At 41.6% G+C, this 60,948-nt stretch overlaps 1 protein-coding gene across 1 annotated transcript; it reads left to right on the top strand.

Annotated features, from left to right (window-relative positions):
• Positions 1-726: 726 nt before the first annotated feature.
• Positions 727-35,558, top strand: LOC103189125 (secretory carrier-associated membrane protein 5). Its single transcript, XM_007909423.2, has 8 exons — positions 727-935; positions 3,757-3,808; positions 14,818-14,881; positions 15,985-16,104; positions 19,269-19,425; positions 23,710-23,811; positions 28,771-28,888; positions 30,345-35,558. Exons 3-8 carry the CDS (start codon positions 14,875-14,877, stop codon positions 30,531-30,533), a joined length of 693 nt encoding a protein of 230 aa, XP_007907614.1. The 5' UTR covers positions 727-935; positions 3,757-3,808; positions 14,818-14,874; the 3' UTR covers positions 30,534-35,558.
• Positions 35,559-60,948: the final 25,390 nt, after the last annotated feature.

Below are 60,948 nucleotides of genomic sequence, written 5' to 3'. Positions count from 1 at the left end.
ACGGGGGTGGGAGGAGGAGTGAGTGACGGTTGCCCTGGTGACAGGGGGGAGGAGTGAGTGACGGTTGCCCTGGTGACGGGGGGAGGAGGAGGAGGAGTGAGTGACGGTTGCCCTGGTGACGGGGGGAGGAGTGAGTGACGGTTGCCCTGGTGATGGGGGGAGGAGGAGGAGGAGTGAGTGACGGTTGCCCTGGTGACGGGGGGAGGAGTGAGTGACGGTTGCCCTGGTGACGGGGGGAGGAGGAGGAGGAGTGAGTGACGGTTGCCCTGGTGACGGGAGGGGAGGAGTGAGTGACGGTTGCCGTGGTGATGGGGGAGGAGGAGTGAGTGACTGTTGCCCTGGTGACAGGGGGGAGGAGTGAGTGACGGTTGCCCTGGTGACCGGGAGGGGAGGAGTGAGTGACGGTTGCCCTGGTGACGGGAGAGGAGGAGTGAGTGACTGTTGCCCTGGTGATGGGGGGAGGAGTGAGTGACGGTTGCCCTGGTGACGGGGGGAGGAGGAGGAGGAGTGAGTGACGGTTGCCGTGGTGACGGGGAGGAGGAGGAGTGAGTGGCGGTTGCCCTGGTGACGGGGGAGGAGGAGTGAGTGACGGTTGCCCTGGTGACGGGGGGGAGGAGTGAGTGACGGTTGCCCTGGTGACGGGGGGGAGGAGGCGGAGCAGTGAGTGACGGTTACCCTGGTGACGGAGGAGGAGGAGGAGCAGTGAGTGACGGTTGCCCTGGTGACGGGGGGAGGAGTGAGTGACGGTCGGCGCTGGGAGTCTCGCGGGTTGGCTGAGTTCTCGCGAGAGGTGAGGCGGTGGGTCGGGCGCTGCGGTAACTGTCAGCGGAGAGAGCGCGAGCGGCCGCGCGGCCCTGAGTGTGTGTGGGACAGGACAGGGAGACGATGAAATAGCCGCTCCCCTCACACCACAACAAAGCCACAGGCCACCGACGGTAAGGAGCGGCTCTGGGGGGAGGTGTGGTGTGGTGGGGGCGGGTGGTGTTGAGGCAGGGCGGGCTGGGTCGGGCCTGGCTCGGGTAGAGGAGCAGGCCTGAGCCGGGGTCATTGGCTCCCGGCGTCGCTCCTGCTGCTGCTGCTGCTGCAGGAGCTGAGCTGAGGTCAGGGCCTCAGACAGGGGCGGGCGGTGGTGGAGGTGACCCCAAAGGTTAGACTACTTGTAATCACGAAAATCTACATAACATCCAGGTTAGACTACATGTCATCCAGGTTAGACTACATGTCATCAGGTTAGACTACATGTCATCAGGTTAGACTACATGTCATCCAGGTTAGACTACATGCCATCAGGTTAGACTACATGTCATCAGGTTAGACTACATGTCATCCAGGTTAGACTACATGTCATCAGGTTAGACTACATGTCATCCAGGTTAGACTACATGCCATCCAGGTTAGACTACATGCCATCCAGGTTAGACTACATGCCATCCAGGTTAGACTACATGCCATCCAGGTTAGACTACATGTTATCCAGGTTAGACTACATGTTATCCAGGTTAGACTACATGCCATCCAGGTTAGACTACATGCCATCCAGGTTAGACTACATGTCATCCAGGTTAGACTACATGCCATCCAGGTTAGACTACATGTCATCCAGGTTAGACTACATGCCATCCAGGTTAGACATGTCATCCAGGTTAGACATGTTATCCAGGTTAGACTACATGTCATCAGGTTAGACTACATGTCATCCAGGTTAGACATGTCATCCAGGTTAGACATGTTATCCAGGTTAGACATGTTATCCAGGTTAGACATGTCATCCAGGTTAGACATGTTATCCAGGTTAGACATGTCATCCAGGTTAGACTACATGTCATCCAGGTTAGACATGTTATCCAGGTTAGACATGTTATCCAGGTTAGACATGTTATCCAGGTTAGACATGTTTTCCAGGTTAGACTACATGCCATCCATGTTAGACATGTTATCCAGGTTAGACTACATGCCATCCAGGTTAGACATGTTATCCAGGTTAGACTACATGTCATCCATGTGAGACTATGTGTCATCCAGGTTAAGCTACATGTCATCCAGGTTAGGCTCTTTATGTGAGTTAGGCTACATGTTATCTGGGTTAGATTATTTGTCATCTGGGTTAGACTACATGTTAGAATACCAATTTAACCAGAAATCACCTATAGTTTAACCTGGAAGCCACCCACCCCACCCATATAGGTAATGCAAGTTAAACAATTCAGGTAATCCATGTTACCCATTACAATACAATACAAAGTTACATTTATATAGAGCCTTTCACAATTTGGGAAGATGTCCCAAGGCACTGAATTTACAGGTAATTCAGGTTAAATGGTGCAGATGATCCCCGATAAACGGTACATGTAATCCTTAAACAAAAACAGAAGTCACTGGGATGTAATCCTTGCTTTACATCACGTAATTCTTGCCTTACAACAGGCAATTCATAATAAACACCACAAATAATTCATATTATAATCCTTGCATTTGATATAGCGCCTTATCATGTCTTTGAGATGTCTCAAAGCGCTTCAAAATACTATGCATATTAAACACTGTGCATCATTTATATTAAATCCGTCCTTCGGTTGAGACTTTAAACCAAGGTCCCATCTGCCTGTTCAGATGGACGTTGAAGATCCCATGGAGTTATTCGAAAAAAGAATGGATTTTCACCCAGCGTCCTGGCCAATAATCTCATAAATTAAAATAACTAGGTGTTTCTGGGACATTGCTGTGATCAATTGTACTACCATATATGCTTTCAAATTACAACGTCACTGCATTTCACAGTAAATCCTGTGAAGTGCTTTAAGGTGTCCTTCCGACATGATAAAGAGCTATATCAAATTCAAGGATTACTATATTATTATTATAAATGAGTCAGTCAATTCCTTTTAAACAATAATAGTTTTGAATTTTAGTGAATGTTCTGTGTTTCTTTGCCTACATTATACAGTACCGAATGTGAATGCATGTTAAAAGGTGCAGATAATTAATGTAAGCCTCCCTCCTTCCTGTACCTGTACCATTTAACATGAATTGCCTGCAGTGTAGGTTATTTTCTCATTCCAGGAGAAATGCATGATATCGTGATTGCATGTAAATGCCAATTCCCAGACCCAGAATATAATACTAATAATCCTTGCATCTGATATAGCGTCTTATCTCATCTTCGAGACGTCTTAAAGCGCTTCACAGAATATATTGTAAAGTGAATTGACTGTATTTTGGGGTGAAACACGGCAGCCAATTATGGACAGCAGTCCCCCCCCCCACAAACAGTCATGGGTTGAGTATTTTTGTATTGTTAAAGAAAATATTCTTGAAGGGATTATTATTACCCCTGGAAACGCGATCCGCCAATTGACTAACAACCGGGTTCCTGCTTACTGGTAGGTAAACAGAGGCGTGTGGAATAAGGAAACTTGCCTAACGTTTCGCCTTGCCTGGGAATCAAATGCAAATTCTCTTGCTTGCGAGACGAGTGCTCCATCCAATAGGCTACAGGATTAAACTAGATCAAATGCAAGAATGAAGAATAATATTCAATCTTACATTTGATTACATTGGCAACTATTAAAAGCGCTTAATGGGGTTTACCATAAAGTATGGTAAGTGTTTTAGTGACTGCATTTTGTAGGGGAACACGGCAGGCAAATTGTGTACAATGATGTCCCACAACCTGCCAGATTATTCACTAAATGTTTTCACATTGAATGGGATTCTGAATATGTTTAATATTTGTTTGTATCCTTTTTTAACAAAAAGATCTCCCAGAGGTTAAATCATAATTCAGGGGAAGGCACACCTCTTTGAAAAGGTTAGTAACACATCAGAGAATATGCAACCTTGACATGTACCTTAATTATTTCAAATATGAACCAATTGTCTGATTTGTAGCCTCGCTTTGTCAAAATACTAGTGGATTCATTAACTAAGAGATTTTTTTTCATTAATGCAGTGTAGATAAGATAGTTTTGAATTTTAGAATTTAATGAATGTTCTGTGTTTCTTTGCCTACATTATACAGAACCGAATGTTGAATCATTTTGAAACTTGACATGTGATGCTCTGATCATCTGCTCTGTGAAGTTCATGATCTCAGTCATGCTGGGTGAGAAGATGAGGCTGGGCTGCCATGCTGCCTCCTGTTCCCTCATTCAAATACTCTTTGCCAAGGCCAGGTCTCTCATACAGGAGTTGTGGTTAAGTTATCAACACAGCTAGAAGGTATCAGATGATTTGGTGACACTGGAATTATCTCCCAGTAGAAAAACAGAAATGTGGAATGCCTTTAGGAATAAAGTTGTCAAAAATATATATATTTAAAGTATTCTGTGACACAAATGTGTCATTTTTTTTAACTGAATAAATACAACGCAATGAACCATTTTCGCAAAATGGAGATAAATAATCATAAGCTAAAAATAACTTAATATGAAATAATATACTATTCTGAGAAACGTCAATGATGACGTGATCAAATGCAAGAATGAAGTATAAATATTATACATCGTAGAAACCCATTATAATTCACTTTGTTATAATTCTGAGCATCATTTGGTTGTAGGTTCTGACGCTTTCTTACCTAAATAAAAATCAAATCTGAATGTCACATCATCCAAATCAGTCGTAGCACTTCAAATTGTACTTGAAATCCCATCGTCATGCTTCAAAACGTATTAGCATGACAATGGGATATGAAGCAAATGATGCATTTTAAGCACAACAGATTGATGCAAGCAAGAGTTTTGGAGCTGACTGGCATTCTGCATCCATACACAGTGATATCACCGGTCATGAGATTGCAGATATCATGATACCGAAGTATTGACCTTTGACTGCTCTTGATCGTGCTCCATCATAATAATAAATAATAATAATCCTTACATTTTATATAGCACCTTATCAGGTCTTCGAGACATCTCAGAGCTTCACAGGATACACTGTAAAGTGTAGTGACTGTGTGTCTTGTGGGCGAAACATGGCAGTCAATTACACACACAGTGGTGGATTGAGTGATTATTATGATTATTATTGCTGTATTTTGGAGGGATAATTAAGCCGGGGAGCGAGTATGTGGCTGGTGAGGGTGAGGCCCTGGTGATAGGGCCCCGGAAGGAAGTAATGCACGGTGTCTGTGGTCAAATCTGTCGATCTTAACGGGCAAAACACATTTACATTCAGTCAGCACTATTATAATCCCACCCCATTATAAAAAGGGGTGGAATTTTATAAACCTTTTATACACCTTATAATCGTTTACCGTACTAAATATACTGTAAACAACCGGCCTAATACATGTCGGCTCGGTATTTGATTTCAGGAAACTCATCACCATGCTTAAGAATATCCAAAGGAAACTGCAGAATTCTACAAATACATGGAAATTTCCCTGTATCTGGATTGGAATATGCATTCTCTGCTTGTTGGGATGGACCCTGTTCACCTAACCCTGAAAAGTATTGGATTCAGGTTGGTGAGCCAGGCCTTGGCGACCTCTGTGAATTAGTTGGGCCTACTGCTGGAGATCAGTCAACTCAAATCGCGTAGCTTCCCATTGCCAACATGTCTGACAAGCTGCTTGTACTGCTAACCCCACCCTAGTTGTTAGAGCTTTGGCTTACAGAGGGATAACAGGAGCTCAGTAGGAATAACCCTCACACTTGTGTTCAAATCTCTTCACTCCCTGGCACTTCTCTACCTCTCCGATCTCCTCAATCCACCACCTGGCGCCTCTGCTCGACTGGCACCGGCCTCCTGCTCGTCCCTCGCACCCTCCACCCCACCATTGGAGGTCGCGCTTTCAGCCACCGCTCCCTGACACTCAGTAACACTCTCCTCTAATCCTTCCGCCTTGCCCACTCTCCCCTTTTCAAGTCCTGCCTGAAAACCTTCCTCTTCGACTGTGCTTACAGCTACCTCCCCGCACACCCCACAGTTCAGAATAAGGCTGCGCCATTGTTAAGCTCCCTGTGATATTACCCTCCGTGGAGGGCGCTATATAAGTGCAAGTTGTTGTTGAAAGTGTTTTGTCAATACTACCTGATCCCCAAAGATAATTAAGCAAAAATATTGATTCTTCCTACATCTGTGATTCCATCATGGCCTTGTTCCCTACTGGCAACGGTTTCCTTCCAGAAAATCAATGTGTCCTATGGAGTGTGTGTTCATTTCAATCTGCATTCATTCTTGTATCCAGTTTGTTTTGGGAGAAATGCAGCAACAAGGTATTGAATACTTTTGTTAAGAGTCTGTCTGTGTGTGTGTTAGTGCGCACACATTTGCATATACGTGGGTGCTTCCTCATCTAAGTCAAATAAATTTACATCTGTGTGTCTCAATAAAGACAATATCACAGTGCCCTCATTTTTTTCTGATGAAAACGAGTCCAGCTCTCCCCTCATACCTTTAAAACTTGGACTCTCAGGATCAACTAGCGCGCTTCGTTCAGACTCGCTCAAGTCCATTATGATTCATGTTGCCATTCACTGTATTAGGTAAGCATGATATCAGGTCAAGTGTTTTCTGAGATTTGGGTTTTCTGGATGAGAACGAAGATGACGGTGCCTTTGAGACAGTGGATAATATCCAGATTTGCTGGAATTGGTCATGAAAGCTACCAGAGCAATATGAGTCAGGGAGCCCACAACAGTAGATTTTTACACTGGCTCTGACCTTCAGTATGTATATCTGCCAATCTGAATAATGCTTACATTTGATATAGCGCCTTATCAGGTTGTTGAGACATCTCAAAGCGCTTCACAGAATATACTGTAAAGTGGATTCACTGAGTATTTTTGGGGCAAAATGCGGTAGCCAATTTGCACAGCAGTGTCCCACAAACAGTCGTGGATTGCACAACCAAATTTTTTTTTGAGGGATTATTACCCCTGGAAAGCAATCTACCAATCGACTAACAACCAGGTTCCTACTCACTGCTAGGTCAACAGTGTGTAGTACGGAAACTCGTCAACGTTTCGCCCTGCCAGGAATAGAACCCACAACATCCTCTCGCTTGCCAACTACTAAGTTACAGGGCTCTACATTAAAAGGTGGGGTGGATTTTATGAACCTTTTCAACACTTATAATGGTTTGCTGTACTAAATATATTGCAACCTCTCCTACTTGGAGGGTGGATAGTAATAATAATAATACTTGCATTTGTTATAGCGCTTATCACATCCGGAGGACGTCCCAAAGCGCTTCACAGAACACACTGTAAAGTGAATTGACTGTATATTTGTGGGCGAACACGGCAGCCAATAGCGCACAGCAATGTCCCACAAACAGTCGTAAATTGAAAATGACCAATTTATTATTGTTTTGTTTTGGAGGGATTATTATTAGGCTCTGTGTGGAGTAAGGAAACTTGCCCAAGGTTTCGCCCTCTGCCTGGAATTGGACTCAGGTCTCTCGCTTGCAAAGTGAGTGCTCTAAGCACTGAGCTACAGGACTCAGTTGAGCAGATTCCAAGGTGATGTATCTGACAATGGAATGTCAACCCTCTGTAGCTGTTTCAATAGTCCTGTTCCTGAATCAGGTACAGTATTCCAGGATAATATGAATGGCAGACCAGCTCAGGCTCATCGGCAGGACTTGGAGTGGCCAACCTATAGCTGAGGCAAGAGATTCCTCCCACTTGTCTCCTGTTAACCCTGTGAGCCAAAGCCCCAATGGGTCAGGTGGTACTAGCTAGACAAGCACGGGATGCTCCTCACGTCCTCCTGACATGAAATGAGCTATACAAATGTAATTGTTGTTGTTGCTTGCCAGACAGTGCTCTCAATGTTAACCTATACAGCTTTGGCTGGTTAAACTCCAGCAGTTACCCCACCACATACTTTGGGATTCTCAGGGTATGGCTCTCGCCAACCTGCACCTCATACTCTCTGGAATTGGCAAGAAAGGGGTGTCCCTCCAGGGAGAGAGTGCACATTCAATGCCAGATACAACAACAACTTCAACAACTTGCATTTCTATAGCGCCCTTCATGGTGGGGCAGCGTCCCAGAGCACATTATACAGATCAAGTATATTTAATATTGAATTAGGTATTTGCATTAATCAGATACTTGGCTGACAAAAAGAAATGTATCTGCACAAAATGCCTGATTGTCTCAAAAACATTCACCACACTTGACAAAATTACTGTAAAGTGCTGTTGCAATGTTTCAACTCAAATGCCTATTCTACAAAAAAAAGACTATTTTAGTTTTTAAGACTTGCTTGAAATTGTATGTTGAACTGTTTATTTTCCATGCTCTTTGCTTTGGTCAGCTGGATGTCCAACATTTACCAAAAAAATCACTAATTCGCAGAGGTGAATTCTTGTAAGCTTGGCTCACCAACCTGAGTCTAATATTTTCGGCTGGGTATTTGATTTCAGGAAACCCCCGTCACAATGCTTAAGAATATCCAAAGCAAATTGCAGAATTTCACAAATGCATGGAAATTTCGCTGTATCTGGAATGGAATATGCATTCTCTGCTTTTTGGGATGGACCCTGTTCACGTAATCCTGAAGAGTATTGGACTCAGGTTGGTGAGCCAGGTCTTGGCGACCTCTGTGAATTAGTTCAGCTAGCTCAAATTGCACAGCTTTCCATTGCCAACATGTCTCCTGCTGCTTGTATTGCTAAACCCACCCTATTTATTGGGGCTTTGGCTTGCAGAAGGATAGCAGAAGCTGAGTAGGAAGAATTCCTCCCCCACCCCCCGATTAAGAACGTTAGAAAGCATGTGATAAGAAGAGGCATTTAGCCCATCAATTCTGCTCCTTTCACTTAACCATGGGAGTTTATTCCTGGTGGAAAGTGTTTTCAATACTACCTGGTCTTCAAAGATAATTAAGCAAATATATCGATCCTTCCTACATCTGTGATTCCACCATGGCCTCCTTCCCTACTAGTAACGTTTTCTTTCCAGAAAATCAATATGTCCTATGGAGTGTGTTTTCACGTCAATCTGCATTTATTCTTGTATCCGGTTTGTTTTGGGCAGGCAATCGTGCACAGCAATGTCCCACAAACAGTTGTGGATTGAGTAACCAATTTGTTTTTAAGGGATTATTACCCCCAGAAAGGGATCCCCCCAATCGAATAGCAACTGGGTTCCTACTTGCTGCTGGGTAAACAGAAGCTTGTGGAGAAAATAAACTTACCTAAAGTTTTGCCCCCCCGGGAAGCGAACCCCAGTCCTCTGGCTAGCAAGGCGAGTGCTCTAACCAATACACTATGGGGACTCCACAATGAACACTTACTGCGACCACAGTATATGATTATTCGCCTACAAAAATGTGCAGTTACTGGACTTTTCTGTTTATCTTGTGAAGTGCTTTGAGATATCCTCCAGATGTGAAAGGTGTATATCATCATTATTATTATTAATAGCTGTTATGAAGCTTTTAAATCAATTCACTAGAAGCTCATTCACAAACATGACAGTTAACCTGAAATTATTTTGTAACCACTCAATATTGTTAAGTTATTTTCTATACAAGTATTAAACAATGTTGCAGTGTTTAGTCTATTGGTATTTCATGTTTTTCTAAACTGACAATATTATTTCCAATAAGTAGTTATGCGACCTCTTAACCCCTTACCAACCCGCCCTTCCCTTCCCTCCGCTCAGCCGGCTCCGGCCTGCTCCACCCCCCGACCCACCCGCCCCACCATTGGCGGGAGAGCCTTCAGCCACTCTGCCCCCAACCTCTGGAATTCCATCCCCCAATCACTCCGCCTCGACCCCTCCTTACCCTCCTTCAAGTCCTGCTTCAAAAACCTCCTCTCCGACCATGCCATCGGCCACCCCTCTTCCCCTCCCGTTCCCCCCCCCCTTCCCCTGACCCCAGCTCAGGTCTGAAAGCGCCTTGGGACGTCCTCCCGACGTGAAAGGCACTATACAAATGTAATCTTGTTGTTATTGTTGATTTATTTACTTTTCAGATAGCACCGTAAATATCAACATCATCAAATAAAGCAATTACCTTACTGTTTATATTTGTAATAAAACATCAAAGTAAATAGTCACCATTTTCAACAGTCGGCTTCTTTAATAATAATAATCCTTGAATTTGGTATAACGCCTTTCATATCAGGAATGAAAGCACTTCACAGGATTTACAGTACTGTAACATTTTGTGGGCCAATAGATAAGAAACCTCCCTGTTGCAGCCAATTTGAACCAATTTCTTGGGTGCCCACAGTGTGGGTGCTACTGTACTGAAAAGGAGGTGGGGAAAGGCTGTTTGGTGGGGGAAGTGGATTTCCCCCTCCCTCCACTTGTTCTGAAAAATTACAAATCTTTAAGAAAACAGTTTGGTTATATATCTATTTTGACTAATTTAAGCTCTTTTGTGAAGTCTGAGTTAAGTTTGTCATGGTCACCCCTTCGTTTTCTATGCCTGTCTGTCGTTTAAAATATGTTCTGTAAAGTTTATGTTTTCGCTTAGGGTACCCTAATCTGGGGAGGGGCTCAATCTTGGTTGCTTTTGGTTGCTTTTTCTATCTGATGACAACAAAAGGTACATTGACTATTGATGAGTCGGAGGTTGGTTCTTTGTGCACTTTACATTAACTTCATTACAAGTGGCTGCTAGCGTGTGTAGTTTAAGTGTGATTGATGCTTGTTATTTCATAGTTGTGTTTGTTGATATTTATCATGTCATTTAAGATTTAATGCCGAGGGTTGTGGATTTCATCGAAACTACAATAAAGTTGGTTGAGTTTACTTGACTATGCTTTCTTGAGCTTTCTGTATAAATCAAAGGAGGGAATACACAAACAGGTTCAGCCTAGGTCATAGAGATATTCGAAAATAAACCTCTGATTGAATAAAGTTTCCCAATTTACCTCAATTCAAATAGCAATTGGTAGCACCTGTTGTTGTGTAATAATAATAATCCTTGCATTTTATATAGTGCTTTTCACGTCGGGAGGAAGTCCCAAAGCGCTTCACAGAACACACTGTAAAGTGAATTGACTGTATATTTGTGGGCGAACATGGCAGCCAATTGCGCACAGCAATGTTCCACAAACAGTCATAGATTGAAAATGACCAATTTATTATTGTTTTGTTTAGGAGGGATTATTATTAGGCTCTGTGTGGAGTAAGGAAACTTGCCCAAGGTTTCGCCCTCTGCCTGGAATTGAACTCAGGTCTCTCACTTGCAAAGCGAGTGCTCTAACCACTGAGCTACAGGACTCCACAAAACAAAAAGTAAAAAAACAAGAAAAAAAAATGAGTGTAAGCACTCATTAGTCAAGTTACACTTATTTATAGGGACTTGCATTGATTAGTGATAATTGAACACAGAGGCCACCCAATACACTCTGAGGCAAAGTGAGCCATATCGTGGGTATACATGAAGAGGTGTAGAACTGTCTCAAGTCACAGCAATATGGATATGTAGATTATAGTTTTAGGCAATTGATGAATGCAGTGAAGACACAAAAGATTAAAATCATATTTCAGTGCTTCATTGCACTTGGTTTGCCTAATTGGATTCGACTAACTCACTTTAAAGCTGGCAATGAGCTAAGTTTGACATATCTGTCGGAAGTCAATCATGTTGTCTACTTTTGGAGACATTTTTTATCATAGTGATACAATGTCAGCATCCACATTTTATGCCAAATTGACTATACTAAAGTTCTTTACAAGAATTCTTAAAAAAATCACAGCTTGCAAATATTACAGCTGTCTTTAAAGGGTTATTTTTAAAAAATATATGATTCTACTCAGCATCTCTGTCAGCCTGGCACTCTTGTCTCTGGGTCAGAAGGTTAATAATAATTATTCTTGGATTTTGATATCGTGCCTATCATGTCATCCAGATGTCTCAAAGTTCTTCACAGAATATACTGTAAAGTTTAGTGACTATTTTGTGGGCGAAACGCGGCAGCTAATTGTCACAGCAGTATCCCCAAAACAGTTGTGGATTGAGTGACCAAATTATTTTTTAAAGGGTTTTATTTCACCCATGATGGGATTTGGAACGCATATAGTGTATGCTGACGCTCCAATGAAGTTATGGTCTGTGTTTCATTTTCGGAGGTTCCGTCCTTCAATTGAGACATTAAACCGAGGTCCCATCTGCCTGTCTAGCTTGATATTAATGGTATTATTTGAAAAAAGAATGGAGTTTATCTCAGTGTCTTGGCCAACAATTCAGCCAAAATAAAATCACTCCCTCTATGGCTGTTTTGGGACATTGCTTTGTGCAAATTGGCTGCCATGTTCACCTACAAAATAAACACAGGTCACATTACTTTACAGTATATCCGGTTATGCATTTTAGATGTCTTGACGATGTGATAAGGAGCTATAGAAAAAGTGAAAGTTTCCAAAGTTTGTTTTTTTGAATAAAAAGGTCAGTCTCTTGATTGAGATTTCCTGTTTTCAAGGCTGGAGTGTAGAAAGCATTTGCCTCACATTTTCAGTCATAGACATTCATTCTTAGCCATACACTTCAAGATACGACTGTCAGCTCGCTGACTCTGTAAAAGATGCAGTGGGTTCAAATCAATTTGAGTTCTGTGATGAGAAATGGTCGCTTTAAGGGTCTTGCACTAAGACCTATTTGTAAACTGTTAAGAACTTGGTCTGTGACTGAAATAAATAAGTTGTATTTTTTACAGGAGCTTATGTCTCTTCACAAGAAATTACTGGTAAATCTAATGACTGTGTCTGTAGGCTTTTTAACAATATAAAAATCTTAAGGTTCATAATTGTGTTTCTGTTGGAAACAATCTCTTCTCTTTTATAGCAGGATCAAACGGACATTAATGATCTCACCTTTTTGGTCAGCTGAGTGTCTTCCAAGTGTGGAAACCCAACACGATCATGAGTTTGGTTTGGATACTCTTTAAGCAGAGTGATGAGTTTCTGCATGTGTCACACTTGGCTGACCAAAAAATCTTGTTCTGAGTTACAGCAAATGTGATTAAGACTATGCAAAGTGTAAACCTGTTCCTAATTGTTTTACTGTTGGAAACAATATCTCTTCACTCACAGCAGGATCAACAGGGTGTTGATGATCTCATCAGCACATTATGATGTCTTTATATAAGCCATTATTATAGAAGGGAAGCAGCCCAACTTGTTTTTTTTCAACTGAGAAAACCATTAAGTCAGCGCCTTGGGACGTCCTCCTGACGTGAAAGGCGCTTTATAAATGGAATCTTGTTGTATTAAGTTGGATAATCATGACACAGCAAAAGCAGGTTAAGTAAACCAGATTGTTTGATGAGATAGTGTCCAAGATTTCAGTTAGAGGGGGGTGGGTGAGTAAATGTCAATTCGCTTGTTTCGAAACATTTGGTGTCTAAACCATGCGGTTGAGTTCTCCTTGGAATGGAATAGTATACTTTTGGGTCCTGAAAGAGTTGCCCGTTAATTGAGATTGCCTTCTGAAACTGTTTTCTCCTGTTCGGTTTTAGTTGGTAGCATTCCTCTTTCTGAGTGAGATGGTTGAGGTTCAAAACCGATGTTGGGGACTTTTAGATCACAGTCCAGGCTGACAGTCAAATGCAGTAATGGGGGTGCGTGACATTGTCAGAGGTACAGTCCTTCATTTTTGCCTACAGTCACTATATGTTAAAAGAATAACAAAAATATATCTTCAAGTCAAGACCATCAGGTTTTCTCTGCGGTAATGCATGCTGGGCATTGATTGTAAAGCAGTCATTGTTCAGTGTGTTTGACTGGAGAGACCGATAAAGGAAATAAATAACGACACATACAGCTTTAGACTGCAAAGTGTTATTTCCCTGACAGTTCACGCGTATTCCTTTTATTCATTTTATTATGGAATGTGTAATAAATTATGCAATGCTCAATGGCCTCATGCTATTCGCTGTCTAGGGTCGGGATTGAAAGATAGATATTTGGGGATGTAGCATAAAGCGACAACCATACCCAGAACAAGTCAGGATCTTCGGGAGATAAGAAAAAATTGATTTGATCGTTCTTTTTTAAGAAAAGCTGGACATTAGAATACAACATTTTAGGGCCCTACACTGGAGGTTTCATTTAAAGAATGCATATATAAACTAATTACTTAACAATTTTGAGATTGCTTGAGGTGTCGTTTTTCATCCTACCCACAAGCAACTAATTTCTGCAACAATTCCAGCAATTAGGACAGGTTAACTAAGGTTATTGAGAATTGAGGCATCAGTCTCGAGTTTGTATGCAAGGGGACAGCTCTATTGCGAGTCAATTAGAAGAAACAACCTTTCATAATCTTTCGTGAATCTGGTGCTTTTTAAAGTGTCTGCTGCAGTTAGGAGTCAGGACAGTGAGTATGATGTATTAGAGAGCATTTTGTATTAACTGGTGTAGAATACAAAGTACAATATATCAAGTGGAATTCACTATTTGTATGGACTCCTGAGCAAATGGTAAACTATATGTAGGAATAGCTTCTCACCTCATAAACAAATTATTGGAAATATCAATCATTTATCGACTGTGTCCAACACTTGAACTGAAATAAATTTTCCCAATATAGTATGTTGCTCTAGTGCTTTGAATTGACTTTTTTGGATCAATGATATCTATAATTGCTGCAGTGATAAGTTTTCTGAAATTAATGGAGAAATGTACCATATTGTTGCCAACAGAAGGTAATCTCAATTATTGGAAGATTCTCACTTTTCCCCCCTCCATGCCTGTGTGCAAAAACACATGCACACAAACCCACACGTGCGCACAATTTTTATATTTAGTGGAAAATGCAAGAAGTGTTTCTTGCAAGGACAGATTTCAGAATTGTAGGATCCCTGGTATTTTAATGTATATTAATATCGCATGTTTTTCATTGCAGGTTGAAGTGTATACCACATTCAATAACCATTCTGAAGAACTCCCATCTTAATTAAGCATGGCAGGTATGGAAAGCTGTGGTGAATTGCATTAATAATAATTTATAATAATGATGATTCTTGCATTTGTTATAAAACCTTTCATGTTGGAGTGAATGGCTCAAAGCGTTTGATAGGATTTACTGTAAAGTCTAGTGGTGTATATTTGCAGGCAATTATTTTGTACAGCCTGTACTTCTACTGGAAAGTGAAGTGGCTGGAGCACAGCTGGCTCACAACTGAAAGGTTCTTATGTTTTATTCAGATCCCTCTAAGCATCTATTACACTAGGATATACTTTTTAAATTAAAAAAAAATGGTGTTTAGGTCCAAAAACAATGCATTCTTCAGCCTATGCATTGTTCAGAGGAGCAGCTGTCTTCTAGGTGGGAAACCTGATGTAGTCAGCCCTCCTAGGTAGTCAATATGTGCAGTTCTTCCATGAAAGAGGACTCGAAAGCCTTCCTTTGTGCCTTACTAGAAGTGAGTAGATTCAAAAGTACTTCTATTTTCAAGTGACCTACAATAAAATACTTTTATTAATATTCATTGCTTCTTACCATTGTTAGATGTTTTTCGATCAAAAGATTTTTAACAACATTTGCTCATATTGATCTGCTCAGAGAAAAAAACACTGTGACGTGAGGAATTGCAACACGTCTCCACTTACGTTAGAGATTCAAGCCCTGGCTCCAGCGGTGAAGTAAAAGTTTTTTTGTTACCCTGTTTAGTGTAGTACACTGCACGACTTAGTTTCACCTGAACATTAGGAAGAAAAATGCGCTTCAAAGATTTGTAATAGTTGAGAACTGTACATCTTGGGATTGCTTCCTCCTGCTGTGCTTAAAACTTGAAAATGTGTTGTTAATATTAACCAGATTTATCAATAGCAATTTGCATCTATATAGCACCCTTCATGCGGGTAGCGTCCTGGAGCACTTATCAATTACCTGATGCATGTTGGTGGGTATTCAGATTCATCTTAGTATTTCTGGATTGCAAAAAAAAATGTGGACATGTTCCTTTGCTGGTAATACATTTTCTGAAGCAAATTGGAGTAAGAAATAACGGATGGAGTTCTGATGATTTTACAGTAATCTACAGTCTGAATGTTTCTATTTAATTTATAGAAAACAATTTTCCACCTCTGCCAAAGTTCATTCCATTGAAGCCCTGCTTTTACCAGGATTTTAATGAGATTCCTGAGCAGCATCGGACTCTGGCAAAACGCCTTTACTACCTTTGGATGCGTAAGTACCACATTACGGGAATGTGAATGGATTCGAGGTCTGCTGTGGGCCGGCCTCTTTATAACACACTTTTAACAAACATTGTTACAACCCCTTTTGTTTCAGTACAATTAATGAAGAGCACTGCGGCTCAGCGAGGTTATTTAGTGAGCAGTTAAACCACACAAACCTGACTAGGAGTTGGCATCTGGCACAGCTGGATGTCATGGATTGGTGAACAATTTCGAAACCCACTTTAAATTTTGAGCCAACTAGTGATCCTTATAAACAAGAAAACAGCAGGGCACGTAGAGCAGTGTGCAGTACAGAATATCTATGTGCAATGTAGTGGGGGACATTTTGAAAGGAGAGCATTTTGTTTGTTGTTCTGACTTGCTTCCATTGCCATGTCTCAAAAAGCCTGAATCGTGAGGTGTAGACAGGACAAGTTGAAATACTGAATTTCCACCACTGGATGTTGCTGTTGTACGGTATTTTCATGGCCTGATGCTGCAATAGCTTTGGAATCACAGGATCCTGAGCCAGTATGTGCACAGACATGTAGTCAAAATTAGTTAAATTATTAAAATTTAACTAAGTGACTACACAGTTATTTACATTTGAAGATTGTAATAATTTCTACTCTGCTCGATCCCAGAATGAATTGTGAATTAGGTCCGGCACTTTGAATGGCTTCAATATAAACCTTATTAAATACTTTACTTGCAAAAATGGGATGTACATTTTCATTTGGCACATTATAGAACAAGAGTATTTGTTGTAGAATCATAGGTATGACTACATTGTGCTGAAAGGTGAGATGAGTTAACAACACAGACCGAGGGGATGCTTCCTACAGCTTTCTGGTTTGTTTGGCTAAATTGTGCTCTTGTTAATGTCTTCATCCACTAGGTAGTTGGGGATCTGGTGCCCAAGTACCTTTAAATGTTGCACTGTGTATTCTATAGAATAGTCCTACAAAAATAGGAAGTGAACTGATCTTTGAGTTCAATCTCTCTCCAGATTTCACCTGATCTCGTTTTTTCCTGGTTAGCTTGATACCATCTTGTTCCAGTGACTAAAAGATTTATTTGCCTCTGAAGCATGCAGTAGTTTCTGCTCTGCCCACTTGCAATCTGAATACACAGGACATTGATAAGTGAACTGAGTGAGCTCCAGATAACTGAGTCAGTGCTTAATCTTCATTCCAGCAATTTATGATTTAAAGTTTCATTGCTGTTCTTGGGGATGAACTGCAGTATATACTGCAGAGATACAAGAATGTCATCAAGCTAACACAATATTCCTTCTCATTGCCTTCTGTCCTGCCATAATGTTTTATGCTCATTTAATTTTATAGGTATAGCTACAGTTGCTTCAACAGAAAAGTGTTTTTTCATTGGACCCAAGAGATGAGGTTAGAAGCAAAGCACATTGCAGTTTCAGCGTTTAAATTCCCTTTGGAAATAAATGTAAACCGTACTGAACTTAAATGCATTATATTTCACAGACTATTGAAAGTTTTCCTCCAGATTGGGAAGGTTTATTGTATAATGTATATTTAAATGTATACATAGTAAAACTAATACAGTAAAACTCACATAAGTCATGTCAGTTAGAACCGTAACATTTAATAAGATTTACTCAAAGTCCGAGTGGCAGGCAAAAACAACTTGCATTTGTATAGCGCCCTTCACACAGAGAAGCATCTCGGAGCGCTTAACAGTGGCAGAGCCTGACACCGAGGGAGATGGGGAAGGTGACCATAAGCACAGTCGAACAGGAATGTCTTCAGATGAGATCTGGAAAAGGAAGGGGCAAAGTGGAGTGGTTGAAGGAGAGAGCTCCAAAGATTTGGGGCGTAGTGGCTGAAAGCACAGTTGTCGATGGTGGAGCAGAGGGGACGAGGGACAAGCAAGAGGTCAGAGCCATCCAATCAGAGGTGACTAATGGTGGAGTGAGAATAAGCAGGATGGAAAGGTAGAGGTGGCAGGGGGTTGGCAGAGGAGTGTGAAGATGTTGAAATCGACCTGTTCTGTAGTAGGGAGCAAGTGGGGCTTAGCAAAGACTGGTGTGATGGGGGAAATGGACTTCAGAGCTTCTCCCCTCCCCACCTTCACCCTTCAGCCCAGGTAGTTGTGTAAGATGCTTTGATACTTCCTCCCAACATGAATGGCACAATATTGTATTATGTAATCACAAGAAACATCATTGATATTTAAATAAGTGTCTGTACTAATGTACAAAGAGAGAAAAGCTTCCAGTAGCAATATAAACATTAGGCCTAAAGGGGTTCTAGAGATTGACTAAACGTATCACAAGTGTGAATTTAATCTTCAACGGTCCAGTTACATCAACAACATTGACAAATACAGGGAATCATTGTACGCAATGTTCCCTATAATTAAAAAAATTGCATTCAGATTTCTTAAATTAAAAATATATTTAGGAACTCGTTTTCGATATATTATTGTGAGTAGAATTATTGTTTTATAGTCACAAATATCATAAGCAGGCGTTTTACTTTGTGCATGATTATTAACATGTTCCACATGTTTTAGTGTTGAATCTTTTAACATAAAATTAGGGAAGCTACACAAGTGTAGACCATTTATATTTGCAGTATTATCTGAATTCTATGAATAAGCTTCCAAAAGACTGTTTGTGCAGTATTGCTAGTGAAAAGTTTCAATGATGAAATGCTTACAATGTAACTAGGCCTGTGACTACATTCACAATCAAAAATCCTCATATACTGAAAAGCACTCTGGCTCAGCGAGTTTATTTAGCAAGTAGTTAAAGCGCACAGATCTGACTAGGAGTTGAGATTTTAGCCATTTTAATAATTGGATCTTAGGAGTAACAACAACACATTAATAATAATAATCCTCGTATTTGATACAGCGCCTTATCACGTCTTTGAGCCGTCTCAAACCGCTTCACAGGATACACAGTAAAGTGATTCGATTACATTTTGTAGGCGAGAAATTACAATCCTGTTTGGATAGCACCTTTCGCATCGGGAGGATGTCCCAAGGCGCTGGAGTAAGGAAATTTGGGTTTGGTCACAACCGGTGTAATTAACGAACTGCGTGTGTTAGGGAAGTGTTGACCTCCGTGTAAAGGGTGGCCTGCAAAACGCGAGTCAGTCATGCAGTTGTGTGCTACCTGATACTTTATTGCAGTGAACAGCATCACGCTCGCAGTGAATCTGGTTGGCTGCCTAGCTTGGTTGATTGGAGGAGGTGGAGCTGTCAACTTTGGACTAGCCTTTCTCTGGCTGATTCTTTTCACTCCCTGCTCTTACGTTTGCTGGTTTAGACCAATCTACAAGGCCTTCAGGTAAGTGCTGTCTCAACTGTCACTCGCTTCCTCAGCCCCATTCACATGGATGTCGCGTTAGGACTTTATATTTTAAAAAAAAGCTTAAATACTAGTCTTTCACACGCAGGAGCTCCGGCAACTGACCGAAGCTCACTTTATTGTGTCAAGCCCTTTCAGTTTATTTAGAAGCAATTGGCATGTTTCCTTTTTCATAACTGAATTATTGTAATAATCTTAATGGCAGGAATAGGATAAAATCCAATACATACTTTACACTGAGGTGACTGAGTTTAAATCAAAACCTGATTTATAACCATCTTCTGTGCTGAACTTTGAAAATTAAAGCCTTCAGTCAAAGTTGCATTTTCAACAATCATTCTGTCAATGGCTCATGCCAGAAGCTGCTGTTTTACAGGATTTTAGAGGATGGAAGAATCATCCACAGTCACCAGACATTGCCTTTCAGAGGAGGGAGTTTCATGACTGAAGCAGTGCATCACACAAATTTGACATATGAAACTTTGCATTAAGCATGGACTTCATGCTTTAGACTAAATTGGTTCATCTATTATTTGGATAGATGGTGAAAATAAATTACACGTGGATCCACACTAAACCATGCATTTCAAGGGGTGAACTAGTGAACTTCAGTTGAGGTTGGAGGTTCAACAAAAGCAATGAGTGAGACGGGATTGTTGAGCTGCTGTTAAAACCATTTAATTGTGTTATAGAAAAAGCTCAAAAGCATTTTGAATAATATTTTGAAAATTACCCATATAAAATGGAACTTAGTAAGAGTGGAAAATTGTTATCATGGTAGTTAGCCAAGAAATTACTTTGTACTAGTGCCCTTTTTCTACACTCATTGATGAAACCTCCATGTTAGTGGGGCTTCAGATGCATGTCTAACATTATTGCTGTGTGCTTTTTTTCCTCACAGTTTACTTAATAATAATAATAATAATCCTTGCATTTGATATAGCGCTTTTCACGTCTTCTCAAAGTCTCACTGAGAATACACAAGTTCGCTATTAACCAAATCACATTTTGCTTATCTTTTGTCACACATTCAGATTATTTCTTTGACCAAGGATTATGTTTCCATGATGGAATTTGGAGTTGTCAGAATTGCTGACAAATCCACTCCAATTTTGCCACCAGATATCCCAATTCGAATGCAGGTTTTCACTGTGGAAAACAAATAGAAGAAAACATGTAAAGGCACCAAAGCGTGCATCAATTTTAAAATGAAGCATTGTTTTGGATACTAGGCAGTGTTTCAAAATTCTCATCTTTGCTCATCTTTTGTTTCCCATCTGTCTATAAATGCTATTTCATTTCTCTTAGCTGTGAGGGTGGGATTGTGAGTGCCATGCTGTAATTGCCAACAGAACCTGCTAGATGAAATTGATTCTTGCAGTTTCTCTCTCTTCCAAACTCCCCCATAGAGCACTGCTACAGAGTGCTCTATCTGAAAATCCAGCTGAGTGTGATTGTACTGCAATTGGAGACTGTGTATTGAATATTAATTCTGTGTTCTGCATCCTCCATGCACCGGAGAGTTTCAGTACCAGCAGAGGGGAGATTGGCATCAGTTTTCCCTTTTAAAGATTTATAAAGCACAAGCCACCACATTGCCCAAGTTATCCATCACATTCTGCACTGAAATAAGGGCAACTTCACACTTACACTTGTCAATTGCATTCTCTCACAGATTAAATGTTCAGCTGCAGTCCTGAATTACTTCACTTCTCTGTCCAGTTAATTTTTACCTCAACGTTCTTTAAAAAAAAATCTTCATATCTGTGGAGTCAATCATTTTACACCTGAGTCAAACTACACTGACTTCACCAGTTGTGGTGCTGTGCATCCTATGAAACACTTTGAGATGTCCTCCCGGAATGAAAGGCGCTATACCAAATGTAAGGATTATTATTTGTTGCCAGATCAATTGGGATGATTTCGCCGAACAGTGGGCTGCACGGCTTGTTAATGTGCTGAAATCCCAAGTTTATCTCGTTGCCTGTGGATTTTCTTTAGATGAACTAGATGCAGTATCATAGAACACCTCCTTATTTAGCTGGAGTATAGCTGGAAGACTGCAAGCTTCACTAGCAGATTCTTTCCAGTTGATGTCTTAAGAAGCTGTGGTTGAAGCAAATAGCATCAATATATTTAAGAGAAAACTTGATGCACACATGAGGGAGAGGGGAATAGGTGGGGTGGGGACTTGTGTGGACTATAAACACTGGCACAGACTAGTCGGGCCAAAAGACTTGTTTCTGTGCTGTTTCACTCTGTAACTTTATGTAAAAGCTCTCTTTGGAAGACATTTGCTGCCTTCTCTGATTCCACAATATCTCTAACTTGGTGCCATCTGCAAATTTAAGCAGGGAAACCACTGCATACTTCTATAGGGCAATATTGAATGGAGGCATCAGAATCGAATCTTCTTTGATCACTCTTTTTCGTAGAGGATTTCCATCTTCCCTGCCAGGGCCTCTTTTTCATAGGTCATTGTTTGATCACTCTCCGGTAAAGTTCAGAGACTACAAAGTAAAGAAAGACGTACGCATTCTACTTTGTAGGCGAGAGTTTCATACTTGGAATGTGCACATCTTTAACAGATGCATTCCCAGTTTACGATCCCCTCTAATCTCCAGAGGGAGTACCTTTTGTTTCTATCACTTGGTTAAATTAAACTAATTGCCGGTGGGTAAAGCTGCCTTGTTATATAGTGTGGAATGAGAGAACTCATATGCTCAGTGACTCCAGCAGCATAACCTGTGACAGACTTAAGCGGGAATTGCTCACTGAATCTTCCCTCCCGCAAGATAACCTGCTGATTCTGAAATATGTGCATCGAGGATTCTTGGATTCAAAGAATGAAGAAAGCCCAACAAGTCTGGCGAGTTTTTTTCCCTTTGGCAATGAGCATTGAATTCAAAGTATGGATTCATAATTCTGAAAGATTGGGATTTTTTCCCATTTTCATATCCTGGATAACTATCGAACATGAGTCAAAGGCCATTGCACTTTATTACATAGTTAAGGTCTTTGAAGGTTGGTGTGTCCAACCCTACAGAAGATCCCATGTGATGTGAAGCTCCTGTGAACATGTTGGAATATGTGCAGTATTCCACTAGATGCTTCCCATTCACATGATTCTGCTTCAAAAAGGCTTGGTCTAGCAGATCTGTCTTAATTTCAAATTCTATTACAATCTTTAAATTTTAGGGAGAGAGAAATGCATATGTGAATTAGAGTGGTAAGATGAGCTATCTTTGTGATTTAATGCTGAATTTCTGTTATCAGTAGTTTGCCAGTGATAAGTGGAATGGTGTGACAATAATTAGGCTTTTAGGGTTCTCTTTAGGAATAAAAGTGTAGAATAAAATACTGTCCATAGGTGTGCTATCCTGTGAAGCAAGGTAGGTGAAAAAGATAATCTATAATATTTTAATCTTAAAAATAGACTACCCTTCAGTTCATCTTTGTTGATGGTCTCTAATCATTGACTTGGTTTAACTATCTGGATTCTTTTGTTAAAAAAAAGGATTCAAAAGGTCTGAAAAATGTCTCTTTCCCCATTGAAACTTGTAATCTACATACAATTCTGTCACACATTTTTGTATACGATGAGCCTTGTCCATGGTTTTGTCTTTTAATGTTCTTTATGCCCAGTTAATTGTTTTCACATTGGTCTCCATCACACCCTTCTAATGAAGCATGCAACCACATTACTATATTCTGGTTCCTTCTCACAGTGATAAGCCCGAACACTCTTCAATGGAATTTCAAGCTGCTTGTTTACTCCTATAAAGATTAAGAATCTGTTCCCTTACAGAACAAAATGAGATGTTGGCAACTGTAAATAGGATTCTGCAATGTTCTTCCCCAGTAAACTCTGGAGCTCTACCCTATATGATGTTGAATTCTTCACCAAATCATTTGCATTATGATAAGCACATCAACAGCAACAACAAAATTACATTTATAGAGCACCATTCACGTCGGGAGGACGTCCCAAAGCGCTGAACAGTCAGATGTCGTCGGTATGACATGGTAAAATCTTAGCATAGCTGCAGCTCACAGCATAGCCTTTTGAGGAGAATGTGAATACACTTTTCATTGAATACACTGACACGGTTTCAAATTTGAAATGTCCTTATTTTGTGGAGAACATTTTGATCCAACCTCATTTTATAGTTGGATGCACCTATGACATTTCATTATAAAGCAAGCTGAACTAACAAATGGTCGGTGACTAAAATTGCCTCATGTTCTATATTCTCACTGTAGGTCAGACAGTTCGTTCAACTTTATGGCATTTTTCTTCATATTTATGGCCCAGATGGTGATCAGCGTTATTCAGGCAGTGGGAATCCCTGGCTGGGGAGTATGGTAAGAACAAAGCCTAAAATTTTCAATGCTAAAGTTTTTAAACATTTCTGACATGTACTACTATTTAACCAACCACTTGGATGTTTCATGTGAGTCAATGGACCCTATGGATCTGGAACAAAATGTCCAACGACAGCCATTGGTTTCAATAGTTGGCAGCAGATATGACTGCCAGATTTGCAGCTGAAGTTTGGAATATTCTTGTCACGTTTATCATACTCTAAAATATCATAGTTCCTGGTTCAAATATTCTGAAAGGAATAGCGGTCCCTCTTATTCCCCGATTGCATTACTTATCTTCTTCATGCAGTCAGTGTGGAGCGTAGAGTCAAAAAAATGTATTTGAAAAGGCATAATCCCCTTTGGAAATAGTTGAAAAATCAAGCAACTCCACCCATTTCTGTGAAATGAACTGATATTTGATTGCATTGTTTTGAATGGTTTTATGGTTCCCAGCGGTTCGCTCTTGGAGTAGCTTTTTGGATTTTATGTGTTGCTTTCCTTTTCGTGCTTTCCGCCATCAGTGGCCGTGCCTTCAGCCACTAGGCCCTGAAGCTCTAGAACTCTCTCCCTCAATCCCTCCGCCTCGCCCCTCCCTCCCCACCTTTAAATCCTGCATAAAGACCTTGCTTTTTGATCGTGCTTATGGTCACCTCCCCACTCCTCCTCCCCCTCGCTCGTTGTCAGACTCCGCCACTGTGAAGTGCTCCAGGACGCTACCCCGCACGAAGGCCGCTATATAATTGTTGTTGTTTTAGTGTCTTGCATTGTCTTGTCCAAACCAAAGAACTAATCATGACGTTAATATAAGCAATTTTTATGTAAGACATCCATAGTTAGCAACGGTTCTCACAATTAAAATACAATATACAGGATCTGTGGTTCATTAAAAATACAAGTTGCATTTCTGAGCTTATAAATAAAGCTGAGAGTTCCAACTAACCCTTGATGCATTAATTAGCATTTGTTCTGTGTTCGCCTTGTGAATTCATATTCATTTGATTGGAGTAAACTCACTTTTCTTCCTGTTGATAGGTTCTCACAAACTTGGACCTATCCTTAATTAGAAATGTAAGGCACTTCAAATGTAAGGCATTCTCCATTAAAACAAAACAATCTCAACCTGCCAGAAAAACTGTTTAGGTAGTGCAGGCAAGCAAGCCTCAAACAGACACCTTCTGTACTCCCACAGTTCTGATCACAAGCCTGTACTTTCCACACAAGGCTGTCCAAATGAAGGTGGCTATTCATGCAAAGCTGTACAATATGTAACTTTGTTCTGACATTTCAGTTTAGAATGTCTTCAGAAGGTGAGACAAAATAATCTGGAAGATGCCTTGGTGTCTATCTTATCTCCAATCAGCAGTTAATTTTATTTGCATGATAAGCAGCTCAAATGGTAGGAAATATATTTATTTTATCTATTTTCAGTATGTTTTTTTAAAATACTTATGGGATCTATATCTATATCTACATATATATGAGTGGGTAGTGGAACATCGCCAGACTACGGCACTACCTCACCCCTCACGCTGCTAAAACCCTGGTCCACGCCTTTGTCACCTCAAGGCTGGACTATGGGAACTCTCTCCTCGCCGGCCTTCCCGCCACCTCCCTCCACAAGCTGCAGGTCATTCAGAACTCTGCAGCTCGTGTACTGTCCCGCACCAGGCTTCGGGACCACATCACTCCCACCCTCGCTCGCCTCCACTGGCTCCCCATCCCCAGAGGATTGATTTCAAGATCCTCATCCTCACCTATAAGGCCATTCACGGCCTCGCTCCCTCCTACCTCTCCGACCTACTATCCCCCTACCTACCTGCCCGTACCCTCCGTTCCTCCGGCTCCACGTCCCCCGCCCCAATCGCCCTACCATCGGTGGTCGGGCCTTCAGCCTCTCAGCCCCCAGGCTCTGGAACTCCATCCCCCAGTGCCTTCGCCGCCTCCTCCCTTTCCTCCTTCAAGGCCGGTCTCAAAACCTTTCTCTTTGACCGAGTCTTCAGCTCCCCTCTCGACTCTCTACCCCCTCCTCGCTCCCTCCCTTCCCTCCCCTCACCCTGTCCATTTCCCCCCTCCTCGCTCCCTCCCTTCCCTCCCCTCACCCTGACCATTTCCCCCCTCCTCGCTCCCTCCCTTCCCTCCCCTCACCCTGACCATTTCCCCCCTCCTCGCTCCCTCCCTTCCCTCCCCTCACCCTGACCATTTCCCCCTGCTCAGGTCCTGACCCAACTGTGCAGCGCCTTGGGACGTCCTCCTGACGTGAAAGGCGCTTTATAAATGGAATCTTGTGTTGTATACTAAATGTAATTATTCACAATTGCTGAAATCAAAATTCCAGTGTAAACACAAAAGCAGCAATGCCTTTGCCAGTTTTCTCCTTGCCTGTAACAATCAAAATCTTTTTCTGAAAATGAACCTTGATGGAGTTGAGCAGCTTTAATGAGTATTTCATAGAATCATAGAATTATACAGCACAGAAGGAGGCCATTGGGCCCATCAGGTCTGTGCCGGCTCTTTTAAAAGAGCTATCCAAATCAATCCCACTCCCATGCTCTGTCCCCGTAGCCCTGCAAACTTATCCTCCCCAAATAATGATCTAATTTATCACAACCTGATCACATTCTGATCTCTGAAACTGAGGCAGGTGTTGATGACAGACTTAGAGAAATAGTCAAATGCAAATTAACACGGGTTGATTTGCACATTGGCTGGTTACAATAACCTTTTATTTGGTGTTATTTTGGGCTGTTTTCAATTCTGTTTTGCTGTTGTGTTGTTACTCCTCCCTTCTCAAGCTAAGGTTTCGATTTGTCATTGAAAAGATGGGGTATTTCAGGGCACATTAACAATAGTGACTATAAATCAGACAATTAAGAGCCAAGGTTTTTGCAATTGTGTTGATAAGACCACCAAACAATATGGCTAGGAGAGCAGCACTCCCACTCCCCCCAAAAAAAACTAGATTTTTTTTTAGAACCTGCTAAAGTGCTTGAAACACAAAAGAAAACCAGTGATCTATCAGATGTGCCATTACTTTGTATTTTTGCTAGATCAAAAATTCATCTTAAACTTCTTGTTCAAAGCTGAAAAAATGAATATACCATATGTTAATGATGTCACTGTAACAAAGATAAGCAATTGGCTTTCCTTGCCATATTCTCCTCAATCCTATGAATAATTCTCTACACGCAAACCTAAATCAGCTGCAAGCAAAGTTGCTTCAAATCTGACGTTGTTTGTTGTGTGAGCAGCATGCTTGGTTGCACATTAATTGTTGATCTGTTCTCAGTTGAAAAAAGGCCGAACATCTACTTGTTTCGGAGCATTTTGCCACTCAGGAACGGGGGGAGAGGTTAATGTTTGAGTACATCTTTAGTTGCCAGCGCTCGGCTTGTCAGTTGATGTTTGGGAAGTTGGAGGATTTGATGTTATAGATACTATGACAGCAAGGAGCAAAATAAGCCCCACCAAATTCCTGAGAGAACTCCCTCATCTCCACATACCTTGCAATACATGGACATGTCTCTCCAGGTGCTGACCTCTCCTTGGGGAACAACAGCAACAAATGACATTTGTGTAGCATCTTTCACGTCGGGAGGACGTCCCAAGGCGCTGGACAGATAGAATTTCGCACCTGAGCTGGGGTCAGGGAGGGTGGAGGGCAGGGGGGGAAGCAGGGAGATCAAAAGCATGGTTGAAGTGGAGTGTCTTGAGGTGGGTCTTGAAGGAGGCAAGGGAGGGGGCGAGGTGGAGGGACTGCAGGATGGAGTTCTAGAGGGTGGGGGCAGAGTGGCAGAAAGCCCGCCCGCCAATAGTGCGGTGAGCGAGGCGGGGGATGTGAAGCAGGCCGGAGCCCACTGAGCGGAGGGAGCGAACAGGATGGTAGGCGGTTAGGAAGTCGCATAGGTTGCGGGGAGCAAGACCATGGAGGACTTTGAAGGTGAGGACCAGGATCTGGAACTGTATCCTCTGTGTGATGGGAAACCAGTGGAATCAGGTGAGGATGGGGGTGATAGGGTCACGGAGCCTGGTGCAGGAGAGGACATGGGCTGCAGATCTGGATGATCTGCAGCCTGTGGAGGGAGGAGTTGGGGAGGCCGACAAGCAATGAGTTTGTATAGTTGAGCCTCGATGTAATGAAGGCGTTTATGAAAGTTTTGGCGGCCTGCGATGTAAGACAGTGGCGGAGTCGGGTGATGTTGCAGAGGTGGAGTTCAGGCAGAACAGGTCAAGGCGCAGTTGTGGGGTAGAAAAAATAGTTGAGGGTCAAACAAGACGCCAATGTTCTGGACTGGTTGAGCAAGGTGACGTGTGTAACCATGGATGATGATACTGTCGTCAGGAGGAAGTCCCAAGGCGCTGGACAGTCAGGGATCCGCACCCGAGCTGGTGGGTGGGATAAGAAGGGATTAGAAGGGGTGGAGGACGGGGAGGGTAGGGTTAGGAGGGTGACTGAAAGCACGATCGAAGAGGAGAGTTTTGAGACGGGTCTTGAAGGAAGCAAGAGAAGAGGCGAGGCGGAGGGACTGTGGGATGGAGTTCTATGGAGAACTGCGGAGAGCCTACTCAAGTATCAGACTACAGAAACCACAATAAAGGATCGGATCCATTTGATTCCAAATGTATGTTACCAAGCACTTTACCTTGGAGCTTGCTCAGCCACAAGAAGATATCCCTCAGCAAGTGAAACCTCCCTTTCCCAGGAGGATTTCTCTCTGGATTCAAAAGGATTTTTACTGTATTTGAAATGAAAGCTTGCAAACTAACTCACAGAGGCAGAAACTGTGGTCAGTCATTTACAATGAAGCCAGTTTGTATTCAACATACAGTATTTACAAACGTTTGAGTTTCCTGAGGCTTTAGCCATTTTAACTTCTCGTGTAATTATTGTGAATAAATCTTAACATACACACACACGTGCGCAGATTTCAGCTGATGGATGTCATTTCTCCCTAACAGTGGCTGGATTGCTACGATTTCCTTCTTTGGAACAAACGTTGGCTCAGCAGTTGTGATGCTGATCCCCACGTTGATGTTTACAGCTATGGCTGTGATGTCCTTCATTGCTCTGACCAAGGTAAGCACAATACGATTCAGCCACTCTCATGCTATGGTTCGCAACTAAATCCTCACAGGGCAACGGAGTGAGATTTTCTAAGTAAATAAGGGAACTTTATTTATTTGTCAATCCACTTTACAGTATATCTCAACATCGTAATAAAAAATAATAATCTGGTCACTCAATCCACGACTGCTTGTGAGATGCTGCTGTTCGCAATTGGCTGCCACGTTTCGGCCACAAAATACATTATATATTCTGTGAAGTGCTTTGAAATGTCTCGAAGCTGTGATAAGGTGCTATATCAATGGAAATATTATTAATATCAGGTGCTTTATCAAATATAAGTATTATTATAATTTTAATTTTCTGAGCAGTCCAGAAATCATTATAAATCACTTTGACCATGCTTGGAAAGATTTCTCTTCTTTTCTTTCACAGAATCATTCTTATTTTAATAGATTTATAGAAGTGTCTAGAATCCACTGTCTATACTGCTATGAAATAGCTGCACGAAATATTCATTGAGGAGCAATACTTATTGATTGAAGTTTGATATTAAATGCAATATATAATGTAGTGGTTTTGCATTCAAAAAATGTTTCGTTTCAGCGTAACAAATGATAGTATAAGAGTAATTGTACAGCGCTGAGCTCCTAATGAGTACAGCTGCCACATTTTGGAATCAATTAATACACCATTACTGTACATTGCCAGTGTAAACAAATGCCAGACCCCATAATCAATTTTTAGTGTAAAGTTCACCTTCTCTAAAACTGCTTGTTCTGAGCTCTGCCTGTGTTTTCTTTGCTCTAGAAATATGATGCCATTTGCTTGTAGTTAATGAGCTGCGGCATGTTTGATATAGATGGATGTACGATAACTGCACCAAATTCCTTCAGGTGTTGCTGCACTTGCCTCAGTTTCAATTTGGAATTAACAGTGTACAACGGTTTATGCCTTAATGTTAATTTTTTCATAGCTGGCTAGCATTCTAATCTGATGTAAGTGAACTTATCATGTGGAGAAACGTATGGGATAAACGTTGAGGATATCTATAGTCATTTCAATTTTAAATGATTTTTAAGTTATTTTAATAACAGATTTGTTGTCAGGCTCTCATGCTTTGATGGTCCAATTAGTCAAAAATAGTAAAACCAGAGGATACGGCCTGCAATTGAAGGGAGTAAATTCAGAATTAATCAATGCAACCTCTATTTCAGTGAGCGAATAGTAAACCTGTGGGAGACAGTTGAAGCAGGAAGTGTTGAGTCTTTCAAACACAGATTAGATAGTTTTCTTTTAGGAAATAACATTATGGGATACAGTACACAGGGAGTTTGGGACATACACGCGACCGCCAGTAAAGTAGAAGGCGAACTAGATGGACCTTGGTCTTTTTAATGTCTAGCATTTTGTATGTTCTTAAGTATTTTTTGGTGTATCATTTAAACTTTCCCTTTCTCTCTCTCAGGTTCATAAGTATTATCGCGGCAGTGGAGGGAGCATGAGCAAAGCTCAGGAGGAATGGACAACAGGAGCGTGGAAGAACCCACATGTCCAGGAGGCAGCCCAACAAGCAGCTGTGGGTGCTGTGCAGGGAACCATGCAGAACCCACAATACTCAGACACTCCTAACTATGCTTACAACAACCAGATGTGAGCCCCTGTATACTACACCTTGCCAGTTTACAGAGTATTCCCTGGATTCAGGATAAAACTTCAGTTCGGAAAATGCACTGTAGGTTGTTTTTTTGTATTTATTGTTCCAGGATAGAGCTCTTGTGCGTGCGGCAAACAGCTGATATTTGTGTGTGCACTAGAAACTGAAACTGTGTTCACTGTAGAAAAAAATGTGCAAATACCTTTTAACAATGTGATGTTATTGATATTGAAAAAGTGTTTGTGATGTATGGATCACTTCCAACTTTAGCAAAACAAAAAGCATATATATAATGTCATGCCTGTCGGTCAGATAATGGGAACAATTAATCCTAAGGCGATGAGGAAGCAGTTTGTTCTGAAGAAGTGCTGCCGAATGCCCCATTCACGTGAAGCTCCCAATTGTGTGATTTTGTTAGTTGTATATTTTCCTGGGTGCAGTCTATGTGTTATGAAAATGTGAGGTAACTGAGGTGGAGTTACCCTATTGAAGGCAGGACCAGAAGAATTTTATTACATCCCACATATTCTAATATGTAACTTTGCTTTTTAAACAGAGCATCAACCATAAGATGAGTTCTGGAAATTTTACATGCATAAATCTAGAGGGATTGCACTCTTGGCTGCTTAAGTAATAATTACTCCGGGAACTATAAAATCTAGCACTTGGATGTTGTAATCTCAATTTCGAGATTCATGTTTATGGAATAACCTGAACGGAGTTTGAAAAACCTACTTATTTCTGTGTTTGAAATCCTCCTGAAGTGCTAATCATGTTAACGGGTCCACTGAACATGAGGGACAAATGACTACTATTTGTTTTTCTCCCTGAGCTCTTAGTGAAAAGCAATTAATTTGGGTGACTTTTCCTGCAATTAGTAAGTCTTACTAGCCTAAAGGATACAGCGTGGGGTTCTGCATGGTTGATGGCCGTTTTCCCTCTGGATTCACAAAGCACACAATTGTTTTCTTGCAGAAGAGCTTATGTGAAAACATGTTTAATTAAAATTATTAAAATGGCCATTCCTTCTTGTTGAAGGTTTAATTGTATTTGGTTGAGGTGCTGCAAACCTCACTTTTTAAAACAGACAGGCTCCGGTTTGCCCGTTGTGATATTAACAGCTGAAAAGAACAGCTTGTAGCCACCTACATTTTCAGTCTTAAAAACGCCAATGTTTTATCATTTAGCTGTTCTGTTCTAATTACATTCCTTGTTTGTTACACTCCAGGCATTGCTTTCATATGCATGGCTTAAATGTATTTCAGAGAACATATGTAAATATGCATTGCATGCCCATAGAAGCCATAACACATTTTGTGTTGCCAAGAAAAAGGGGCTCAGTACACAAGCTCAGTAGAAAAATATTTTTGCTTCATCCTTATCTGCACATAGCTTGCTCTTCACACGTGGGGGGTGAGGCTAGAGGGGCTGGGGAAGAACTGGTACTTTGAGGACAAAGACAGCTCTGGAGCTGATAGTTAAAAATGGACTTGGGGTTTCAGCATAGAAACCACACCAAGTAATAAGCTAAACGTTTCACTTCATCATTCATTACATTCCACAATTTTGGGAAACACAAATTAAATTTACTCTCCAGGTGAAACTTCAATTTAGATCTCCTTCCAAGAAAATTTTGTCTATATGTTATCATACTGACAGCCAGCCTATCGCAGTAATACTTAAGCCAACTTTTATAAGCTGGATGGTTATAGGGCATAAAACCAAACTTGAGGAGGAAGAGGCCATACATGCACAGTGTCACTGTGAGACTTCCTGCCTGTGCCATCAAACTACTACTAATAATCTTTGCTTTGAGTCAGATTAGTACAACAAAAATCTGCCATTGAATCCGAAGCAAAGAGGACAAGGCTTTTACTAATTCTCTCTGAGGAGTTATTGCATCTCCGTTGAGTAACGTTTTGACTGACAGTTAGAGCTACCACTGAGAATTTAGTCAAATTGGCCACAGATCTTACTTGCTGATCGGCCATTCTTAATCACTATTGCCAAGAGATTGTGAAGCTGTGTACAGTGCTTAAATTCTGGTGAGTGAGCGATGTTAGGGAAATTCATTTTGTATATTGCACCAGTAAAACTTATCTGTTTTAAAGAAACCAATTTAAATTAGATCTGATCATATAAAAGCTATTATTCTAGCAGTGAGTGTGTTGATTTGATAGTGCTGACATTGTAAAGGTAATCAAAATAGTCTAGGCGCGTTTGTTCCAGTTGGATTTGTGGTGTTAGGAGACGTACATGTATTTTCTCTGGGATAGTTGTGATTTTCAACACTTCTTTTTGTCAATTCTGTGGATGATCCTTTGGTTTAGAATACAGGGAACGCGATGGATGTGGTTAGCGTTCTCGAAGCAGCTTCTCATTTGTTTATAACTTGTTAACCTACAGTGATTGAAAAGGGAATTTATTTGAACACAACAGCCTCTGTTGTAGCTTGCTGGTCCTACATGTTTCTAAATCAGAATATTGCATAATCGTCCTTCTATAATAGGCCATACTTGAACAAAATAATTACAAACAAACTTTACATTCCTGGATGCTGGAGTCACGCACTTCACATCCTAGCTTTCAGACGCTAGCACACGAGAAGAAAATGTTCACTTAAGAGTTTAGTTAGTTATTAGTAAAATAATTGTGACTGAAATTTGAAGACGAAACAGAAAATATAGGGGAATATAGATTACAGAGATGAGTGGTTGGACATACTAAACACTTCTGACTTGCTAACCCAAATTCCTGTGAATAAACATGGCTTTTGGAAGCAGTTTGCAATACAGCTGTTTAACCATTAAGTAAAGAAGACATTTAATACCCTGTTATGCAAATTATCATGGACTTACTTGATTGTCATTCTTTTTGATAAACATCAGTGCAGCTGACAATAATCAACATTAATAGTTAGAATAATTCTAGCTTGGTATAGTCTGGATCCATTTTTATTCCCCTCGTACGTTGCCACTGCCCCTGGAATCTGATCTACTTAATGCAACTGAAATGATAGACTGCTGCAAAATTGGACCATTTTCCTCCCCTGTGCCCTGACTACAGTACTGCTTTTCTGTTGGGCTACCCGCAAAGAACGGTATGTGTGTGAATGGGTATGAACACATTCATTTATCAGCAGAACACACTCTGGAGGAAGGAGGTAGCAGCCTGGAGGGAATAGCCTCTTATTATAATCTGTGTGTTTTATGCGCTGATAAATAAATGAGTTTCAAATTAATAGGAACAACATAACGTACCATTGTGAATGGCATTGTTTTTTCAGTCTATAAAACAACAGCGCCGACATAGCCACCATTTCACATCAGAGCTGATGTATGCTGAGAGCCAGGATACCGAGCTGAGCAGTTGTAATTAAAGGTTGTTTCAGCACTGATCATTTCTGTGGATGAACCTGAAATATCAGAGTCCACTGCTTAAAAATGTGATAACTCCATTGGAACTAATAAGTGGTGCTCAGTGAAGTTTTGATGGGGTGTAGTATAAATATTTCACTGCTGTAAGGCGTCAATTGGTACTGTGGATTTTTATTTTTTTTATTTAAAAAAAAACTTCTTGGATTTTTTCAATTAATCATTCAGTCTAATTCGCTACTGGCAAACTATTTTATGAAGCATCCAAACCGTGGGTTTAATTCAACAAATGGTTTTGCTTTGTGTGGGGACTTAAAAGGCCACGCATATATAACAAAATAATATTGAGGTATTATCCAGTTAACTGAAGGAACAAATATGCTCTTAACTATTTGACTTCTCTCATTTAGCCAAATCACACTTTTCAATCAAACGAAGAGCATTTCATGAATATTACTTTAGTGCAATTGTCATAGTTACCTTTCAGGATGGCCACTGATTTTTTGATATCCCTTGGTTGTAGAGAATTATGATTATAAAGGCTTTATTGAGGGTGTTGTTATCAATTTCATTTGCATTGAGAAATCACGATCCAGAAAAGTGCATGTGGTAAACCATTACCTTTCCTTTGATTATGACAAGTAGGTATTAAATTAGTTCTCAAATGTTGGAGGTACCGGAATCCTTGCTTTCCTAGTAATTCATACCTAAGTATGGAATGTCCCCAGAGAGAGGGTTGCCTCATGTATCACACTTTGGCACCTTAGGAATAAATTTGGCCATTCTGTAAATGTACTGTATGTTGTTTGATAAATATATGGAGTCATTTACTGAACCTCAGTGAATGGCCAGCCATTCTTATGCACAAATGTTGACCATCCGTAAACACTTGCATAAGTTTGAAATGAGAGAGGATGGTAATTAAGGTATTGAATAATATATTTTTGAGAAGCTTCTAACACAAATCGAATATTAATCATGCTTCATCACAGGTCCTGTTGCGTATTGAGGTTTATAGTATATGGTATTGTGTAATAGTGAAATTTATAGTTCAATTTATTTGGTCATGCTGGGAGGATCAGTGAATTCAGTATAGATATAATCACTTATCTAGTTAGGAAGAGCTTGAACCAGGATGACACAGGATGGTCTTTATGGGCCTAAAACGAGGACCTGCATTTGGTTTCTTTAAGATAATACTATTAAAATGTGTCTTGTCGACTCCAGTACTAATATTATGATCAGTTGGAGTTACATTAACTGTAGTACAATTAGTCACAGTGCTATTGTTCAACCCCTGAGTAATTCTGACGACCTGGTCTGAATCTTTAACTGATCTCTGTACGATTTAGAAGAGGGCATTTATAGTACAATACATGTAAAGATAGTTGCTGTTATAAATAGCTGCCTTGCTGTTATGTAAGTATTGTCTGTATTCACTTTTTACAGTACAACAACAAAATTACATTTGTATAGTGCCAGTCACGTCGGGAGGACGTCCCAAGGCGCTGAACCGAAGGTGCAGTACAGTAATTCTTTCAAAATGGAATATCAACCTTTTTTCCAATTGAGAAAACAAAATGTACAACACCGTCATTCCGGGATGTTAATGTGGCCGTATCATTCTGGAGAAATAAATGGTAACAAACTGCTGATTTGTCCTGTTTTACTTTAAACTCAATTGGTACACATTCACTGAAACAATCTCTCACCCTCATTACCAACCAGATAGATTTGAAATGGTCATTTATCCCACCTGCTTAGAATTCATTATGTATCTTCTCTTAATTCATATAACCCAGATCTCAAAACGGTAGAATTCTTTCCCGTCTGTCATGCAGTCACCGGGCGGACGGGTAAATGAGCCAACATGAATTAAGGTGGACCTTTGCTCCTGCCATCAGCTGCAGCAACAATAACAACAACAAATTACAATTGTGCAGCATCTTTCACGTTGGGAGGACGTCCCAAGGTGCTGGGACCTCAGGGATTTGGACATATGCTGGGGGTTGGATCACGTGGTTGAAGAGACAGGCTTTGAAGGACGCAGGGGAGGGAGGGAGCCAGGCAAAGGGGTAGAGTGGCTGAAAGCCTGACCGACGATGGTGGGGTAGGATAGAGTGGGCCGGGCAGCCGACATGGAGCAGGCCGAGGTCCGCTGAGTGACCGGGGTGGGCAGGTCTGTAATGATTTAGCAGGTCACAGAGATAGGAAGGAGCAGATAGTTTCAAGAGCAGCGTGATTCATTCATAGACATGTTAGTTGTGAATTTGCAATGGACCTTTCACAAAAGCATTGCATTCCTTGGTATTGCTGCCCCTCAGAAAAAAATGACCACAAGTCCTTCCTGCATCGTTTCATCGAATGATTTCAACATTACCAAATATGGGCTTAGAAATGTGTTTAATATTGGCCTGCGTGAGTTTATATTCAGCAAGTATTCTGGCTCTATCAATCTCACTGCCTCTGATCTCAGGAGATGTGTTTCCAAAGAATGTACAATGGCTCTATTATGTTTAAAAACCTTCCTCCACACACTCGTTCTTTCTTGCAGTTTTTTTGGGGGGTGAAATTTGCAATCTGGTCAAGTCTAACTCGGCACATAATTCATATAGAGTATCTTTTAAAAAAAATGAATGCAACCTAATTTTACTGCAAAGTGAAGTAGAAAGTGCACATGTTTATTGTTTCAAAAGCTATGCTGTTCGCATGGGCTTGCAGACACTGAAATATATTCTGACCCTACTAGCTGGAAAAAGAGATGAAATTTAAATGCAACTTGGTTAACACTGCGGTTTCCAGACATAAATGGGGTCAAAGATTAACCCCATCCTTCCTCTGAAATCTATTAAAATGTCCAAAAGCACTTTTATGGGTATTGACATCAGTGCCATACAGCAGGTCCTTCACATGAGTTCCAGGCTTTCAGAGGTACAGCAAATGCAAGATGTCTGAAAAAATAATACATTAGCATTCGCTTTTAAAATCATCCCGGAGACCTTCTCATGCTGTTACAGTATTTTAGATGTGGCTGCTGGACGCACAGCGAATGAGTGAGTAATTTACAGTTCTGGTAATGCTCGCAGAGAGGAAACCGCAGCATGTTCTGCTGACAGTGAATGCTGAAATCCTCCTCGAGGATTTTGTTTTTGCTTCCATCAGCAGGGGGCCTGCTGAATAAACCATCGACTTCTGTAACTTCCACATCAGTGCTCATCCAGCAAGGAGTGCCCTTGCTGAGACTTAACAAGGAATAATAAACGTCTCACAGATATGGTAGCCACCATCTCAGTGTTTAAGAGAGAAGACTGTCATCCATCTGTCTGGGCTTGTATCCAGGCCACAGAGGTGAAACTCAAATGTTTTTAACTCACTGTATCACACAATCCTCTCAAACAACAAGTTGCCCTGAATTTCCTGAATTTGGTAATGTTCACATTGAGATGTGCAGTTGGATTTTATTTTGCACCTTTATATTTTCAGATGCATCTATATGTTTATTTCATCTATTCTGATTCTGGTTACTGAGCTCCTTCATTTGCACAAATTCCTTGCAGCTATAATAAGAATTCTTGCATTTGATATAGTGCCTTGTCGTGTCATTGAGACGTCTCAAAGCGCTTCACAGAATATGTTGTAAAGTGAATTGACTGTATTTTGGGGCGAAACACGGCTGCCAATTTTGCACAGGAGTGTTCCACAAACAGTTGTAGATTGAGTGACTAAATTTATTTGGAGGGTTTGTTATCCCCAGAAAACAATCCACTAATCCACTAACAACCGGGTTCCTACTTACTGCCATGTAAAGAAAGGTCTGTGGAATAAGGAAACTTGCCCAATGTTTCGCTCTGCCCAGGAATCGATCCCAGCTCCTCTCACTTGTGAGATACAAAATATTAAAAAACACAAATCATATTTATCTTTTATTATTTGGTTTTCTTGGTGTTAAATGTCCTTTGTCTTCCCAGCTACCTTGACCTGTGAGAAGAATATATTCCTCTTTAAACATTCGTCCTTTCCTTCCTATTCAGTTTGGTGAAGTCTTAAGTTTTTCCAAAGTAAAATTATTGCAGATATGAGGCTCTCGACACCAAACCCTGAGGATTAAAGTTGTCCAATTCGAGCTATTCGTGGACAACTACTCTCTTGTGCTTCCCATGACAAGTCAATTAATAATGCAGTTTACAACTTCATTCAGGTCTCACGAGCTTTCATCTCCACACTCAATCCTGTGCTTCCTGAAAGCCAGGGCATGTGATGTACACCAGTTTCCCCTCATAAACCACAATACACCCACGGGCAATTCTAGTACATCTGTTTTTCTCGGTCTGTGGTCAATGTTTGACTGTATTGCCTTGACTCTTACTGCGAGCTTTTGAATCGCTTCCTTTACGATACAATCCAGTAGATGTCAAGCCAACATGTCTGTCTATACATTCTTTAGCCTCAGCACACAGGTTTTTGATTTTTTTTGTTTAAATTAAAATATATATATTTATTTGTTGATATAAATTTACGCTTGACTCAGGAAGCATCAAACCCTTTACAGAAAAGAAGACGCAGCGTGTTATTATCCCATTAAAGGAACCAACAGACCTTCTTGTGGAGGGCGTGGGGTGAGGGTGGACCATATCCTTGGCATCCCCAGCTCAATGTGGCAAGCGTTGCCAAAGATGTGCGTAGGCAGTGAAAGGAAAAGCTGCATTTTTACAACCTGAGATAATTTGCTTTGAAACTTGGGCTCTCGGTCTGAAATCAGGTGGTACATTTATCTCCGCTGTGGACAGTAGAAGCTGTCTCATTCCCCCTGACACCAAGAATATTCTGCTCTGAACACACTCTGAGCCTATCTGCAAGCAGTAAAATAATAATAATAAGTTGGTCACTCAATCCACGACTGTTTGTGGGACGCTGCTGTGCACAATTGGCCACCGCGTTTCACCCACAAAACACAGTGAATTCACTTTGCCGTATATCTCGTGAAGCGCTTTGAGTCGTCTCGAAGACGTGATAAGGCGTTATACCAAATGCGAGGATTGTTATTATGACTGAACCAGACTTTGTTGCTTTACCTGCTGACACTCTGACGGGTCTGAAACACGCCGTTAACATTTATCTTTTATTCAAACATTTCTAGGTTTGTACGGTGCGGATACAGTGCGGAGGAGTGAGGATGTGTGATGAATCATTGAGCGATGGAGTCACTTTAGGATTAAGGTGTTCCGTTCGTCTTACTTCCTCACACCAGCTGCCATGCCCCACACGCCATCTGTCCTTCCCACATTTCCATTTATTTTCTCCCAACGATATATCAAAAAAAAGGTTCTCTCCTACTGTCTACATGCCACAGCATCACAGCCCACAGTGTGCCTTCGCTGAGCTTTATTTTGACACAGGAATCGGTGCGAACAGTCAATGTGTCCAAACAGATTCTAATCAGAAGCAGGATTGCTCCACAAGCAATTAGTTGCGTCACCGGTTGCGACTCGGGCAGTTTCGAGTCGTGCTGACTGTTTGCATTTCCTCGAGCTTTTCTCCACCCAGCGAATGCCCTTCCAGTCCCGTTCCACAGACCAGCTCCTCGAAGCCTGGAACTGTGTTGTGAAGAAGTAAATTTCATGATTTAAAAGAAATACGTTTCTATTATGAACAAATTCAGGCAATTTTGCTGCTTTGGAACTTTTGTGTGGGGGCGGCCGGGTGTCTGACACACGCGGAAACCCATCAACAACAACTTGCACTTATGCAGTGCCCTCCACACAGGGTAGCGTTTAGAGCGCATCACCATGCTTAAGAGTATCCAAACCAGACTGGAATATGCACTCTCTCCCTGGAGGGAAGTATCCTGCTTGCCTAATTCTGGAGAGTATTAGACCCAGATTGGCAAGAGCCAAGGCCAAAGGACCCCAGAGTGTGCTTTGGGGTAAGTGCTGGAGTCTAACCAGCTAAAACTGCATTGTGAACCTATAAAAGGAGATTAGTTCTACAGTCACTGTGTGTCAGCCTGGCTCAGTCAGTCGCACTTGTTTCTTTGAGTCAGAAGGTTCCGCTCCCACATCGGTGACTCTAAGCTTACGGCACTCCATTGCAGTGATGGAGCAGTGATGTGCTGTTAAAGGTGTTGAACTTTAGTTGAGATGTTAAACCGAGGTCCTGTCTTCCTGTTAGGTTGGATGTTAAAAAACTCGAGTCGCTATTCGAAAAGAGAAGGGAGTTTCTCTCTGGGTCCTGGCCAACAGGCCTCCAGCTCAGCGATAGCCAGTTTGCAACTCATGTGACTATTCTACGAAGGCATAATGCAGCCCTACCATAAGTTGTACTTCCTTGATCTAGACAGTGGAGTTCTGTAGATTAGTGGTTAGAATACTTGCTTCATAAACGAGAGACCTGCGTTCGATTCCTGGGCAGGTCGAAATTTTAGGCAAGTTTTCTTCCTCCACATGCCTCCATTCACCTAGCAGTAAGTATGAACCCGGTTGTTAGTCGATTGGCGGATTGCTTTTCTGGGGGTAATAATAAGTACCCTAAATAATATTCCCTTCAAATAATAATAATAATTTTTAAAAATGTGGTTATTCAATCTACGACTGTTTGCGGGAAGCTGCTGTGCGCAATTGGCTGCTAAGTTTGCACAAAATATACAGTCAATTCAGTTTGCAGTGTGTTCTGTGAAGCACTTTGAGACGTCTCAAAGACTTGATAAGGCGCTATATCAATAATAATAATAATAATAATCCTTGCATTTGATATAGCGCTTTTCATGTCTTCTAGACGTCTCAAAGCGCTTCACAGGATAGACTGTAAAGTGAATTGACTGTATATTTGAGGGCGAAATGCAGCAGCCAATTGTGCACAGCAGTGTCCCACAAACAGCCGTGGATTGAATAACCACATTTTTATTTAATTTATTATTGTTTTATTTTCCTGAGGGATTATTATTAGGCTCTGTGTGGAGTAAGGAAACTTGCCCAAGGTTTCACCCTGACGGGAATCGAACTCAGGTCTCTTGCTTGCAAAGCGAGTGCTCCAACCACTGAGCTACAGGACTCCACAAATTATCCTTTCTCCCCCACATCCAGTCCCTGACCAGCACCACTTTCTTCTACCTTATATCAAGCGCAAGGATTATTATTATTTTTATGATGTGCAGTCCTTTGAGGCCAATTCTGCCAAGGTTAGTCTTTTCAGCAGAACCTTTTTTAATTTTAGTGGTTCAGGTGGTTTATGTTTACATTTTGGGGGAGAGGGGGGTGTTAAGATCCCTTTTGGACCAGTGTAAAGTTATGATCGGTAATGGGGCTAGAAAACACTGGGATTTATTACCTTGGTTGGTCTCATTTTACTCCATTATTATTTCAAGTCATAATATTTTCACAGCTCTAGACTGTAGAAAGTGCTGGCGAAATGACTAAAATGCATTTTACGCCTTGAGGGAAATAAAAGGCACAAGACCCAATAAATCTTTGATTCCCTGGTTGTACAAGTGAGACGTCGGATCTACATGGTGACTACTCTCTAATCACATACAACTGAGAACAAATCTTTCATTGTTCCAGGCTGCCTGAGAAACCATATTTTATTTATTTATATGCAGCATAAAAGCGGATGGTTTATTGCACTCTGGAAGAAAGAAGCTGTTTTTAACTGTAATGTTGCTGTCTTTCCAATGAGGCAAAAGGTGAGACGCTGAGAAAGCGACAGGTCTGAATAAATTGCTGTGGTATGATTTATGTCAAAGGTTCATGTCGGTTGGGTGCCACAAGGCTGGGAAGCAAATGGTGTGTGAAGCTAATTTAAAGGTAGGCTTAGCTCAAGTACCTGCACCAAGGAAAACTTGGCTTAAAGAAACAATAAAGAATTGTGGATTTGGCTTTCACACGTAAGTCAAAATTATATGTTTATTTTACTGATACCAATCCTGCAAAATAAGAAAGAGCAATTTTAGTTATGCATGGAAAAAAATCTAACCCTCATCGTACTTCATTATCAAAAGCTAATTGGCCAATTTGGTTTGCTCTTTAGAACCCTGTGATTGCTGTGCATATTACATTAAAACAGAAGTCGCTGGGAGAGGGGAAAGTGAGTTAATGTTTCAGGTCAATGACCTTTCGTCAAAACTGGGGGGATGTTGGAAGGGAGCAGTTTATAAGGACAAGTAGAGTAGGGGACGGGGAAAGAAAGACAAAGGAAAAGTATTTTTTCTTTATGCATATTAAATTCCCTTTTTCTTTTATACATATTACATTGTCTGGTGCTCAGATATACAGGTCGCATCTTGATTTGTTTTTTGGTGGCTGGTGGCTGAACAGATGCAGAATACCATCAGCATGCTTAAGCCTATCAAAGTGGAGTCCTGTAGCTCAGTGGTTAGAGCACTCGCTTTGCAAGTGAGAGACCTGAGTTCAATTCCAGGCAGAGGGCGAAACCTTGGGCAAGTTTCCTTACTCCACACAGACCCTAATAATAATCCCTCCAAAACCAGAAAAAAAACTAATAATAAATTGATCATTTTCAATCTACGACTGTTTGTGGGACATTGCTGTGCGCAATTGGCTGCCGCGTTCGCCCACAAATATACAGTCAATTCGCTTTACAGTGTGTTCTGTGAAGCGCTTTGGGACGTCCTCCCGACGTGAAAAGCGCTATATCAAATGCAAGGATTATTAAAGCCAGACCGAGAGTTCCACACATGTATTCCACCCACATGTAGAAACTTTCCTGCGTCTTGAATGGAATACACACATGTTCCCGCTGCTTGTCCAGCTAGGACCACTAGGGCTTTGGCTTGCTAGGTTAAAAAGAGCTCCATGGGGGACACAGGACAGCCTGCACCCTTCCCCTTGCCCAATTTCTGCTGACAAGCCAGACTGGCTGCTCTGCCATTAGCAATACCTTGGAATATTGTGGATCCACTTGGCTCAGACTAATGACACCACCATTGAGTGTTAACTTGATTTTGACATTCTGTTGCTGAAAATGTCACCTTGGAACCAGCGGAGCCCTATTTACCTCTTAATCACAGCATCTGAAGGAGGATGGACACTACAGTGTAGTCATTGCAATGTGGTGGGCTGTTCAAAGTTTTAGAGTTTTCATTTATCTGGGCAAATTGTAAAGTCCTGCTAGAATTTGTTGGAAAATGATTGCTAAAAGGAAATGGATGCAGGATTTATAAGATCAAGCCTCATTCACTCTTCCGTTTCAAGGATACGGTTCAATTCCTGCAGTTTCTAATCATGAGTGGCTTCTGCATCCAGTCGGCAGGCCAAACTCAGGGGTAGGTTATTGAGATGCTTACAAACCCAACTTGGATAAAGTAGGTGTTATTTCACTTTTGGGAATAAGCTATTTGACCGTGTTAATAATCATTTTGGTGAGTTCTTGAAGGTTAATACAGCTGAGTGTCGACTTAGCTGAGTTGTGAGCGCTCTTGCCTCTGAGTCACAAGGCTGTGAGTTCAAGGCCAAATTGGGACTTGGAACTCATACAGTCTGGGCTGCTATGCCAATGTAATGCTTGTGATTCGAAAAGTGAAGGAAATTCATCCCAGTGTCACGGCCAACAATCCCCCAGTTAAAATTGGTCACTTACTTCATGGCTGTTTTTGAGACATTGCTGTGTGTAAATTGGCTGCCATGTAAATTGCCTGCCTCCAAAATACACAGTCACTTTACGGTAACGTTATGATAACTCCTTTGAAGTGCTTTGAGTTTGATAATAATCGATTGATGTGATTGGGAGAGTGTTTATACATTAATATACATGTTTGAATATGAATATATTAATATGTTCATGCAGGATGAAGGGCAAAGACTACCACAACAGGCAATGAACTGACAATGAAAAGGAAAATAGGGTAAAGGCAATGGTCAGGAATCTAGGGATGGAAAACATAGGCCTGGAGTAGAGAAACGAAGAGAAGTGAGTTGACTTTGATGAGAAATGAATTGTGATTAAGTAACTAAAGTAAGAAAATTATAGGAAATAACTGACATTATATTGGTTCAATTATGCCACCACATCAACACCAACACAATCCCTCCTTGTTACCCTAAAATTATCCATTAAGCTGTGCACTAAACTGGCCATTCTACCCATTGTATAAGGATTGGTGTTTGCTCCTCCAATGAAGGCATCTATCCCAATCCCAATTCCCTGCTCATTCCCAGAGTAAAGTATTAAAGTGGAAGAGAAGATCGTTTCATCAAAGGAATCCAATTTGTGACATTTTTTAACTCATTCCTTGTGTTAATTAGAAACACTGTGAGTTTCGTACCAGGGGCTTTGTCATACTTATTAATGCAAACATATTAAACATTCACTGCTAATTATTTTGTCTTGTGTAACGTATTGGATTTAGACTTCAGGGCATTAGGAGGGTTGCATCAAGGTCTTTAGATCTGTAGTTTTTAATGAGGCATTACTTTTCTAAGTGCTTGTTGTTGCATTCATCTAGGAAGGACAGTCATAGCTGAAGTCTCAACTCAATCTCAACGGAATACCTTGAGAAACGGCCCAAATAAATTTGAATGAGCTCGATTGAGATCATTTCAGATTTAACTGACTACGTATAGTCCCACACTGCAGTAACCCCCTATGGGATTTTTATTCATTGGTTGATCCTAAAAGTTCATAGACTACAAAGCAATGCTTTATCTTCTTTCTCCCTTGAAGCACTTTGGCTCAAACTCTGCACTGCTTCCCACTTGAGTTTGTTTCTTCTACAGTTCCAGTGTTTTGCTGTGAGTTATAGAATCATAGAATTATACAGCACAGAAAGAGGCCATTTGGCTCATCGTGTCTGTGCCGGCTCTTTGAAAAGAGCTTCCAAATCAATCCCACTCCTCCGCGCTCTCCCCATAGCCCTGCAAACTTGTTCTCCCCAAATAATTAGCTACTCCTCTGCTCTAAAGCGCCTGCGTCATGCATTCACGGCTGCAAATGAAACGCAGAACTCAGGAACGTTCTGGGGGGTGAAATTGGCTTGTCGATTAGGCCAACTGTGCCCAAGTCATTTACTGGTTGGTTGTACGGTACTTCTGACCCTGAGCACTTTCTGTTGCATTTACTTGGCAGGCTTACTGCTCCAGAAGAGCCTGCCTCACCTGCAGCCTCATGCTCCCAGCAGTTTCAGTCTAGCAATTATCTGATGAATGATTCGCTGTGCCGTAGTGTCACTGGGCCTAACTGCTTGTGCCTACCAGCTGTTGGTGATAGTGGGTATTCCACACCTGTAATCCACAGAGCAGCAGGCTATTTAAGAAACGGATGGAATATTTCGAGCCAGCTCTTAACCTCCCTGCTGACTGCTGACACTTGGAAAATAGTACAACTTTTCTTCCAAAACTTTTCGTTTCTATTGCTTCTAAGCACTTTGAGACGTCGCGAAGCCGTGATAAGGCGCTATATCAAATGCACGGATTATTAAATTAGATTATATATATTTGTAAGTATTTTGAAAGTTCAAACTTTTTAAAAAAATGTCCAATTATTTTTCTAATTTCAAATCCATTGATATAAACCTCCCCACTTTCAAACCCCTCCCTTCCCACCCGAAGACCTTCCTTTTTGATTGTGCTTACAGTCACCTCCCCCCCCTCCCTCTCCCCCTGGCTCGGAGTCAGACTCCGTCACTGTCATGTGCTCCTGGATGCTACCCCACGTGAAGGGTGAATGTTGAAGGGGAAGTGATTGTTGTTGTTGATTCCTGTCCCAAGTCCACAGGTGCTACTTACTTTCCACTACTACAACAACTTACATTTATATAGTGCCCTTCACGCAGGGTAGTGTCCAGGAGAGCTCACCCTCTCCTTGCCTGAGTGAACCTTTGACAGCAAGTGTCATAGGCCATTTGCCTCTCTTCACCCAGCTGCCACACATGTGCACAAGCAGGAGAGGGTTTTGTAAAAGGTACAGGCGGAGGAACCCTGGATGTTTTTTCGAAGGAACAAGCCAGGGGGCAAATATAGCCACCTCGCACGGCCCAGGTCGATTTCTGTGGTTTAAGGTTTGAGTGGGCGATATGGCTGAAGACTGGTGGAATGAGGTTCAGCTGATGAGGAACCATGTTAATTGTCTTCTCCTGCACCGTAATGTTCTATGATTCTAACTGAAATGCCCAGACTGCGCACCGGGTCATCTGATTAAAAACATGATTGTGAATGGAGGACAGGGGAGATGGAAAAGGGGGTTCAAGGGCGGGTGGGATAATAATAATAATAATAATAATAATCCTTGCATCTGTCTTCAAGACATCTCAAAGCGCTTCACAGAATATACTGTAAAGTGAATTGACTGTGTATTTTGTGGACTAAATGCAACAGCCAATTACGCACAGCAGCGTCCCCACAAACAGTCAAGGAGTAAGTGACCAAATTATTATTATTATTTGTTTAAGGGATTTTTAAGGGATTATTGTCGACTAATAACCGGGTTCCTCCTTACTGCTAGGTGAATGGAGGTGTGTGGAGTAAGTAAAACTTACGGTATCTGAACACAAAGTCGTTCTGAATAAATTATTAACTGGTTTTGTCTCGCATGTAGAGAAATGACAAAATGATTGGCTCTCTCTCAGTCTGCAAAGTGCGACCCGTAGAGCAGAACACAATGCCGGTTGGATTGAGTTCAAAGTCAATCTCTTGGGTTCTCTTCAGTCATGCCAGGTATGTGCACTGTTTGAATCGGTAGAAAGCTTTCTTTACTTTAATAATAATGTGGAGTCCTGTAGCTCAGTGGTTAGAGCACTCACTTTGCAAGTGAGAGATCTGGGTTCGATTCCCGGCAGGGCGAAACCTTGGGCAAGTTTCCTTACTCCACACAGAGCCTAATAATAATCCCTCCAAAAAAAAACAATAATAAATTGGTCATTTTCAATCCATGACTGTTTGTGGGACATTGCTGTGCGCAATTGGCTGCCGCGTTCGCCCACAAATATACAGTCAATTCACTTTACAGTGTGTTCTGTGAAGCGCTTTGGGACGTCCTCCCGACGTGAAAAGCGCTATATCAAATGCAAGGATTATTATTATTATTATAATAATAATAATCTTTGCATTTGATATCATGTTTATAACATTGAAACGCCTCAAAGTGTTTCATGGGAATTTACTGTAAAGTGGAGCGACTCTATTTGTGGGTGAATGCAGCAGCCAATTTGCACACATCAATATCCCACACACAGCTATGAAGTAAATGACCAATTTTATCTGGAGGATTGTTGAGCAGAAGATCAGGAGAAATTCCTTTCTCTTTTCCGATAGTCTCATGGGATCCTTAAAGTCCACTTGAACAATTTAACATCTCATCCAAAGGACGGCACCTCTGACAATGCATCCCAACTCCAGCACTGCACTGGAGGGTCAGACTGGGATACAGATTTCGGTTCATCCGAATTCACAAACAGCAGACAGCTCCTCTTCTCTTTCCTGGTGTTCCAGCTACTCACCTTCCTAAATGAAACAATGGGTTGAGTTAGAGGAGAGCAGCAGGGCCTGAACGCATGAAACTGCACGCCAAATAATAAAAAAGTAATAATAATAAAATAATAATAATCCTTGCATTTGATATCGTGCTTTTCACGTCTTCTCGACCTCTCAAAGCGCTTCACAGAATAGACTGTAAAGTCTATTCCCACAAACAGTCGTGGATTGAAAATGACCAATTTAATATTTTTTTTGTTTTGGAGGGATTATAAGTAATCATTTTAAATTATTTGGGCCATTTGTGGAGTCCTGTAGCTCAGTGGTTAGAGCAAACTAGAGACCCGGGTTCTATTCCCAGGAAAGGAGAAATGTTAAGCAAGTTTCCTTACGCCACACCCCTCTGTTTACCAGCAGCAAGTGGGAACCCGGTTGTTAGTCAATTGGTGGATCGCTTTTCTGGGGGTAACAATCCCTTGAAAATAATAATAATAAACCGGTCACTCAAGCCACGACTGTTTGTGGGACGCTGCTGTACCCAATTGGCTGCCGCATTTCGTCCACAAAATATACAGTCAAGTCACTTTAGTTTATATTCTGTGAAGCTCTTTGGGACGTCTCAAAGACACAATAGGGCGCTTATCAAATGTGAGGATTATTATTATTATTTGAGACAGAAACAAGTCTCACAAGATTATTTCAATTCCATATTCCACTTGTTGCCTCTGTAACAAAAGCTATTTTTCATTGAAACAAACCATTTTGCCATTTGTCTCTGTACATTTTGTACGTAAAATGTGTCAGCGTAACACCTCTTCATTCATAAGCACTGAGGTCTGGCGAATATTAGGGATCACTTATTTCAGAGCTCTTTGATGGTAGTGAATAGTCCCATTATTGTACACAAAGATATTTTATTTGTTTTTCATCCGTCCCCCCAGGGGTGTGTGTTCCACACGTTATTCACATTACCCAGAGTGGGTAAAGTCAATGAAACAGGCAGCTGCTAATGCAGTTCTACCCTAACAAAGTCCCGTAGGACGTACAAGAATGCAATGTCTTGTTTCTTTTGGCTCAACGGGGTGTCTGACGCATGCAGAAACCCATCATCAAGCTCGTCAGCCTGACTCAGTTGGTCAAACTCTCTCTTCTGAGTCACAAGCTTGTGGGTTGTGGGTTCAAACCCCACGTCAAGACTTTGAGCTCAGTGTCAACAACAACAACAGCAGCAACAACAAAGGGTAGATTGGGAGGGTAAGGGTAGGAGGGTGACCAAAGTCGCAGTCAAAGAGGGGGTCTTGGGCGGGTCTTGAAGGAGGCAAGGGAGGACTTGAGGTGGAGACTGTCTACGCTGACATTCTTGTCAGAGGTGTGTTACATTGTCAGAGGTGCTGTTCTCCGATTGAAGTATTAAACCAAGACCCTGCTGCCTGATTGAGTCCATGTTGGAAGACCCTAACCTCTGTAACTCTTTTCCTGTTTACTATGTGTCTTCAGATCCTACCACAAAATATTCCTTTTCGTCCTTGTCTATGGTCTTCTCCTCCCTCTCCCCTTCTCTGCTTCGCAATAAACAGCTCCGAGAAGATATCCTACGTGACGGGCACAATATAAGTGCAAGTTGTTATTATTAAAGATCCCACAACACTATTTGAAAAGAGTAGGGAGTTTCTCTCTCTCGGTGTCCTGGCCAACAATCCCCGGATAAAATTGATCGTTTCCTTCATTGCCTCTTTGTCGGACACTGGCGTGTGGAAAATTGTTTGTGCGTCAGCCTACACAATACACAGTCACGACACTCTACAGTATGTATCCTGTGAAGCGCTTTGAGACGTCTTAACAATGTGATGTGTCGCTATGTCAAATGCAAAGATTAATTCAAATGCAAGGGACGTTTGAAGAGTCTCCGCAACTTGTGTGGTTTGGAGTGTGTGCTCTCTCCCTGGAGGGACACATCCAAGCTCATCTGATCTCTGAAAGGCTGAAATCCTTCTGCAAATGAGCTACATCTAGAGTGTACAGCAATCTCTTGTTTACTGTGAGGCAATGAAAGTGCATTGATAAATGAGACTGAATTGGTGCTATTTTGAGCTGCCCTTGTACTCTGTCGTCTGAAGGAAGAGAGCAGCACTAGTCAATGGTCATTATTTAAGCACTTACCGTCAAAATTATGTCGCTTTACGGTTGCCTCTTAAGTATCAACCCTGTATAGCACATTAATAATTCTGGAAGATTTAGATACTTCGGAAATTGCGCTCTATTACTCAAGTGCAGCAAAGTCAAGTGCTTGATGGAACATAAAATAAATCACTTAGACCCGCAAGTCACTTTCCTTTTTCTGGCTTATTGTGGAGTGTTCTTGGTAGATGATGCAAAATGACTTTAAGCCAGACCAACATCAATATCATTCTTTCCCTTGCTGCACAATGAATGAATAATCATTCGTGGGGACGCTACTCTACGCAAATGCTCCTCTGCGTTTCGCCCACAAAATAATCAGTCAATTCACTTTACAGTATATTCTGTGAAGCGCTTTGAGATGTCTTGAAGACAGATGCAAGGATTATTATTATTATTATTATTATTATTATTATTATTATTATTATTATTATTATTATCCCACCCGCCCTTGAACCCCCTTTTCCATCTCCCCTGTCCTCCATTCACAATCGTGTTTTTAATCAGATGACCCGGTGCGCAGTCTGGGCATTTCAGTTAGAATCATAGAACATTACGGTGCAGGAGAAGACAATCAATATGGTTCCTCATCAGCTGAACCTCATTCCACCAGTCTTCAGCCATATCGCCCACTCAAACCTTAAACCACAGAAATCGACCTGGTCTGTGCGAGGTGGCTATATTTGCCCCCTGGCTTGTTCCCTCCCTTCGAAAAAAGAAGACGTGATAAGGCACTATATCAAATGCAAGGATTAATATTATTATTATTATTCACTATACGTTACAGAAATTCCCTGTTAAGCGTTTTGCCAAATGTGAAGCTTCTTATTTGACGTCTCTCAACTGAGGTTAGGATTACGGTAACCGATTACCAGCTCCTCAGTGTCTTGCATTTGTCAGGATGGAGGCAGATTCTTCCCATTCAGTTCCTATTTAACCTTACAATCTAAAGTCCTGACAGTTAGGGTGGTCCAAGCTGGACAAGCAGTGGGACAGCTTGCCAGACAGTGCTCTCAATTTAGGAGTGAATGGACAATAGACGAGGACCCAATGAGAGGAAGTATTAAAGGACAAGTGGGACAAAGGCTGTGCGATTCAGAGTGGTGCTTTCTTGAGAGTTGCGAAGACAAATAAAGAAGTTTCTAACGCACTGTTGAAATGGATTGAGTTGTATTACATCAATGTGGTCTTAGCTGGTTAGACACTCCAACAATATCCCCAACTCATACTCTGTGGGGTCCCCAAGCCATGTCTTTTGCCAACCTGCTCCTAACGCTCTTTGGAATTGGGTAAGCAGGGTGCGTTCTTCTGAGGAGAGAGTGTGCATTGCATTCCAGATGTGGAAATTTCAATGCGTAGGTGGCAGAGAAGGAGATCTCAGTCTGGTTCAGATATTCTTTAGCACTGTGATGAGTTGCTGCAGATCTCAGACACCCGGCTAACTCCCCCCCATAAATTCGCAGTGATGATAATAACGATGATAAGTAGCATTTCATTTGTTAAAGCTACGAACTTCCCAGCAAGGCCTGATCTGACACCTCCCAATGGAGCTGGCCGTGCTGTTTAACACGATTAGGGTTAACGCTGACAATTTGTTGGGTTGCTACGGCACTAACCAGGACATGGAATGGGAATTATTTGAGCAGTTTTAATTAAAATGGGGGGAAGGTGGGGGAGACAATCATCTACTGTGAGGCCGGCAAGGCAAGGGATTTGTGTCTTGACATTTAATTTTGCCTCTCCTATAAAAGCTGTGTCTGATAAATGTACAGGGGTGGACCCCATGCTGGGGAGAATATTTACCTATTAAAAACAAATGACTCATTATTTCACAAGCACCAGGGGCAGAGCAGAGCTGTGCTAATTTAATTAAACCCACTCCACTCTCTGAGAGTGAAATGATAGTTCCGAGCAAAAGCATAATTCACATGTCCAGAGGAACGTTAATATGCTTCTGTCACACTTTTATTGAGCATAGGGTGATGTGTTTAAGTAAGTGAACACTATAACGGCAATCTGGAGTTCAGATCTCTCTATAGATGGCTCAGAAGGTTGTAGGTTCAAGCACGATTTCAGGATTGGAACTCGTAGTCCAGGCTGATGTTATAATTATAATGATTCTTGCATTTGATAAAGCGCTTTATCACGTCTTCGAGACATCTCAAAGTGCTTCACAGAATATACTGTAAAATTAATTGACTGCACATTTGTGGGCGAAACGCGGCAGCCAATTGCGCACAGCAGTGTGGATTGAGTGACTACATTTTTTTTAAGGGATTAATACCCTCAGGAAAGAGATCTGCCAATCGACTAACAACCCAGTTCCTACCTACACAGGGAACTCTTCAATGTTTCGAACGGAGCTCGCGCGCTCTCCCCGGAGAGACGCACCCTAACTCTGCCGCACATCAGCAAGAGCCAAGAGGACCTTCCTCGGGTTGCGTTGGCTCTGAGGTAAAGTAGCTCATGGTGTGTGCAGACAATTTAGATCGTAGACATGGCTGAGTTGGCAGAATCCTGTAACTCAGTGGTTAGAGCACTCGCCTCATAAGTTGGAGGATCCGGGTTCGATTCCCGGGCAGGGCGAAATGTTACGCAAGTTTCCTTACTCCACACTCTGTTTACCTAGTAGTAATAAGGAACCTGGTTGTTAGTCGACTGGCGGATCGCTTTTCCAGGGGTAATAATCCCTTCAAAAAAATTGCGGTCACTCAACCCACGACTGTTTGTGGGGACACTGCTGTGCGTAATTGTGCTGCAGTGTGTCGCCCACAAAATATACAGTCAATTCGCTTTACAGTATATTCTGTGAAGCGCTTTGAGACGTCTCGATGACTTGAAAAGGAGCTTTATCAAAAACGCGAGGGTTATTGGCGCAGGTTTTCACAGAGCCTAATAACTGTTAATACTAGCCACAAGGGGGTGCCAGCAGCATTGATTATAAACTGCATTTAAAATCGCAGAAACAATTGAATGGAATTGAGCGACAAGGTGCGAGAAATAAACCAACACAGGCGGAGATGCATCGTTTGAGAAGAAAAAGGGATTTATTTATTCATTTTTCATTTTTAAAACCCACGTTTTTTTTGGCAACTCACGAAAGTGAACGGGAACCTAGACACGGGCAGGTGTGAGTGCCAAGTGGTCTGAAATTAGTGAAAGACTGCGCTAACTCTTTTGGAATGTAATTAAAGAGCATTTTTGCAGGAGCCTAATTGCATGGGATTGCAGCTAATGGCATCTGACATGACAATTTGTGCGGCACAGAAGGTCCATATCTACTCGCTTGTCACCAGAGCACAAAGGAAACTGGAGCAATGGCTGTTTCCCTGAATTCAGTTGTCAGCTTAACTAGAGCTACGCTCTGACTAGAGCAGGGTACGATTTAACAGTCGTGTGGTAGCGTTAGCCTGAAGCTGATTTACTGAAGTGCGCCTTTGATGTTCAATTAAAGAGAGTTGAGTGTGATCGACCATTATTGGATAGGTTTGCAGGTTGTCGTGTGAGGTTTGCATCCAACCACATGTGTGGGTTCACACTAGTCCTCGCCAGGCTCCACTGGCTCCCAATTACCAAACGGATCCACTTCAAGATCCTCTCACTCGTTTTCGAATCCCTTCATGCACTCTCACCTCCTGACCTCTCCGATTTGCATACCCTCCCCACTCACCACCCGCTGCCTCCGCTCAGCCAGCTCCGGCCTCCTGTTCATCCCTCGGCCCTCCGCTCAACTATTGGTGGCTGTGCCTTCAGCTACTATGTCCCGAAACCCTGGAACTCTCTCCCTCAATCCCTCCGCCTTGCCCCCTCCCTCCCCACCATCAAATCCCGCCTAAAGACCATCCTTTTTGATCGTGCTTATTGTCACCTCCCCGCTCCTTCTCGTGGCTCAGGGTCAGACTCTGCCACTGTCAAGCACTACCCCACTTGAAGGGCTCTATATAAATTCAAGTTGTTATTGTTGTTGTTGTGTTTTGGGTCGAGAGCAACAAGAGGGATTAAGAACAAGTGAACCGAGCTACTCAGTTGGCAGCACTCTCTCGCCTCTGAAGGTTGTGGGTTCAAGCCCCATTTCAGGACTTTGAGCTCATAAACTAAGTTAACCCTCCAGTGCAGGGGTGTGTTATGGAAGTGCTGTCCTTTCAGATGAGGTATTAAACCGAGGACCCGTCTGCCTGTTCAGGTGGACATTAAAGATGCTATCAAAAAAGAGAAGGGGTTTCTCCCGGTGTCCTGGCCAACAATCCTCTGGATAAAATTGGTCGCTCACTTCATGGCTGTTTGTGGGACATTGCTGTACGCAAATTGACTGTTGCTTTCATCTATAAAATACACAGTCACTTTGCAAGAATTCCTGTGAAGCACTTTGAGACATCTTTCTGGCATGAATGGTGCTGCGTTAAGTTGCTAGGATTATTATTATTACTATTACTATTTGGCCCTTTTCCCACAGACTGTGCGATCATTTGCTTTTCTCTCTCCCTTCATGTTGTGTGGCGTCTCCTTCTGATATAAAAGAAGTACTTTCGTCAGATCTTCTCTTTCTGTCAAGAAATGCGGCGCCATTGGGAATAGCAGATTATTTTACTTTAATGTCTTCAATATCTTCCTCTCTCTGCTGTCTCACCGAGCCTATGTCTTTGCTTACATTTTGCCCACAAATACACAGTTAGTCCACTTTACAGTATCTTGTGAAGCACTTTGATTATTATTATATTATTATTATTATTATTGGTGTCAGCTTGGCTCAGTTGGTACTGCTCTCACTTCTGAATCAGAAAGTTGTGGGTTCAAGACCCACGTCGAGACTCTGAGCTCACTGTCTAGGCTGACACTCCAGTACAAAGCTGGGAGAGTGCATCAATCTTGGAGGTGCCGTCCTTCAGATTTGTGGGGTTAAACCAAAGCCCCGTCTGGACTTTGAGACCCAATATGAGAAGAGAAGGGAGTTTCTTCTGATGTCCTGGTCAACAACCTCTCGGATAAAATTGGCCACTTCATGGCTGTTCATTTGCTGTGTGCAAATTGGCTGTTGTGTTTGCCCACAAGATACAGTCACTACACTTTACAGTAATAATAGTACTTCTTGCATTTGATATAGCCCCTTATCGTGTAGTTGAGACGTCTAAAAGTGTTTTACAGAATATATTGTGAAGTATGTTTGTTCTGTGAAGCACTTCTCGAAGACATGATAAGGCGTTACATCAAATACAAGGATTATTATTTTTATTGGTCCGGAGAGCCAAGATTTTAGAACTAAGATTTTAGTGTAATTCTACTTACATCAAGAGAAGGCTTTGTCTTGTTATTTATTCCAGCTGCTTCCTGCAGTGAGTAAGTCTGATTTCAACTTACCCTTCACATAGGAAGCCCACTGTATATATTGCAGATAATAAGTAACAGCTGATAGCCTTTTGCCTGGAAGAGAATTGCATCAAGTACTTATAACTCTCCATGGCTTTAGTTAATTGGTTCATGAAGTCATCTAAAACATTTTATTTGTGTTACAGCCAGCAGATTACTCAATAGTTTATTGGAACTTGGGGGCCATTTCCGCACTTCCACTGCTTTGATTCCTCTCCTCAGATGCACAGCTTTGCTCCCTCCAGGCATCGCACAGGGACATTCAAGGAGGAAAAAGTGAGAGCGGCTTCAACTTTCCCATCACAGAATTGTTCCGTGCAACTTTGTGGCCATGAGAATTGGGGGGGTGTTGGGGGGAGGGGGAGGGCATCTATCAGTACGTGATCTATTCAGCTGCCCCGTTTTGCAAACAAAATAGACAATCAATGCTCAGTAAATAAAAATTGACTCCGTGTTTTTATTCCGTGAAGCTCTTTGAGACATCCCGAAGACATGCTAAGGCGCTACATGAAATGCAAGAGTTGTTATTATTTATTATTATTTGTTATGTGAACCGCCAAGCGCCTCGATGGCATTGCGTATTTGCAAATGCTAAAATTAGGACAGAAAATGGCAACCGGCTTTCCTGAGCTCACTCAGTCTCCAATCTTTCCATCTCCTCAAGACTTTGACTTGCACTGATTTCCACCAGCACTGCCCCTTCTTCCATCCCATCAGCTAACTCAGGGTTACCCTGTGTTCCCCATCCTCTTTGTGCTGCCATCGTTGGCCAAGCCTTCCGTTTCCATGCCCTAAAACCTGGAACGTTGTCCCTCTTTCTCTCTGTCTCGCCCGCTCTCTTTCTGTCACAGGATACACTGCAAAGAGTGACTGTATTTTGTGGACGAAACCCCACAGCCAATTGCGCACAGCAGTGTCCCACAAACAGCCGTGGATTGAGTGACCGATTTATTATTATTATTTTTATTTGAAGGGATTGAGAGAGACTCGGAGAGATAGGGGGGGGAGTGGGAGAAAAGATTGATAGAGATTGAGAGCGAGTGAGATTGAGAAAAAGAGGGAGTGAATAATATATGGCAAAGCGCCTATTTTACTTCAGTTCTTTGGTTTTCCCAGAGGCATATCATTACATTTAATCAACAGATGGTGAGTTTTATTTAGTGGCAAAATTACTGACAATTATCTCTCGAAGAACATCAAACTACGTTTAAACAAAAAATGAAATTGTGAATTCTAAAGCCAGCAAATTACATGCTCTTAATAGCCTGATCTAAACATTCATGAAGTGTAATTAAACTTGAGAGGTTTATTTTTTTTAGCGAACATGTTTGAATTAAAGAATAAATTATCCCTTTCAGTATGGGTGAGTTTGTTTGGAAATGATTGTAGTTGCAGTGTTTCCCAAATTCCCACCACCTCCTACACCTCCTGTTTGTAGTCAGAGAAAGTGCAGTCTTAGACTATCACTAAGCTAACAAATTATAATAATAATCCTTGTATTTGATGTATTTGAGACATCAGAATATATTGTAAAGTTAATTGACTGTATGTATTGTGGGTGAAACGCAGCAGCCAATTGCACACAGCAGCGTCGCACAAACAGTCGTGGATTGAGTGACTAAATTACCATTAATATTTTTTAGATAATAATAGAACAACAAGCTCCCCTAATGAAGAGCTACAGGGGGATAAAGAGACATGGCAGATACCAACAGATCTGATAATATAGTTGTCTTGTTAGATATTAGCTGTTGAATACGGGATTTTTTTTGTGTGACTAAACCTCTTTGATTTCAAAACCTCTTCAGAATATCCACTACAAACACACACACCTCTGGGACTGAAACTCATTTGTCGCTTCTCTTTCATTACACATTACACACACAACTTACTTTTCTCTTTCATCGAGGTATCTGTAAAGTTCTCACACTGAGCCTGGGTGTGCTCACGTAGGAGTGCATTTGTTCATGTGTTTGGGTTTGCACATGTTTGTATGTATGGATGGGTGGTTATGTGTGTCCTTTGCGTGTGGTGTGTTGGGTGAGTGTGTGTGTCTGTGTGTGTTTGGGTGTGTGTCTGTGTGTGTGTTTGGGTGTGTGTATGTTTGGATGGGTGTGTGTTTAGATGTGTTTGTGTTTGGGTGTGTGTGTGTGTGTTTGGGTGTGTGTGTGTTTGGGTGGGTGTGTGTTTGGTGTGTGTGTGTTTGGTGGTGTGTGTGTTTGGGCAGGTGTGCATGTTTGGGTGCGTGTGTGTGTGTGTTTAAGTGTGTGGGTGTGGAGGGGGGCGCAGTGGTGTGTGTGGGTGTAGATGTGTGGGTGGGGGGGTGTTTGGGTGTGTGTGGGGATGTTTGGGTGTGTATGTGGGGGTGTTTAGTTGGTTGAGTGGGTGGGGATGTTTGGGTGTGTATGTGGGGGTGTTTAGTTGGTTGAGTGGGTGGGGGTGGGGGCCAGGGGGCGGTGGGTGTGTGTGGGTGTAGATGTGTGGGTGTGTTTGGGTGTGTGTGTCTGTATGTGTGTGCTGTAATACACTGTGCCGTGAAATGATAGGATTTGTTTGGTGTTCATAGCTGCGTTTACATCGTTTGCATTTGATGTGAGCTCAGTGAGTGCGGCAGGTGATGGTAAGAGCTCAGACTTTGTCCTGGTCAAAAACAGCAACCAGTAATTAGAAATCAATTAGAGTTTTACAAAGCATTCCCAGGACCACAGTCTGTGACGAGAAGACAGGAACAGCTTCTGCAACAACTTTTACAAATTAAGCAAACTGTTTGCGATTTTGCCTTTTAAATGATTCATTAAGTCAGAGATTCATTAGTTCTGGTAATTAAACACACAACTTACTTATGTTAGAATCTGAATACACCATTAAGTGTTCTCGTACATTGAATGTCAATCTTGGGTTTAATTTTGTCGGAAAATGAGGCTGTTCACCAAGTAATGGCAACCGATAGCTCGTTCTCTGTTTCAACAATATTGAATACTGAAGAGGGGAAAACTACATAATAATAAGATTCCTTGCATTTGATACAGGGCCTTATCACATCATTGAAGTGTCTTAAAGTGCTTCACAGAGTCCATTGTAAAGCGTATTGACTGTGATTTTGTGGGCGAAACGCAGCAGAATTGCACACAGCAGCGTTCCACAAACAGTTGTGGATTGAATAACCAAATGTATTTTTTTGTAGGGTTTATTACCCGTGGAAAATGATCCACCAATCGACTAACAACGGGTTTCTACTTACTGAGGGGAATAAGAAAGCTTTATTTTTTGATGCATTGCTTCATTCTCAAAGATGTAATCCGAAAACTTCCATAGCAACTATTAACGTGAATGAAACATTGCTTTTAGAATGCCTGGATAGCGTTCTTTCTGAAACAACAAAGGTTTATCACAGCGGGAGCAGTGCTGTATTCTTCCTTCCTCAGTTGTAATGTAAGGCAGATAACAATTTGAGTTCAGTGCAGTTCCAATATTTATTTTACTGATTATTGGATGTTTAAATTATCTGGATGGTGTCATTCTGTCTCATAGAATAATAGAACCGTACAGCCCAGAAGGAGGCCATTCGGCCCATTGTGCCTGGTGCCGGCTCTTTGAAAGTGCTACCCAATCAGTCCCACTTCCCTGTTCTTACTCCAAAGCCCTGCAAATGGTTCCATGTCAAGTAACTATCCAATTCCCTTTTGATAGCTATTATTGAATCTGCTTCCACCATCCTTTCAGGCAGTGCATTCGGGATAGTACCAACTCAGTTCATAGCACCCTTGATTGAAGGGGGATAAATTCAGAACAAATCTACGCAAATACTATTTCAGTGAGCGAATAGGGACCTGTGGAACAGACTCCCTAAGGAGACGGTTGAACTGGAAATGTTGATTCTTTCAAACACAGATTAGATAGTTTTAGGAAATAAGATTATGGGATATAGCACGTAGGTAGTTTGGGACGTATGTGCATGCAACCATCTCTAAGGTGAACTAGGTGGACCTCGGTCTTTTTTTATCTAGCATTTCTTATGTTCTTATGCTGTGCACAAAACTAGCTACTGCATTCACCTACAAAATACACAGTCATTGCACTTTACCGTAAATTCTGTGAAAAGCTTGGAGACGTCCTCCTGATGAGCAAGGCCCTGCATCAAGTGCAAGGATTATTATTTTTGTCTGCTGCCGCGATAATGAATGGAATATTAAATAGACGATCCTGACGGAATAGTCTATTGTGCCTGATCCCATTTCGCACTGACGAATAATTTGAGCCTCATTCATACTCATTGTTGTGCTTCAATTGTGGTTTCTCTCGGTGGTTGCTCTGTCTGTGCCAAAGCGCAGTAATTAACACTTGACGTCAACAGAAGCAAGAGCATTCACAATGGGCAACAGTTCATTGTAAGTACAGTCCTGTTAAGCACGTTGGGATATCCTCCCAATGTGAAAAGCGCTATAGAAATGTAAATTTATACTGTAATGAAATAACCCTACTTTGTGGCCTCGTCTGGCACTCAGTTGACTTGAAATTAAATTTACTGTTGATTATATCTCCAAGGTATTCCAGTCACTGAAATTTCCTATGTTTTGATTAATTGTTTCAAGCTTTTGCAAGAAATTGGAGGTTGCTGTTTAACGCCCAACTCTTTAAACAGCGTACCCTGAAAATGAATTGTTTGCATCTAGGAAGATGTTGAGCTCATTTTGATGCTCATCGTGTTGTGTTGGCTTTGCCTGTTGACAAAGGATTGTCAATTTGTTTATTAATTTAAATACAGAGTCAATCCGCTTTACAATATTCTGTGAAGCACTTTGAACGTAATAAGGTGCTATATCAAATGCAAGGATTATTATTATTAATTTTTACTTTAGATACGGCACCTTTCAGAACGTTTCACAGGATGTACTGTAAAGTGTCATGACTGTATATTTTGTGGCTGAAACAATTTGCGCATAGCAATGTCCCACAAACGGGTCATGAAACGAGTGACCAAATTTATCTGGAGAATTATTGGTCAGGACACCAGAAGAAACTCCCCTGGTTTTTTTTGAACACTGACGTGAGATCTTTAACATGAACAGGCAGATGGGATCTCAGTCTAACATCTCTTTCCTATATTTGTTGGTCAGGGTATCCAGGGATATGGGACAAGGCGGGTAATTGGAGTTGTGGTACAGAGCAGCCATGATCTTATAGAGTGGCAGAACAGGCTTAAGGGGCTGAATGGCCTACTCCTGTTCGTGTCTAAAAGACAGCACCTCCGACAATGCGTACTTCCCCATCGTTCTATTGGAGTGTCAGCCTGGACCATGTGAGGTTAAAGTCCCAACTGAGCCAGGCTAACACCTTACCCGGGCCAGCTGTGGCTTCCTCCCACCATCCAGCAAACTTCCTCAAAGTGAACAACCGTCTCCAAGACACTACCCAATGTGAATCTTAGAATCATAGAATTATACAGCAAAGAAGGAGGCCATTTGGCCTACTGTGCCCGTGCAGGCTCTTTGAAAGAGCTATCCAAATTAATCCCACTCCCCCGCGTTCTCCCCATAGCACTGTAAATTTGTCCTCCCCAAATATCTATCCACTTCTCTCTTGAAAGTTGTCATTGAATCTGCTTCCATCACCCTTTCAGGCAATGGATTCCAGATCCCAACAACTCACTGTGTGAAAATATTTCTCCTTATTTGCCCTCTGGTTCTTTTGACAACTATTTTAAATCTGTGTCCTCTGGTTTACCGACCCACCCGCCCGTGGAAAAAGTTTCTCCCTGTTTACTCAATCAAATCACCTCATCATTTGGAACACCTCTATTAAGTCTCCCCTTAAACTTCTCTGCTCCAGGGAGAACGGTCCCGGCTTCTCTAGTCTCTCCACATAACTCAAGTCCCTCATTCCTGGTACCACGTGAAGCCGTGATACAAATGCAAGCTGCTGTTTTGAAAAATATTTCATTTCAAAATATAGAGTAAGAGTATCAATCAGGGAGCGCAAGTGAAGGAAGAAATAGAGGGATGGATGGCAAATATTTTGGGATAATAAGTTTCTGTTCATCTAACAGGTAAGCGTGGAGTGAAGCTGACTGCGTTATAAACT

Source organism: Callorhinchus milii, unplaced genomic scaffold (genome assembly GCF_018977255.1).
Source record: "Callorhinchus milii isolate IMCB2004 unplaced genomic scaffold, IMCB_Cmil_1.0 Scaffold22, whole genome shotgun sequence".
NCBI lineage: Eukaryota > Metazoa > Chordata > Chondrichthyes > Chimaeriformes > Callorhinchidae > Callorhinchus > Callorhinchus milii.
This window is presented reverse-complemented; position numbering and strand designations above follow the sequence as displayed.

Excerpts from the sequence above, each read along its gene's own strand:
- LOC103189125 (XM_007909423.2), top strand. Across the intron at positions 19,426-23,709 it reads CCAATCTACAAGGCCTTCAG|GTCAGACAGTTCGTTCAACT; the intron begins GTAAGTGCTGTC and ends TTCTCACTGTAG. Across the intron at positions 28,889-30,344 it reads CCTTCATTGCTCTGACCAAG|GTTCATAAGTATTATCGCGG; the intron begins GTAAGCACAATA and ends TCTCTCTCTCAG.